The sequence below is a fragment of the Marmota flaviventris genome, chromosome 8 (genome assembly GCF_047511675.1).
Source record: "Marmota flaviventris isolate mMarFla1 chromosome 8, mMarFla1.hap1, whole genome shotgun sequence".
NCBI lineage: Eukaryota > Metazoa > Chordata > Mammalia > Rodentia > Sciuridae > Marmota > Marmota flaviventris.
In genome coordinates this window covers 13,020,156-13,075,206 of record NC_092505.1, presented here as the reverse complement: position 1 = coordinate 13,075,206, position 55,051 = coordinate 13,020,156, and the positions used below count along the sequence as shown (strand labels likewise).

General features: G+C 34.4%; 4 protein-coding genes across 4 annotated transcripts in view; all 4 read right to left on the bottom strand.

Moving 5' to 3' along the window:
- Positions 1-6,363: 6,363 nt before the first annotated feature.
- Positions 6,364-7,003, bottom strand: LOC114087780 (keratin-associated protein 19-3-like). Its single transcript, XM_027929340.1, has 2 exons — positions 6,857-7,003; positions 6,364-6,474 (listed from the first exon to the last, which is right to left on the bottom strand). Exons 1-2 carry the CDS (start codon positions 7,001-7,003, stop codon positions 6,364-6,366), a joined length of 258 nt encoding a protein of 85 aa, XP_027785141.1.
- A 3,238-nt stretch (positions 7,004-10,241) lies between these two features.
- LOC114087558 (keratin-associated protein 19-5-like) lies at positions 10,242-10,460 on the bottom strand. Its single transcript, XM_027929033.1, has one exon. The coding sequence runs from the start codon at positions 10,458-10,460 to the stop codon at positions 10,242-10,244; it is 219 nt and encodes a 72-aa protein (XP_027784834.1).
- Positions 10,461-24,680: 14,220 nt separating this feature from the next.
- On the bottom strand, positions 24,681-37,583 carry LOC114087536 (keratin-associated protein 19-3). Its single transcript, XM_027929007.2, has 2 exons — positions 37,488-37,583; positions 24,681-25,105 (listed from the first exon to the last, which is right to left on the bottom strand). The coding sequence occupies exon 2, from the start codon at positions 25,077-25,079 to the stop codon at positions 24,861-24,863; it is 219 nt and encodes a 72-aa protein (XP_027784808.1). The 5' UTR covers positions 25,080-25,105; positions 37,488-37,583; the 3' UTR covers positions 24,681-24,860.
- Positions 37,584-54,888: 17,305 nt separating this feature from the next.
- LOC139706765 (keratin-associated protein 19-9b-like) overlaps positions 54,889-55,051 on the bottom strand; it is a 174-nt gene continuing 11 nt past the window's right edge. Inside the window, exon 1 of the mRNA XM_071615791.1 lies at positions 54,889-55,051. This exon is cut by the window's right edge and continues 11 nt beyond it. Coding sequence (XP_071471892.1) covers positions 54,889-55,051 — 163 coding nt within the window.

The window sequence follows — 55,051 nt, the reverse complement described above, 5'->3', positions numbered from 1 at the left end:
CAGTTGTTGAAACATTTACCTTAACAATTACAACTGAGTGACAAGAGTGCTGTGGAAGAATGAAAGACACTAGACAGGAAAATGAGGTACAGGGGACGTGAAAGAATGCAGAATGAGTGTAATTATTCCATTAGTTCACAGGACCATAGTAAAAATAGCTGGGGTGCAGGGTGGGGGTGTTTTAAGGGTAGGTCAATGTGACTCTGAGGTTTTAACCTGTCTTTTTTTTTTTATACAAATCCACTTATGTTTGAAGGTAATATTATATTCAGGCTTCTTAACTTAAAAATCCAGCTTTGCCTTGTAAAAAATATTAGAGTTGGTAGCTAGCTACATTTAGTAAGGAAGATGGGAAAGGAAATTCAGGCTTTGTTCCTGAGCAGGAACCAGTGGCCATATACTGCCCAGGAACTGCCTTCTTGCAGGCAGGCAGGCAGCTCCCTGTCAACCTGGAGTAAATGAATGTGGTCTGTGCTGTAGAAATTTCCAACATGGAGAAATTGGCGTAGGTGCACTAACCTATGGTAGAAAACCACAGTAGCCATCCAAATACAGGAATCATTTGGAGGAAAGGTTCCAGACCAAATATAAAAACTCAACACTGGGAGATTTGGAGTGTTTCTTTCCTACAGATGGTCAGCAACACATATGTCTGAGTATACTTCCTTGACACTAAGTAAATATTTTATGCTTTTCTGTATTTCTTGACTGAAATCTTCCTTTCAGAAAGACAAGAATGGAAAGAAACCTCCACCGGTAATAAGATTTCTCTGACTTCAGGAATTTTTGACTTTTTGAGCTTTACTTTTGTGGCTCATGCAAATTGAGCTTTAATTTGAGCATGCAAATTCCTTGTGGGGTTTTTAAAGACCAGAGCACAGTATCCTGGGAGACTGGTGATGGTGCCAGATAGGCCATTTCCAGGTTTATTCAGGTAAGGAGGCAGTGTAAGTGTAAGGAGAGGGAGCAATGGATGAAACCAGATACAAATGAAAATAGGAAAAGTGGATGCCTCCATTCTTATAAGGGAAAAGGAAAACTTCCCCAGAGCTTGCTGATTCAATCATTTGCATCTTGAATGTGCCCTAAAGGCTCACATGTTAAAGGCTTGGTGCACAGGGAGGCTCTGTGGGAGGTAGTAGAAGTTTGAAGAGGTAGCCTTAGAAGGAGCCCTTGAGATCACTGGGGAAGGCTTTAAAAGGGGATCATTAAACTCCAGCTCCCTACTCTCTCTTTTTGCTTCCTGCCCTTGAGGTAAACAATTTTACTCTACCACATGCTTCTGCTATAATGTGCTGCCTCACCACAGGCCCAAAGCAATGGGACCAACCCACTGTAGAATGGAAGTTTCAAACTATAAACCAAAATAAGTCTGTTCTCATTATAAATTTATGATCATGCATTTTGTTATAGTGACCAAAAAATAACAGATGAGAAAAACCTAACTATATCTCTGGAAAATGGAAGACGAGATGAAGGAATATCTCTCTTGATGTCCTAGAAGAATATTGACTGAAGTCTGTCATTAGTAAGTGTGGCTGGTGAAACTCTGTGATAAACATTGAATGCTTTTAGGAATGCTTGTCTTGCTTACATCTTCTCTCATGCACATACTTACACTTAGGGTCAAAATTTTTTACTTTTTAAATTTCTCTTAGGTTTCTATTACCTTACAAGTCATTAATGTATGATTTTAGATAAGTTGTTTAAGATTTTTAAATTACGGTTTCCTCACTTATTGCATAGGTATAGCAATAGTATTTACTTCATAGCATATGAAATTTAGCTGTGATGATGCATGTAGCAAAGTAAGATCTCAATAAATTTGAACTATTGGTGATACTGATATTGGTTTATGACTGTCCCTTCTTCTTAGCACATTACAGAGAGTTAATGAATATCTCTGGGAGATGAATAAAGCTTAATGTTTATTTAACAAGAAAATAAAGCTTTTCTTCTTCATCAAAAGAATCATCATAATAAAAGGGTGCATACATCAATAGGGAAACTAGCATGTAAATCAATAATTAATTAATGAGTTTGTGTTTTCATAGATTTATTAAGTACATATTTTATAAAATACTTTCTGTGTGCCAGGCATGTCCTAAGCCTAGTGCATGCAGAGATGAATAAAAGGGAAGAATTATATATCGGTATGGAGTTTAAATTTCCTGAGGCAGAAGATGTGAGTAAGGAGCTGAGCATGCAGCTCAGTGGTAAATAGTTTGCCTAGCATGCATGAGACCCTGGGTTCAATTCACAGCACCACACACAAACACACACCAACACAAACATGTGAGTAAGCAAGCTAATGTATAATGTCCACTGATGATAAGGCCAGGAAGAAAAAGTTACATAGGTAAGAGGAAGTGGCATTTGAACATAATGCTTTTATATTTCTGCTGAAATCAGTGAGTTCCTCTCTACAGAGAAATTACTTAAAATGAGTTTTGAACATGATTAGGTATTCATTATGAGAAGTGAAGGAAAGAACTGAGGTGAAGGAGGAGCTAGTAGTGTAAAGGCAAATATTTAACAAAGATTATAAATTATTTGGATAAACTCATATTAACTCATTGAAGGTTTATTGAGGACCATACCTAGTGGACCAATTCTATGGCCTATGCTCTGATAGACATTTTAGTTTAAATGAATTATCTTAGATTCCTTTCTATGTCAGCACATTGATAGCTACATTATATACATTCCAATAAAAGATAGAAGGAGCTTGTTTCTGTCACATTTTTCACTGCTGCATCTAAAAGACCTGACCAGAACAAATTTAGGGGAGGGAAAGTTTATCTAGGGTCTCATAATTTCAGACATTTCAATCCATAAACAGCAGACTCCTTCCTCAAGGCTCAATGTGAGGCTGAACATCATGGAAGAAGAGTGTGGCAGAGGGAAGGAGCTCACATGAAGTTCAGGAAACAGAGAAAGGTCTCCACTCACCATATAAAAAATATATACTTTAAAGCCAGGCCCAATGTGCCCCCACCTGCTTTCAATTACCACTCAATTAATTCCATCAGATGATGAATTCACTGATTGAGTTAAGGCTTTTACATACCAATCATTTCCCCTCTGACCCTTCTTGCATAGCTTCACACGTGAGCTTTTGGGAGATACCTCATATTCAATCCCTAACAGAACTATTTAAACAAAGAACTTTTAACTAAAGGGTTAACAAAAGTGATAGGTTTTTAATTTGGGAGACCAGATAGTAATAGATGAGAAGGTACATACATAGTACAAGTGCCAAAGACTAACAGTAATAGCAAATTAATGGGAAAGGATAAAATGAGATTCCTAAGTAGATATAAAGACATATAGATATATTAAACATTTACCAATTGGATATAGAGATGGGAGATAGGTGCAGGAAGCCTCTTCACACTTTCGCCTGGGGGACTGTATGGATCACAGCACCATTATCAACCAATCTGCATGGTCTCTGTAGTCCAGAGAAAGATGAATGGCAGAAACACAATAAAATACATAAAAATACCAAGCCTCAGAATCTCCAAGTTCACAGCTAGAAACTTAGATGATCCAGTGCTTCAATTGAGTCTCCAAATTTCAAAGGCTAGCAATGATATATGTCAAACATATTTCCAAATATTAAAAAAATAGAAAAATCTTTATTCAGATTTGCAAAACTGATCAGTTATATTGAACTTTTGATCTATAGACATGTTGAAATATTAAACCCTTCCTTTGTGATAATAGAACATTTTTAATTATTAATGAGTTTTTGTGTTGATTTTCATCACTGGATTGCCTATGACCAATTGAATGAGTTTGATGATAATAAGTTATCATGATTTATGTCTGTAAAATTCTTTCCAGTAGAGGTAAAATAATTTACTTTTTGCATTCATATTTCAAGAAATTAAAATCCTCCAATTTTATTCTATAATGTTCATCCAGTATCCTAATTTATGCAACCACTACTCATTGGATCACTGGGGTATTCTTACCAATATTATGCCTTCTTCAAAATTAGGGCCTATATTTTTCATCTGGAGATTTGCTCTCTAGAGGCACTCAGAATAAATGTGTTTTAATATTGTATGGATGCAATATATATAAACAAATGTTCAGTTCTCCCAACAGAACTACTTAGTGGCTGCAGTTTTGAAATGTGTTTCATGTTCCCAGCTTCCAATTCTTTAACAATCTAACTAAAAGTGTAAATGTAGTTTTTGTGATAAGCTTCTAAAAGCCATGACATTCAGGAGAACCAGTAATTATATTTGGGCACAAATCAAATTTAATAGTATCTGGACAGTTCAGATCAGAAATCAAAAGGGCCTTCAAGTAAGACCAGCCATTAAACCAAATGTGCATGATATACAAGGTCATCTGTAGACCATGTAATATCTGTCTAGAGAAAATTACATAGAGTTCTCACATCTTATACGTTACAAACAATGATTCTTTAAAAACAAACCTGATTTTCCAAATACATTTATCAGAGCAAGTTTTTATATAACTACATTCATAAGAAAGAAAATGAAAATTTGCATGCATACTAGTTTACATATTGTTGAATTTTATAGTTGATGATGAAGAATGAAAACTCAATGATGAAAATCATATAGAATAGTAACTGCATAACTAATATATAGGGACCATTCCCATGCTCTTTTAGTTTAAAACATGAAATAACTATTTGATGAACTCTTTATTTTAACCAACAGATTTAGAACATACTAAATTTTAGGGTTCAAAACCACACAGGCAAAATTAAATTATTCAATTGTAAAAGAGACTGTGAAGTCTTGAATTGATGGTTTCCAGTTTTAACAATATGTGAGCATGGATATGTGTTTCTCATTTCATTCTCACAAATACAATGAAGGCCTTTTATGTGAATGACTGGTCTGTTGAACTATGAATTTCTTTCCTCCCTCTCTTTCTCCTTTCCTTCCTTCCTTCCTTCCTTCCTTTCTTCCTTCCTTCCCTTGTTTGGCTTTCTGATTTGAAATAAAAACTATATATAGGTAAAGAAGATTTATAGTTTTTCTATGACAAACTGTACATAGAGCTATTTTCCCCTTTTGAAGGGGAATAAGAAATATATCTTAGGGGTCTAAACTTGAATTTAAGTGCAGACATGTCTGATCATATCCGATACACTGTTGGCGCAGCCTTCTCTGGACAATTTTAAAGTTCTCCAAGAAGTTTACTAGATGAGTGCTCCAACTGTGATCACTGTTGAAATTCTAAAGTGCCTAACCAAGAGTGATAGACTTGAAGAAGAAAAGAAAGGAAATTCGCTCTGGAAGAATTGAGGAATTTTCTGGGTGGGAACAATCCTAAGGGAAGAAAGAACTGGGTTCTTTGATCTTGATTGACTAATGGGGCCAGAATTGGAAGCCAAGAGGGGGTCTTATCAGCAAAGCATCTAGTGCACTAGTGGATTGTGTGTCATCATCCATTCATAAGAAGGTCTACAGTACATTAAGGGTCCTCTAATAGAACACAAAAAGAAATCTGAAAATCCTACACCTGCACCCCCCACCCCAGTTTTCCAAAGAACATTGTAACATATGATTCTTTTGTATCATGGCCATTACAAGTAGGTCAGAATTATAAGGGACAATGGCCCTCAGTTGATGCAAAACATAGACTGCTTAGGGAATAAATATTACTTGCCAATCTGCTTCATTCCACCAAAAGAAAGTTTGAAAAAATGCAAGGGCATGACTGACTATAACAATGGTACCAAGATGATATTCATTGAACAGCAATATCGTGTAGCAGAATATGAGAATGGCCATCTCCATAGTAATTCCAGAAATGCTTGAAGGACATTTATCCTCAGTGATTCAATGGAGGTAAGCTGTTTTCATTTATAATTAATATGATATCTCATGCTCCTGAGTTTGTGTAACAGCACACTAGAAATGTTCTCATCAGACTGTGTTATTGGAACACAGACCTCACTTCTTCGTGGTAAATTTCTTCACAGTAATTGTTTTGTTAAACTAATATAAGAAAAAACATAGAAAATAACAAAATATATTTATTTTAAGCAATCAATTTATTAGATAAATGCAAAATATAATTGTTCCCTAGGTATTTGCTTGAAAGATAATGTCATAGTAAAGGTGGTAAGAAAATTAAATCCAAATGAGGAAAGTAAACTAGAATGCTTATAGATATTAAATATGCATTATATCATGAATGTATGGAGCCAGAAAAATGGTTTTATATGTTCATAGAAGTAACTTAAACAATGATAAATATCAATCAATTGATGATGGAGAAAATAGGGTGGATTTTTTCAGAATAAGACAAGGGATATGAGCAAACACAATTGAAGATTTTTCTCTGCTTCTGTTTTCAGTAATACATCTAGTAGAAGTGAGAGAATCCACATCCTCCATAGTATGATGGGCGGCCCAATCCATACCCATAGCCTCCAAAGCCAGAGCCAAATCCATAGCCTCCATTGCCGCAGTCTGGCTGGGCACACAATCACGAGCCACCACACAGCTTGTAGATTCAAACAGCAACTCTTTATTCCCGAACTCACACCAGCCGTCTACAATCACGTTCTGGGGAAATCCACGTTCTCTGGCCAAATCCATCTCCACTGGGCTTCTGTCTCCCAAAGAATACTGTCTGAATCCCGTGAGAACTCAAGGGGAACTCAGGCAGCAGGATACGCCCTATTCCCAGCAGGAATAATCTTAAACCTTAAACCTGGAACCTAAACCGGGAACGCCCTAAACCAGATTATCTTAAACCGGGAACACCCTAATCCGCCTTGGTCCTTGAGCAAGGTCACCTACATTCAATGTCACTGCAACATGGGGTACGTTGGCAAGGAAATTGTCATACCCACTTGGCTAATGGCTCCCAGCACTCCATAGCCACAGCCATAGCCCAGTCTGCGGAAGCTGCCACAGCCACAGCGATAGCCATAGCCCAGGCCACCAAAGCCTCCAAGGCTGTAGCCTAGGCCTCCATAGTAGCTGCCATAGTAGCTCATGGTATCAGGTGTGGTGAGTTGGTTTGCTGTTCAAGGCAAGATCTTGAGTGTAAATGTCAGCAGGTGCAGAGAGCTGCTTATATAGTAGATCAGAGCATGTGATAAAGCATGTGCCCTCCTTCTGTGTCATTCCATGCATTATACTTGTCTGAGACAACTCATTAATCTATTGTCTCTTGAAAACCATTTACTAAGGATGTCTGAACTTGCTTGGCTACCTACTTAGATGTCCTTTATCTTATTGCTTTAATTTTATTGGAAGAATTTCTGTTTTTTCCAAGTATACACATACCAAACCCTAAAGAGAATTCTTTATTACTAGCCACAAGATATCAGTCATTCAATACTTTAAAATATCTAACTAAATATATTCTAAAGGAATTGTGTGGTCATTATAATGGATTCTGCAATATTTCAAGTAATAGGCAGGCAGGATTTTTAAAGTTATCAATTTCTTGAAAAGACCCACATATTTTGTAACATGAGAAACAAGAAATATTTGATTCAGTGGCTGAAAGTACCAGAAAACAATAGCAAAACATCACCTGACTTTAGAGTTTTAGAACTTTAACTAACACAGTTGACATATTTACTTTTGGATTTGCAAACTAATATCCAAGATATTCGTACAATCACCAGTGGAGAGATTAGTGTATGGATCACAAACCCATCTCAGGAGAAGTTTTCCCAGAGTTCTCTATTTAGAACCTAGTCCTCTCTCTGTAATAAGTTCTGGCTTCAGCAATCCCACCTGCAAGACTACACATGCTCCTTGCATCATCTCCCCCTCTTTATCGTTAATCATTAGACATGAGGCTTGTACCTTTTACAAATCTCACTTCAAGCATCACCCAATGTCCTTTGCTCCACTTTTCATCACTGTATCCAGTTGAAAGCATGAAGCATGTAATATGGTTTTGACTATAACCATTTTTTTTTCAAATTAATACTATATCCCTTTTATGCAGATCTCCATGGTCAGTAAAAATTTATCTTTGTCTTCACTTGGCCTGTTCTGAACCCATTTTTCATTTCCAGGCTATCTCTAACTATCCTGTCCAAAAATATCAATCAGATCTTTCAAAGATACTGATAAAGTTATTTCTCACTTGAAACATATTTCAACTCTTAAAATCATTTGGAAAGTTAAAAGGATTTTTAGTATTTAGAACAACTTAAGAAAGTCTCTAAAAAGAAGACAAAATTACAAAAAAAAAAAGTCTAAATATAGAGTAAAGAGACATTTTTTTTTAGGACCAGTTGTTAGCCGGGTGTTCACAGCGTCACTCAGTTCAGCCCAGAGAGGAGGAAACACCCAAGTCTGACCTCACCTTAAGCCTCACCAAGTGCACATTTTAACATTTGAAACTCATAAAACTTACTTGTTTCATATGACTCTAATTATACTGATAAGATATGTTTTATATTTTTGAGTAATATTTCAGTGACATACTTTGAATACTGTAGTAGTTAATTCATAATTGAAAAAGGACACATTTTCCCCCCCACTGGGTTTGTTCCCTGACCTATTGTCAAAATTAAGAATAAAATTTAGTTAATACTCAAAAACATTTTTTGAATGAAGTATATGGTTATATGACTTTAACAGACATTAAAGCAAGGCCACTCAACACAATGAGAGCTACTTACTGGTTATTCTAGAAAAGTGTTCAAGGCTAGATATGAGTTCCAATAAGATATCTGGTATTAGAATGTCACTGAACCCAATACTATTCTTGCCCTGTGATACTTATGCTACTCTTACCCAACTTCAATCCATTTTTACTCACCATTTCAGAAAAATTGATAATTTCACTTTAATGCACTATTTAGAACTGTAAAAAATTACATATGAGGATTTCATATTCTTCTTGTGTAACTCTGTCATTAAATGTGACTATGATCAAAGCCTATTTTTGGTTTTGAGGCATAAGACTGTCTCCGTATATGGAAACAATATGATACACAAATGGAAAATTTTAATAGTACAGTAAACTATACATATTCAATAAAGAAAACATCTCTTATTTGTGTAACTTATTTCTTCACTATAAAAATAAGAAAAGAACAGTTTGAAAAGTATGCAAAAAATCTGTTTGTTGCTTTTTGTTCACTGAATGCACAAGTTAAAGATGTCTCAAAGGAATTTTATTTAAAAGGATGGTATTTTGTCTGTCATTTCACTGAATCAAAAGCACATTTGCATCATTATTAATTTTTTAGAAGTTTTAATTTGTGACCTAGAATTCCATTCATTATGGGTAGAGGAAAAAATGAAAAATGTTTTTGTATTTTTTACACAGAGGGAAACAACTTTTGTTGTGCTTTCAAATATTTTTTTCTCAACTTAGATATAGATCAATGTGATCTTAAAATGAAATTATGATATGGATTATACTAAGACTATAATAGCAGTCATAATTATATTGTTTACTACATGGGCAATATCCCTGGAGATACCATCCATATCAGAAAAAAAAATGCTTCTATAGACACCCTGTGCAGCTGATTCAGGCTATATAACTTGATCTTTGACAGATTTGCATAGTTCTGTTTTTCCTGCTCAACCCACTATCGTGGTCCACTCACACTCAACAACATTGATTGAAAAAAGAGCACTATATGATGATGTTTGGTTTGATTTTTAACCCAGAGTTGAATTTTAACATTGGGTCATTAGATAATGACATTCAGAGTCAGATAAAATATTAAGTGTTTGGTTCACTTTTCAGTATAAGAAAAATAAAATGTTAAATAAACCTAAGTATTAATCTAAGAAAATGGAAATACTAACAAGGTATGGTGTGATATCACAACATATGTATATATACCAAGTCCTGATTAAATCAAGGAAACCATATTTTTCTTCTCCTTAATTTTTCTTTATGTTCAGAATATTTTCTACCTTTCAATTTGCAAATATTCATTTACATGCATTTATAATCATGTGTGCACTGTATTTCTACTTGACAATTTTCAAAACTTAAGTATGGATACATAATTGAATTAAATAAACCAAACAAAAGCCATGTTTTTAATTTCATAGTAGATCATTTATTGGGAATTTAACCAGATCTGCATCCCCAATCTAGGATGAAGTCACAAAATGATTTCTGATTTCTCTGAAATTCTTATATTTCACCTGTTTTTAAGACTAAAGTCATCTAAGTCCACTGACTGAAGAATGTTTTAGCAAGTCCCTTCATAATAGCAGATGTTGAATTACTAGAGCAGGATTTCAATAGAAGCAAGAGAATCCATATCTTCCATAGCATGATGGACGGCCACATCTATATCCAAAGCCTCCAAAGCCAGAGCCATATCCATAGTCTCCATAGCCACAGCCATAGCCCAGTCTACGGAAGCTGCCACAGCCACAGCCGTAGCCATAACCCAGGCCACCAAAACCTCCAAGGCCATAGCTCGGGCCTCCACAGTAGCTGCCGTAGTAGCTCATGGTGTCAGGAGTGGTGAGTTGGTTTGCTGTTCAAGACGAAATGCTAAGTGTGAGTGTCAGTGGGTGCAAGGGGATGCCTATATACACACCTGTCCTGAGCCTAGCATGTGGTAAACCCGGGAGCCATTGTTTTGTATCATTCTAAGTTATTAGTTTAGTTGAAGCAACTCATTAATCTGTTTGCTAACACAAGGAGAGGAATACAACTCGTTAAAATTTTTTAGATTGCTTCACTGCCTGGTTAGTCTGAGCTTGATCTCATTACATTCTTTTCTTAATGAGACAAAGTCTATGTCTTCAATGTTACAAAATTAAACATTTCCTGGAATAGAATTCTTTATAATGAAGCACATTGCATCATACAACTTTGATAGTGTTTTCTCATTAAATATATTCTTATTTCTATTTTTTATATTATTCTTTGGAACTGGTATCTTTTATACCCATTCAGATTCAAATAAAAGGTCGAGTTTAAAATCTTGAAACCTAGCACGGTCTGCAAATGTAAAATTTATTTCTTAGGTTGAGAAATCAAGGATATGCTTTCCTTCAAAACAAAAGCAATCATTTTGAGTAGATAAATCTGATTATCACTGATAAATATGGAAACTGGTGAATAAAAAGTCATTATATCAGCTCACAAAACTCTTTTTAATTTATCAATGTACTAAACTTTATGTCAGAAACTGAGGGACTGTCCAAAAATAAATTCACTTTTATAACCAGCCTGAACATCTGTTCACATGTACTCTCTTCATGCCATGAACTACTTTTCTAGAATAGATTCTATACAAAGTATCATCTAAATGGTCAGATGATCTTGGCTTCATGCTTTACATGCTTTTCTTCCTTGTCTACTATTCTTTGTAATCAATGTGTTTATTTACCTTATCAAACCTCTCTTTAACCGTGTGTTGAGTTCATTCCCAGCACATTGAGAATTATATATTTGCCTTTGCATATTGTTTCACAGTTTTGTGTACTTCATTCCCCTTATTTCCTAACAATCAGCTAACATGCTTAAACAAGACATTATTTATTAAGCTTACAAATGTTTTAAGAAATATGTCTACACTCCTATATGCTATTTTTAACAGGACATCTTAAAGTCCTAATGCCTAGGAAAATCCCCAAATATGAATTACAGCTTTGAAATGGCTGTAAGTAGAAACCAGGATGTGAAGGGAGCAGATCAGTCTTCCCAGAGATCTTCAACCCCCTCTGCAAAGATGGGAAACCAAGCCAAAATGTAAGCTGCACTGGAATATGACTATGTCTTGGGCTTGAGTTTTCAATCAGCTTCGCATGACTTTAAACATGTACGGGAATATTTTTGTTCTTTAGGTTTTTGTTTTATTTTGTTTTGAGATCTACATATAATATTCTTGGTAATACATTTTCTCAACTGGATTGTTTCACTATTCTTCTAAAAAGGGAGGAAAAACCTATTTGTTGGATGAATGAAAAGTAATTATGACCAGAACAAAGCGCAGACATGATTTCAAGTAGAATATGGACTCACAATGGTTCATGGGTTTTAAAGGAATATTTATCTCAATATTTGCCTTGGCTGTTAAATACATTTTTCACTTTTATCAAGATTTATTCCATCTTTACTTTTCATTCTGAAAAAGGTAACTGATGGCAAAATTTTTCATTCTCCATGAGTCATTTTGGAGGTAAGCAAATATAAGCATGCCAAGCAAGTTTAAGAATCTCATGAATGCTTGGGTGAATTTATTAGGTTGTGTTGAAATGACCAAGGGCTGTTTATGTTATTGCTTCTGATGCATATAGCTATGCCTATTTCACATAAAAACAGATAGAAAATACTCAGTAGTGAAATATGCCCTGATATATTTTTATTATTTAACCTGATTTATTTTCTCTCAAAGAAGAAAACAGTTATCTATCTAATGTATATCTCACTGTGATATGCATTCACACATATATATCTATATATTGATATATAGATACATATATACATGCTCAACAATAAGTTATGAAAAAATTATATAAAGTATATGAATGAAAGCCAAAGTATTCAAATACATTTTATCAATTTTTTAGGTTGAAAAAAATAACAATGGTAATATACTTTGGCTGCTGATCACTTTTAGAGATTGAGAAACATGTATTTCTTTTGAGGTTATTTTTCTCTTAACTCAGTGGACTCAATAACTTGGACAACTGTTTATCATTCTTTTCTTTGCAGATGGCTCCAAGAAGACAGTAAGCTAATTATGAAGCTTAGATCCTGTGTTGCAAAATAGTGAAAATATATCTTCCATTGGCCGAGTCTTCCATTGGAAGGTAAGAGACCTTTCTCCATAAATTCAAACTGTTTTTTTTTTCCAAAAACTCAGATAAAAAGTAAGTTATAAAAAGGAGCATAATAAATATGACAATACATTTTACTAGGAGTCCTGTACCCATGACTTCCCAATCTTGTAACACTGATGATGGTTTTTGTTTTTATGCCTGTGTCTGTTGACTTTGGAACTATAAAACTGAAGAAGAAATTTCAGTATCCTTAAAGTCAGGACAACTACCCCCTAAACAGTAGTCTCCACAGACCTATCGTATTGGTAGTTATGGTTTTGAAATTGTGCATTTCTTCACCTCTGGCTTTCTTTGAACTGTTGTTTCACTTATGATTCAATGAAGGGATTTGGTTGCATTCAAGACTCTACAGTTTATCATATCTGCTCAGAGGCCTTGTGAGGTCCCTTTCAGAGGGAAGGGAGCATTGGAAATCCCAGAGGCATCAACTCATCTGCTCTGTGTGTCAGGGGAGAACTTCAGGGGAAAAGTGGAGATATGGTCATCACTTTTCTATTCGTTTAGAACATTGATTATTATAATTTATAGTTTCCATTTTTTATTTTCCTTGTTTCATAAATACAAGCCATTTTGATCTGATAATCCTAGCATACAGTTGCTCAAACATTAAAGTCAGTTCTCCTTGGTTCATGTCTCTTTTTATTCAGTTCTTAAAACCTTGCATTTATGAGTTTATTTTACAATAAATTTTCCTTTTGCTTTCCTTTTGTTCATTTTTTCCATACACAAGGAATATCTATCTTGTTCTCAAATATATTAAGTATTAATAGGGTCTTAAATATTGATTATATTCCCACCTCCAAAGACCCTGTAGAGTTAAGCGAGAGACTACTGACACTGAGAATGTCTTTAGAATCTTCAAAACTATAAATACAATGTAAAAAGATGGGGTGTAGGAAATAATATTGGAGAAAAGAAGTTCCTCAAATGTGTCAGCACCCAACACTGAAGTGAAGGCTGGCTAATCCCAATGCAAATATGCCTTCAAATTGATTTTAAACTTATAATTAATTGATACTTTACATCTTTACATATAGAGATCATTTTTAGGATCATTGATTTTTTTTTCATTTTTCTGAGTCTATAGTGATATCTGAATATTATTTTAATTTGGTTTACCTAATTCATAATAATATTAGTGATTGTTATATATGCTTACAGGTCACTTTAGATATCCTCTTCAAATAGGCCTGTTCAAATATTTTGTCCATTTCATATTTGGCTTGTAATAATTCAGTATTTATTAGCAGCAGTTATTTACATATTTTTGTATATATATGCATTTTGTCAGACTTATGAATTGACAATAATTTCACCCCTTATGTAGTTAGTTTTATTTCACATTAAGTAGTATCATATAAGAATATAATAATATAGTGAAATCTACTTTATTAATCAATTAATTATATGTTTAGTGCTGTTTGATTCTATTTAAGAAATATCTAATATTATTACTTAATTTTTTTGTCAGCTTTCTTTAAAACTTATGCTCTTTAATCAATTATTTTAAAGGAAACTAAACAGACAATGGTAATTCGAGTATTTAATTCTCATTACCTCAAGAGAAAGCCATACAACTCATAAATAAATCAAACAAGTTTTATGATGTCACCTTCTACCTATTTAACTTTGCCAACAATGCATCAGCTTTGGGTCTGATGATTGTATTTTTATATGTTATCCAAAGGATAAGCAAATATGTTCTCTGCAAGTAAAGATATCCTGGAATATTTCTTTGTAATTCTCCAAGAATCCATAAAAGCAATAAATTCAAGATCTGATAATATGATAATGCTATATTATAGTATGTGTATTAAGAATTTTCTCCTGGTAGTTGCATTGAATATTTTTATGTATTACTACAGAAAACAGAATAAATATTGTTATACTCTATTAAACTAAGTAGTGAAGTCCTCCACTGAAATCACTCAGCATTCCTCCTTCATGCTTGCCAATGTAAAGTGATATACTATGACTAAATGGACTCAAAGATATTTCTTATAGGCAGTCTGCATAAAGATATTTTTCTATGCTTAACAAGCAAGTCTGAAATGGGTTGGGTGTGTAGCTCAGTGAGAGAGTGCTTGCCTCATGCAGAAGGACCAAGTTACAATCCCCATGCACTGGTCAGATTTCCATTGCTGTGACCAAAATAAACAACATAAAAAACTCAAAGGAGGAAAAGTTTGTCTTGGCTCATGGTTTCAGAGTTTTCAGTCCATGATCAGATGGTTATACTTTTCTCTGAACCTAAGTTAAGACAGAACATCATGGTAGAAAGGCAAGATGGTAAAAAGCTTCTCAGCTCTTTGGCAGCCAGGAAGCAAAAAAGAAAAATAGAAAGGGGCTGGAGCAAGATATAGACCCTAACGGTATGCCTTGAGTGACTTATTTCTTCCAACCATGCTCCATTTGCATGCAGTTTTTACCACCTTCCAATAGTCCATTTTTATTAACTCATCAGTGAATTGATCCATCGATGAGGTCAGAGCCCTCTTGACCTAATCACTTTCCCAAATCTCCTCCTCTGTATACTACTGCATGAGGATCCAAGCCTTTGATATATGGTACACTGGGGACATTCCAGGTCTAAACATGATACCTAACACACACACACACACACACACACACACACACTAGTTTGAATCTTTCTGATTCATCTTAATACTTTAATTTTATTTGAATTTAGCATCAGCATTGTTTACTACTTGCTTTATTCAGATACAGTTAAAATTGGTAGATTCAAGGATCATCAGAACTAAAATTCTTAACTAAAAATATATGTTTAATGTGGAATGTGGACAAATCTTCATAAACTGAATGTGGTAATTGCATAAACCCAGAAATAGAATTTTTAGGGTTTTTATTTAATTACTTTTTGAAAGCACTCAAGAAGAAAAATAAACAACAAAGATAAAGCTAGCATTTAAACAAATAAATGCATTGATAAATGCCATTCAAATTAAGACAGCTGAAATATTCTATATTTATTCAAGTACAGATAGAGGACATCAGGATGCATGTAGTTACAGGATGAAAAATACTCTTAAAATAGACTCTTAAAATATTTTTTGCTATTGGTTTGGTCCAGAGAAACATTGTTTGATTCAATTTTTGCCAAATTTGCTTAATCCTCTTATGGACTCAAAAGTAATGTTCCTCTGGGGAGGATTTCAGTAGAAGTGAGAGAATCCATATCTTCCATAGCATGATGGACTGCCACATCTATATCCAAAGCCTCCAAAGCCTCCAAAGCCAGAGCCATATCCATATCCTCCATAGCCACAGCCAAAGCCCAGTCTGCGGAAGTTGCCACAGCCACAGCCACAGCCATAGCCATAGCCCAGGCCACCGAAGCCTCCAAGGCCATAACGCAGGCCTCCATAATAGCTGCTGTGGTGACACATGGTTTCAGAGGTGTTGAGTTTGGTTTGCTGTTCAAAGCAAGCTCCTGAGTGTGAATGTCAGCAGGTGTAGGGGGGTGCTTATATACCAAACTCAGAGCATGTGATAAGTCACGCACATAACCTACTTGTGTGATCTTTAAAAATTCTAATTGCTTAACTGTACTCATTAACTCACTGTCTTCTGACAGGAGGAGCAAGCTTTGCATTCATTAAATTATTTGAGTGTGCTTAGCTACAGAGTTAGGGTGGCCCTTAAAACTTATTGCATCATTTAATGAGAAGACTGACCTTGCTTGCTTCAATATTTGCTTTGTCTTCAAAGTCTGGCATACCATTCCCCAAATAGAATTTTTCATAGACAGGCATATGATGTTAATCACATTTAATAGTTGTGTTTTTCAAGTAAATATTTTTTACATGTCTGTTTTTCCTTGAATTGATATGCTTAATTTACAAAATAAAGAAATGTGCCAAATTCAATGCTTTGTAATCCATCATATCCTTTTAAAGCATCTTATTCCTCAGCCTAAAAAGTGAATTATCAATCTTCTTCAGCAATAAGGAAATAAACATTTAAAGATCATAATTCATTGATTCAAATGTTATCCACTAGCAATAAATTCTAGAAATAATGAAGGGATCTCTTTTTTAAGTTTTGAAACACTTATCATCATCATTCCTATTGCCTACTGCTTTGGGTAATAAAATATTTCTGATTTTTATGATATGGTTTTTATGATTGTTACTTACTATTATTAACATTTATTTATGAACTAAAATCCATTCTTTGCATTAGGATTCACTCTTTGTATCGTATAGTTCTATTGACTTTGAAACCATGCAAAAAATTGCTCAGAAACTTTGATCAAAATACCATCATCAAAATTTTAACTCACAGGCTGGGATTGTAGCTCAGTGATAGAGCACTTGCCCAGCATGTATGAGGTGCTGGGTTCGATCCTCAGCACACATAAAAAATAAATTAATAAAATAAAGGTATTGTGTCCAAGTATAATTAGAAAAAAAGTCAAAAAAATTTATCTCAGAAGCAACTTTAAAGGCTGATAAGGAATCTACCTCTCAGATTCTAACCCTCTTACTTGTCATATTATTTCAATGTTTTCCAAAAATGCAAAGAACATTTTCCCCTTTCTTTATTGTTTCTGCCCTTTCCTGATCAATATATTTGATATCTTATATATCCTTTTTAAAGTTAATAGACTTTACATTTGCAACTGTTCTACAATTAAAGAAAAATTGATTATAAATAGAGTTTTCTTATATCCTCCATATTTATACACAGTTTCCTCTTATTAACATTTAGCATTAGTATTTATTGCTCATGAATTACAATTGATGAACCAAATTGATAAATTATTAATAACTAAAATTCCACCATTTCATTAGGATTTATATTTTACAGTTTTTGTGGGTTTAGGCAAGATTATAAAGTCAGGCTAAAACAATTATATCATCATATTTTCACTGATCCAAAAACTCAAGTTTCACCTCCTCTTTCTTCACTTCTCTAAAATTTTTGGCAAACATAGATCTGTTTATCAGGTCTATAGATTTTTATGTTTTCCTCCAGAATATCTTATACTCAGAACCATACAGTATTGTGGCCTTTTCTCATTGAATTCTTTCATTTAGCAATATGCTTTTAAAATTCTCTCCTTTCCTCGGTAGCTCATTTCTGTTTATCCCTGTCTACTATTCCACTGTATACATGTAACACAGTTTGTGAGTTCATTTAGTTCATGAAAGGCAGCTTTGTTTTCAAGTTATAGCAACTATGCATAAAATTTCTGTTTTGGTCAGTTTTTCATTACTGTGACTAAAACACCTGACAAAAGCCACCTAGAGGAGGAAAGTTTTATTTTGTGTCATGGTTTCAAAGATTTAGTCTATGGTCAGAGGACTCCATAGCTCAGGGCCCAAGGTAAGGCAAAACATCATGGTGGAATGGTATGGCAGTGAAAATCATCTCAGGACAAGGCAACCAGGAAGCAGAGAGTAAGGTCTGCTCAGCAGGAGTAAAATATAAAGTGTGAAGGCTCTCCCTGAGCCACACCGTACTTGCCTACAGTTATCAACCCAGTAAATGTATATCAGTGGATTAATCCACCTATTGTACACTTCACCTTTGAACATTCTTACATTATCATCTCACACATGAGCTTTTGGAGTATACTGCAAAAAGCTAAAGCATAACAACTTCTATAAACATTTGTGTTCATATTTTCAGGTGGACATAAGCTTTCAACTCATCTAAGTAAATATCAGAGAGTGCAATTACTGGATCACATAGTAAGAGTTTCTTTAGCTCTACAAGAAACTGCGGAATGATCTTGCAAATTTGCTGTACCATTTCACATTCCCCTAAGCTATGAGACTTTCTGTCACTCCAGATCCTCACCAATACTTGTTGCCAGTGCTCTGAATTTCAGCCATCCTATTAGGCATGTTAAAAATCCCTTTTAAAATATAACCCACCATGTGTTCTCCCCTTAGTTACCAGGTTAACATAGATGAAATTGTGAAATATGTAAATTTATTGAAACCCATCATTTTAAAAATTCTTTCTGTTCTCATTTGTTTGTTTTGGTGTAAGACAGTATGATTTAGAGGTAAATGTCTCCTAGCCACAGCTGACAATATACTCACATTGAGTGCACATACTCTGTAATAACAATGCTGAAGAATAAAGACCACATATGATTAAAATGTTATACTTGTAAGCCTATTTTCCTTCTTTTAGTAACTTTTACACTTAATTTTAGGAGTAGATAGTGAATTCAGAATGCACAATACACGTGGTGTAAATGCTTGGAGATTTTGATAGCAGTTCAGGTATAGATCTTCTGTTCTGCAGAGACAATGTATAATATAGAAGTGGACAGATAAAGTCCTTCATAATAGATTACTTTATACACAATCCATTTCAATTCTCTCTTGTACAGTTATTAGTATTCATTTTAATCAATCTTTAGCTTCAGATGCTTATAGAAAACAAAGGAAGAAATTATATAGAAAGAAGGGTGCTTCCCACAATCTCCATCCTCTGGGTTGATGGTTTCTGTGTTTTTTATTTTTTTGTCCTGGAAAAACAATTTGCTCAGACAAAACAAAGAGAGACCCTTTGTACAGGTGCTTTCAGTTCCCCAGACATTTTTGAGGTGATTAGATGAAGGGGGTTTAAATGAGTCTCAAAAAAATTATCCCCCAGAACTTCTCAGTGAGAACCTATGGTGCTCATGTTGATCTCCTTGAGCTTAACCTAGGTCACCATATTACTGGAATTCCTCTGAATATTCTACAAACAAAATATTGTGGGTTAATTGATTCAAGTAGGGTATATGACTCATAGGTATAAACCAGATAATTCTATAAGTGTAAACATTTGGTGTAATCTTGTGTATTAGTGTGTACATTTTAAACCAAATGTACTTCACACTTGATCAAATAGTTCATATTTTTTAATAATTTTCTTTTGGTACTTTTGCTTTTTTTATTGGTTCCTTATATTAGGTTTCATAATATTAGGGCTCTTTTGACATAATCATACATACATGGAATATAATTTGCCCCAATTCAGTCCCCAGTACTTCAAATTTCTCTTCCTTCTCCTTCCCCTGGTTCACTCAGCTACAACTCAGTGTGGCTGGAGGAGGTGGGTCCTTGGGGACATGCCTTTGGCTATTCATTTTGTATTTGGCAAATGGAGTTTCTCTCTCTCTCTCTCTCTCTCTCTCTCTCTCTCTCTCTCTCACTCTCCCTCCCTCCCTCCCTCCCTCCCTCCTACCTAATCATCATGTGAGCCACTTTCCTCTGCCACCGTCTTCCACCATGATGGTCTACCTCACCTTGAACCCGGAGGAATGGAGGTGGTTGCTATGTACTGAGACTTCTGCGACAGTGAGTCCCCAAATTAACTTTTCCTCCTCTAAAATTGTCCTTTTTGGGACTTTTAATCACATCAGTGAAAAAGCCACTCCCTTCATCTGCAGTTTCATTTTCTATACTTTTAGTTGCCTACCTTCAAACATGGTGCTTGTTTTAATCAGCTTTTTCACTGCTGTGACTAAAATGACTGGACCAGCACAATTGTAGAGGAGGAAAAGTTTATTCAGGGGCTTATGGTTTAGCCATCTCAGTTATAGGAGCAACTGTCCTGGTAGCAGAGTTTGTGTTCAAGCAACTCTTAAGTAGCCAATGCTACGTCACAATGCCAGCGTCACCTCACCTCATTCCATCATGTAGGCACTGTGTCACCTCATATCACCATGATAAGAAGCTAATCATACAAAACATTTTCAGAGATTTTACATTCACAAGACTTTTATTACAATATACTGTGATAAATGTTCTGGTTAATTATTAGTTTTTAATATTGCATCCAGTATATCAGATAAATTTTGTCTTGAGTACATATGCGTGGGAGAAATAGAGTTTGCTGCTATCTTAATAAGTTTTAGGCATCCCCTGGGGGAGGGGTTAGAAAACTTCTGCCATGAACAGTGGGGGCAGAACTGTATGCCTCCACTACTTCAGCAAGCATGCCATATCCCAGAATGTTTCCATTGATTCTTTTTAATCAATATATTTCCCAGAGGTAACCATCTTTTTAAATTTTAACACCTAACATCAATAGATCTTGTCAGTAGTTTTCCAAAAGGGATTTTAAGTTTTTAGTCTTCCTAGCATATAATACAGTTCTAGACACATCTATAGCAATGTCCTGTTTTAACTATTGACTCCCCTTGTGGGCATGTAGTAATAATAGCAGAGTATTGTTTTATTTTGATATTTATCTGATGGGCAATGACAGTGGGCATCATTTCATATTGGTCATTTAGATACCTTCTTTCTGAAATGTCCTGCTCAAGTGTTTTGCCGATTTTCAAGAGGGTTTGTAATATCAGCATTGATTTATAGGAGCTCTTTATAGACAGATGTTTTGTCAGATGTTTGTCTTGAAAATATTTACTTTCAGTATATATTTGGTTTGTTCCCTTTAAAATGTCTATATATGAAAAGTTTTTTACTGTCATGAAATCCAATATGTTAACATGTGTATATTTAATACTTTTTTGTTGTAATTAAGTAATTTTGAATGTCTCGCATTTCATTTTTAATTCTTTTGTCGAGTCTCTTCAAAACTGGAACTATTTTTCAGTACACTCTAAATTGAAAGATAATTGTTAATTTTAATATTTATTTCTCATTTAATCAACTGGAATCTATAAAATCACAAATGAGCCTGGCAGATTGGATGATGTCTTTCTGCCTTTTGAACTCTGTCAGATCTTTCCTCGGCTGTAGGGCTGAAGATTATGTGATGCATTCTTTATTTTTATTTGTTCTAATTACTTGTACGTGACAGTAGGATGCATTTTGACACACCGGACATAAACGCAGAATAAATTCTCACTCTTCTAGTTGTATATGATGTAGAATCACCCCTGTTGGGTAATCATATATGTACATAGAGAAATAATGTCTGATTCATTCTACTACCCTTCTTACCTCCCATATCTCTTCCCCTCCCTTCACTCCCCTCTGTCTAACCCAAAGTACCTCTATTCTTCCCTAGCTCCCACCCCCTTATTGTGAATTGCATTATTTTTATGAGTAGGCATAGCTTTTCCTTGAAAGGAAATGAAGCTCTAGAGAGCTATTCTTTTAATTCCAGCATCAATCAATATAATCTTGCAATCAGATATGTAATAATATGGCAAAATTGCATTATACTGAAAATGTTAAATACTTGCTCCAAATAATTATATTGAAAAAGTTTTATTCTTTAGAAATACAAAATGTCGTTCATTACTTAGTTAGTAGAAGAGTTTGGTATGAAATTCTGATTTACTCCAACTAAGTAGTACGGTCCCCAGTGATGACACTAAGATACACCCTCTCAGATTTCTTCATTGTGAGACTATAGAACTTCACTTAATTGTGTCAAAGAGTTGATAATATTATCTGCTATGCCAATCCATCCCTGTGTTCAGTAAATAAGTCTGATATTCTTAATAATTTTTTTAAATGTTTGGATTTGGAACTTTTACAACTTGATCTGACATAGCTACAGCTTAATTAGAAATTGACAAATTCACCATTCGACAACAGAATATTCAAAAATCAAAATAATTAGAGGTGGTCCCTTGGCCCTGATAATTAAACTTTTCAGAGAAACACATGACCAGAACATTGAAGATACTTCATTTATCGCATGAAAGGAAGGTAATGCCCATGAATGGGACAGTGGGACGGGGCAGGTGTATGCCAACTAGTCATTGAAACAGGTTTCCAGCCTGGGATTTACAGCACAGGACAGTTTTTGATCCTTAGCAAATGATTTCATTTTTGAAGTTTCTTTCCTCTCCAAGATGGTGTTAGAGTAAGCACTAAGTAAACTTTACATTATTTCTGCTAATTCCATACTTTATCCTTGTATTATTCCCTGGTACAACTGAATTTGGTTAACTGAAAAAAAAAAAGGCTTCTACTTCGTTTTGGTTTGAAAATCTAACTATTTTTCTATAAATGGTAGTGAGGTTTTATTATCTAATTTTCATAAGCAAATACTTACTTGAAGTATTTGAAACAGCCCTCTTCTTGTTGGCAGTTAAACCAAGGTCAGCATTACAAGAAACTGGGTTAGAGTGCATGAAGTTGAAAGCCAGTCATGGTTTCAATATAGATTGCACCAAAGTAATGACAGTGATTTTTAAAATTTTTATGGCCAATTGAAAAAATATTTCTCTGTGGTAATTTGTGGAGAGTAGTGACTTGAATCATGATCTCTGCCTCATGTTGTGTTTGTGCTGGGAACTTCCTGTGCAAAGGTGCAGGTAAAGATTATCCAGTTGCTCTGATGATACCCAGCCTTAGGAAACTCTGTGCAAAGGCACGTAGTTACATCATTCTGAACCTTGAGTTCAGGTACCAGCTCCCGGGGATAGAGAATTCTGAAGATAAACCTAATGTCTCACCAGTGCTGCATCCTTCAGTCTGCCTGCTTTGCAGAAACTTTCCCACAAATAACCTTTTGATGATAAAACCTATATAATAAACATGTTGAGCTAACTCTGGGTCACTGATTCTCCATCAGAGGACAATGTCCCACCTGGTCCCAGCTTTCTCTCTATATGTCTGTTTGCCTTTTCGCAATCCACCATCTCCCCTCACTGGTTTCTGAATTAACAGCTAGCAGAGAGGTGGTGGCAATGATTGTATGGTAGAACACCACCACACCATACCAAAGTGGACTAGGAAGAAAGCAAGATACGATTTCACCCCAAACTGCTGATATTCAATATGTACTCTCGGAGAAATATTTTTGTTTTATTGTTACATTTCTCATCATTAACTGGGCCAAATAAACATATTTTTTGTAACAAACCAAAAAGGTACATATTCTTCATGTGGGCACACTTTGGATAAGAAAGTTCACCAAGTTTTAAAGTGCTAAATTTAAATATCAATCTCATCTGATAAAAGCATGGAATATTATTTGCTCCTTTTCAGTCCCCAGTACTTCCCCTTCTCCCCCCTCTGTTCATCTTTCTCTGCTCTTCTGGTCTTCCTTCTATTTATTTATAGTATTTTTTAGGTTAGTGCTGCAAACGTGAAGCTCACTGTGGTATATTCACATATGTAGTTTGGTCTATTTCATTACACCCTTCCTCTCTTTTCCTGTGCATCTCATCCCATTCTATTGCCTTCCTTTGCTCCATTGATCTGTCTTCTATTTTCATGGGATCTCTCTTTTACTCCCTATTTTGCTCTAGCTTCCAGATATGAGAGAAAACATTCTATCTCTGACTTTCTGAGTCTGACTTGGGCCACTTAATATGATGTTTTCCAGTTCCAACCATTTACCAGGGAATGCCAACATTTCATTCTTCCTTATGGTTGAGTAAAATTTCTTCATTCATCTCTTTATGGGTATCTGGGCTGGTTTCATAGCTTGGGTATTGTGAATTATTCTACCACAAATATTGATTTGCCTGTATCACTATACAATACTGATTTTTAGATCTTTCAGACATATACCAAGCAGTGGGCTAGCTGGGTGTTATGTTGGTTTCATTCAGAGTTCTTTGAGAAATCTTCCTTTCAGAGATCTTGTACTCATTTGCAGTTCCAAGTACAATAAATCAGTACTTCAATATTTTAATTCTTAACATATAGATGTATATATGTGTGTGTGTGTGTGTGTATATATATATATATATATATATATATATATATATATATATATATTTATAATTTTTTAACCAGGGATTGAACCCAGGGGTATTCAATACTAAGCCACATTTGCAGTCCTTTTTTAAACCAAGTGTATTAACAAGTATAGTAAAAAGTTAAATGAAAAATGAAAGCCATGAATGCTGTTTTAAATTAGGATAATTTATTGTAAAGGGAAACTAAAAATGTTACATTTTGTAAAGTATAGATGGGGATACAAGAAGACATGATGTAGGCAATTATAAGATGATAGTTATTCTTAAAATTGTAGATGCTAAATTCTCCTCAATCTTCGCTCGGCCCAGGGTGAGCTTGTTTGCTTTAGTTGATTGAAGTCTAGTATTGGTGATCTTCTTTTGACTTTAGGTGTTGGTTTTCCAGGACACCCACGATTTTAGTAGAAGCGAGAAAATCCATATCCTCCATAGTATGATGGGCGGCCCAATCCATAACCATAACCTCCAAAGCCAGAGCCATATCCATAGCCTCCATAGCCACAGCCATAGCCCAGTCTGCGGAAGCTGCCACAGCCACAGCCATAGCCATAGCCCAGGCCACCGAAGCCGCCAAGACCATAGCCCAGGCCTCCATAGTAGCTGCCGTAGTAGCTCATGGTGTCAGGAGTGGTGAGTTGGTTTGCTGTTCAGGGCGAGATCACAAGTGTGAATGCCAACATGAGCAGAAGGATGCTTATATACCCTGGCGGAGCACAGACTAGTCATGAGCACACCCTCCTTTTGTGTCACTCTAGGTATTACCTTTAGTGTCATAACTCATTAATCTGCTATCTCATGACACAGAGAGGCCCTTATTCTCATTAAAATACTTCAGTTTATTTAATGTTCTATTTGGGATGTCCTTTAACTTAATGTCTCACCTTTATGAGAAGAAATGACTGACTCTTCAAAATACACACATTCCAAGCCTTAAATAAAATAGCTTGCTACCAAGTACATTGCATCATCTACATGTGATATATTTTTAATTTATTTTATTTTTACAATTAAACATTATCTCTGTTCTGTTATCTCCCAAAATGATGACTCCATCTCCTACTATATCCATACCTATTGGCTCAGTTTGCAGATGTTGCATCTGAATTTTTCAAAAAGAAAACATATTTCTCAAAGTGAAGACTTAAGAAAGGGCCTATTCTTGAAATATATGAAAGCATCTTAAATCAAAAAGTCTTTGTTGGCCTGCTGTGTACAATAGCCTATGGTCTCATGGGAAGAAGGTGCATGGCGAATTTTAGCATTTTAATCATAATAATCTTTGTAATATTTTGGAATTACACACCAGCTTCAGAAACCTTTTAGGCTGTAAAATACATAACCATTAATTCAAAATCTGTCTTGTAATCAGGCTTATCAGAGTAATAGTTTAGTTTTTATTTGAAATCCCCTACGTCCCCCCTATATTTGGTTCTATTCAAAGTCCTACAAAATTGCAGGTTGTGTCTTTTCCATTTTACACACTCCAGCCAATTTCTTCCTCTCTTTCCCCTTTCAGCAATGCATGCACAACCTTATTTTCATTCATACTTTACCTTTTCTTTTCTTCCTGCTCTCACAGTGCTTACTAGGAACAGCCACATAAAAGAACACAGTTGTCTCACCTTTTGCACTGACTTCCTTTTATTTATCTCAATTAATGCTTCCTAATTTCTCCTTCACCTTCATATTAACTACAAGGTATTTACCTTTGTTTTTGTGTCTATTTGGTATCCAGTTATTCTCTGGCAAACCTTAGACTACTCCCTCCTTATCTGTTAAAAGACTTTCTTTCTGGTATCCTGTTAAAAACATACCCCATTCCCTAAGGCTTTCTGTCAGATTTAAAAATGTAGGTGGTCTTCAAGGTTTTCACAATGAAGTCACAGTGGCAAAATGCCATATATCCATGAGGAAATTTGGCCTCGGCTCATTAGACCAGCAGTTCACGAGTCAATGCACCAGGTCCAAGGCTGGCCCTCTCCTGGTTTAATCTCCATGTAGCACTAACTTTCAGCTTGGATCACTAAAAGCACATTTAATTCATATGACTTTGAACATGTTACTGAGTTTTTATGAGGTTTACAAGTATTCTTTCAAAGGTAAATTTCCTATAATAAATTGTTCAGTTCTTGTAAACAACACACTAGGGAATTAATAACTGTTTATTGAACTACTGGAGAAGTCCTACGTAGATTGACAGGAAATCGCTTGGCTCTCCCAATCTGGGCAATACCCTTAGGACACCTTAGCAAGTTGCTCTGAGAGAAAAATGGCTCAGTATGTCTTTTAATGTGTTAGAGGAGAGTTTAACCTAAAATGTTCTTTGATTTTCATATAAATAATGTTTTACTCTTATTTCTCAACTGAACTTGAAATGGTTGATAAAGTTGTTAAGCTGAATTTTAAACCTCTCTCTTTTACTCTGTTTTTTTTTTTTTTTTTTTTGTACTCGGGATTGAACCCAGGGTAGTTTGGCACTGGACTACACCCCCAGCATTTTTATTCAATTTTTTTTTCAATTTTGAGACAGGCTTTCACCAGGTTGCCGCAGACTTGCTAATGAATTTTTATTCTCAATGAGAATTTTTGAATACCTAGAAGCACAAATAATAGTTAAGATACCACATTTTGTCCATATAACTCAGCCAAGTAAAGTGAGAATGAATATTAGCTAACAGGTGTTTGAGATGGATAAGTACACATCCACAAAAATGTAAAACCAGGCAAGACATAAATTCAAAACCTCAATAATCAAATAAGCGACTATCCTTCTTATTCTTATTGAAGGAATAAAACATAACATTTTCCACAAAACCAATTATTATTAGCTGTAAAAAAAATTACTCAACTATACAATTTACAGAACATGCTTCCCCTTGTTTGTTTCAAGTGAAAGAATAAACAAATGAAGATATCCATTATAATAGAGTGACATACATTTTTTTGAATAGATATTGGTTGTATGCTAAGTTGTAAAACCTAAAGTGAACTGAAAAATGATCTTTTTTCTTTTCTCTTTCAAATTTACTTTGAAACTATACTGAAATAACTCCATCATAATAGATAGAAAAAAGGAAAATAGGTTCGTACTTGGGATGAGTGACAGCCTTTACCTGCATGTAAAGGAAGCTTTTGTTGTAAATTCGAACACTTTCCCTTAACTCAGACACAAATTAATAAAATCTCAAAATGTATATTACAAAAACATGTTAATTCATTCTAATTATTCTGATAATTTATTTTCTTTGCAACTTTGTAATATCTCCTCAAGCCATAGATATGTTGACTTGCACAAAACAGAATATTTTAGAATTCACCTTTATTAGTTAACATTCTTTTCAGGAAGTTTCTGAACATTATCTGCCTTACTTCCCCACCCCCTGTCATGAAGGAACAACATGTGAAAAGCAGAAATCATCAATTCTGACTGAGGTTTATTTTGTTTTATCTTTGTACTGTATGAAGAAATTCAAGTCTTTCATATAAAAAGACATGATCTTGAGTATGGACGTGTAACATTAGTCATTCTTCACTTGCCTTTAGGTACAGCTAATTAGCAAATGATACATGGGAGATAAAATACAATAAAAAATTAACAATAGGAATGTTAAAGAAAAAAGAAGTCTAATGTAATTAAGAGATAGAACTAATCTCCACAAACACTGCAATAAAATTCAAGCCATTCATGGAAATAAGAATTTTCCATATGGCATTCAAGTTTGGAGTATGCAATGAAAGAAAACTAGCATTGTGGAGAGGGCACGGGGCTTGGGGTAAACTATTTTCTGGACTTGATTCTGAAACTTGTGATGTTTGTTATTCCAGTTAAGTCACTGTTGAAGTTTCCACACCTGCTCTATAGGGGGAAGCACTGTGCAATAGCCAATGTTGGATACAGCTACTATTTCTGCTGAATTTCATCACATCTAATTATAATAATAATAATAATAATAATAATAATAGACTATACTTTATGCCATCACTTGAATGTGCCCTTCTATTTTGGAAAAGCAATATATTTCTAGATATTAAGTGGATTATATTATGTGAAACACCCACAAGGAAACACTTGTGATGAATACTAATTGATTACAAATCTAATGGAAAAAAGAAAGAAAGAAGTTGGGGGAAGAGAGAACAAGCAAACAAACTTTTCTGATGAATGATGATTCTCATCAAATAAAACTGCATGGAAATTTATTTCTTGATTATATCTGGACTTTTATTTTCCTTTTGCAGTTGGAAAAGTCTTTAATGTCATGAGGATGATAGTATAGTAAAGAAAAGATGGAGAGAATCGTTGCACACCACAGAGGAACTGTGACAAAAAAATAACTAAACAAACTCAATATTCTTAGCACTACATATATTTTAATTACCTAACTTGAAATACATTTAGTAACTTGATTTAAAAAAAAAAAGTCTATTTGTAGGGAAAACCCAAGTAAAATAATACATCATATAGAATGGATTGAGTAATATTACACATAACCATGACATTTTAAAGATATGTATATATATATTTTTTTCCTCTCTGAAATTTAGAGAAAGATTTTGGTCTCCCATTGTTATTTTCTTATGAAGAAAGAGATCAATAAGCACACATTTTGAAAGAACGGATGTGTTGTGTGGTACTATTTTGGACTGCATTGAAATGTATAATTGTATAAAATTAAGAATATGTAAATGTCTTTATTAGCATAAATACACAGTTGAAAAATATTAAAATTTACTTTTTTAGTATTGTCAAGTTTAAATGTTAAACTTATCTAATTAAAAGCAAAGAAATTAAGAACATCACATATATTTGAGAAATAATTATTTAATTCAACCTAAATCTATTGTTCTTTTTAGATGGCTATATCTCTGCCAACCTATCTATGAAATACTTAATACATAAGAAATTACATTGATCTCCACACTCAATGTAGGAAGTGCTTATACTTGTGCATAGACTACCTAACTAAAACAAATTCAATAAAAGCTCTGTTTGTTGTCTCAAATCTCAAATGAAGAGACTTTATTAAGGAAAATCAGGAGATAGGATGTAGATGAAGTTATTCTAATTAGAAATATACTGTAAGGACTAAGTGCTATTTATTTTGAACAAATAGACCTAGCATAACCTTGTCCGACCCAGTAACTGAAATTAGGTTCATCAAGTTCACTCACAGAACCCAATATCAGATTTCTAAAGAAGAATTTGAATAAAGCTAGAGAACATATTTCTTTCATAACAACATGACTGATACAGTCTAGTCTGCAGAAGCTGTTAACCTGTAGCAGTGGCCATGCCCAGACCACCAAAGCCGCACATCCTCAAGAAGTCATCTGCATACGTTGATGTAAGAGCTTATACACTTAGGAGTCATGTGCTTGTTCTGCTATTGAAGGAATTTCCTGCATGTGATTCTCACATTTAAGCACAGATTTAACATAACACTCTGAATTTGGGGTATGGTAAGTCATTTAGACTTACTTAATTTTAATTCCTCTGAAGAATTTGCAGGAACAAGTATTATTGGATTTTTTTGTTTAATATGTACAAAGTTATCTTCCATATCAGTAAACCTTTAAATTAACATTTTAGCTCAATTATAGTTACTCTGATTAAATCGTGTCTATAATGAAAAATATCATTTACAACTTCAGAGATGGTTCTTGCAACAAGACTTGCATGAACTCCACCTCGTTTAATCTTTAGAGCATTTCTACAGTCCAGCCAAGCCTGATGTGCGACAAACACACACACACACACACACACACACACACGCACACATTTCTATTTATGAGCCTTATTAAAAACTCCTGGTACTCCAGTTAAATAAATGTTCCTCTTCCTTTACCATAACAAATTTTAAAAATATTTGCATTCTAGCAATTTGGGACTGTTTTGAGGGGATCAAAATTCTGATACCATACCATAGAGAAATAAACTAACCTTGAGCAGGTGCTAGTGGGAGGAACAAAGTGTACATGATGGAAGTAATAGGGATTTTTCCAAAGAATAATCAGAGGAGATCCTTAATATATATCAATGCATTTTTAATTTGGTTACATTTTATAAAACTCATTGCCACTAAATTCTGATTGTTAAAAAATATTTATTAAGTGTTTGCACATGATACCAACGAGGTGTTTGAAATACCATAGCCTGGTAACCATATCCTTTGTTTTATGAGCCGGCCACTTATAGCTAAGGAATATTTTAAGTTCTTTTGGGAGGAGATTACCACATTGCTCTGACGCAATTCAGGTGACTTAAAAAGCCATGATGCATCATATATCATTGTTTTAGTCTACAGTCTCAATTTTGGAATCTATTGAATTATATCAATACTCTGACTATACTGCCCAATCAACCAAACGTAAGTATAGTCTGTACCCCATGCAGGACTAACACACAGAAAATGTACTAACCTGGTTTTCCAAATGTCTCCTAAAGATAAAATAAAAGATTCTTTACTGATTTTTTGTGCTGAAATATACACATTCTGTGTGAAGAAGTCTACCAATTCCTAAAAAAAAAAAGCTTACTAAAACTGACACAAGAAGAAATAAAAATCATAAAGTATATATTTCTTAAGAAACTTAAAATTATGCCCCCAAAGTAGATTTGTACCAAAGAAAACTGCAGGTCTATATAGCTTTTCTGGTGAATCCTAGAAACAATTTAATAAAGAAATAATATAATTTTATGTAGATTCTTTCAAGAAATCAATTCAATCTAAATTCAGCCTGTGATATATATATATATATATATATATATATATATATATATATATATATGCATATATATAATATATAATAGAAAATATATAATAAAATATATAATGCAAAAGTTTTATAAAATTATACCTGAAAACAAAATACAGATAAATTTAATAAAGTCTATATAAGATTTATTTCTTGACAATTACATTTTAATGCTAGAAGAAATTAATAAAGATCATTAAAAATGAAATTATTTTATTTGTTGAAAATTGACCAAATATTCTCAAAATTATATACTAAATAAAATTCTAATAAAAATGTATCATATAATTATAAATTATTCTAATACTTGTAAGGAAACCCAAAGGATCTAAGATATATAATTCAAAATTTATAAATATAAATTTGGGGAATTATATTGACTGATTTCAAGACTTACTAATGAAGAATAATCAAAAAAATGTAAAACTGATGTGAGGATACACAAGTAGATAAATGGTAAAAATAAGGAATCTAGAATTATACTTTTTTTTCTACAAAAACTCAAAACAAAAAATTTTATAAGATGCTAATGAAACAATGGTATATTCACATGGCACAAGAAAAAATAACCTTAGCAATTTATTTATACTATATACAAAAACTAATTCTCAATGTGTCTTAAATCTGGATGCAATGGGTTATGTTTCTAAATCTTTTACAAGTTTTTGTAATACATTCAAAACACTGACTTTAAAATACACGTTTTTAAATGGACCTCATTAAAAGCCAACCATGTACTGTGGTAGGAAAAAAAAAAAAAAACAACTTTGAATAGAGAGGTCTATTTAAACATAGATATATAGGTATCATGAATAAAGATCTCCTACAAATCAAATGTCAACAGGAAAACATGATAAACATTTGGACATATTGAAAGCATGGCATATTTGGTCCCATAACTAAGTAAGAAGGATTTTATGCCACTCACTAGTTCAGAGTTTTCAGAGCAATGCAAATTAAAATCACATTTATCTACAGAAATTACCCACTAGAAGTACTAAAATGAAAAGAAAAGGTCATGCTTTTCTTACTCAATGGACTATGATTTAGGTTGTGACTTATTTAAAATTTTCAGTCACATTAATTTTGAAAGTTGTTTAGCAATTACCAATGCATTTTTCAATTTAATTCCCAATATAGTTCCTGAATTGGAATTTAGGCCTTTCTTAGGTTCCCAAGAGAGTAAATCTAAGCTCTTGGTATATGGTGTCACACTTCAAAACATTCTGTAAAAGTGTTTAGTTTACAACAATTTAAAAAAGTGAAAATAATACAAATTGGGAGAAAGAAAACCATTCCCTAGAAGCTCTGCCTAAAGAGTAGATCACATTATTCAGATCCCACAAATAGCTCAGAAGGAAGTGCATCAGAAAGTAAAAACAGAAACTAAAAAGAGCAGTAGATTGTTTGGTTAAATGGCACACTATGAAGCCCCTCAATATAAATTTTCTTTCACTGATTCAAAATAACATGTATGTAATTGGAGGCCAGTGGCCCAATAAATTAATATCACAATCAAGACTATGTATAACCAGAACCCAGATGTTTTAACACAAAAAAATTGCCATAAGTTAGAACTCAAACCAATAAAATTTTGATTAACAACTTAAAAAGCTATGCATCATATCGGCTGTCGGTGATGACTGAGAAGTCTTTTTGGCATTGGAAATGTGGGTTCTGACTCACAACAAAGAACAGAGAAGAACAACTGGGAAAGACTGCAGTCCCTCTCTCTCGAAAAGTTCATCTATGATATTTGTTTTTATTGATTTAATAATTGGAATAAATAGTATCCTCAGAGGAGAAACAGTTGCCTTCTTTTCAAATATCAAAAAAAAAAAAAATAGAGGGAACAGTAAGAGATGACTGAACTTAGGACTATATTTCAATGCCATATTAAAGACATTTAATACAAAATGATTATAGATACATTTCCCATTTGAAGTACACTACTGAAGTTTGAGATGAAAAATTAGTACCTTGAGAGTGAAAGGAGAAATAACTGTTGTAGATATTTAAACTTATATTTACAGAATAAGTTTAAATTGCTTTTGGAGAGAAGTACATACACTGACAGCTCTTAAATCTTATGCCAACAAGCTTGTAATGCCCATAATTCATCTTCCCTGCTTGCCAGGAGCTGAGGCTATAGTAAACAGAATGAAACATTTAAAAAGCTATGTTTGCTAACAAATCATTCTCCCAAGAATCATAGGTCCCAAACCTCTGCAAAGACCAAAGGTCTGCAAAGACCAAAGTTTCAGTGTCTTCCATACCAAACTAGATGGCCTCATTCAAAGCTATGGACCCACTAACCAGTGTCTTACCCATACCCAGGTTTGCAGAAAATGCAACATCCACAAAGAGCAATAGCACAAGCCACCAAAGTCTCCAAAGTCAAAAATAGCAATAGCGATGGCCACCAAAGTCACACTCCAGGACTCCCAGCTAGGTACCAGAAGAGTTTCTTATTGTCTAGGAGACTTGGTTCATTGTCTCCATTCAGCAAAGAATTGAAAAACAGCACACAGCAAATAAGCAGCAGGTTTATTTCAAAAGCATCAGTAACAGACTCCTCCAAAGAGAAGGGGCCCTGGAGCTGAGAGTCTGGTAGGGAAGTTTTGGCTTGTTCTTTTTTATGGTACTTGGAAATTTGTCCTTCCCGTACCTCCTCCCCTGTCCACACTCTCCTCACTATTGTTCATTGGTACACCCCACACATTTATTTGTTTTTCTATTGGATCCCCACTTAGGAGCAGAGTACGGAAGGGTCTATTGGATTGGGTCCCCGCTGGTGCCCATGAGAACTTTCATTAACCAGGATTGATCTCATTGGAGAGATCGACTCTCTCTATGCTCCTTTGGTCTGCACCTGCCCCTAAATTCCCTCCTTGCCATCTTGCCCTGGCTTCCTACACCCTTCTGCATTTCCCTCTAGTTCACCACATGAAGTTGATAGTTGATGTTGAGACATTTAAACATCTTCTGTGACAATTGTGGTAAGTCTTAGGCAACCTATATCCAATATTCATACCAAAAAAATATGGGGGAAAATTTCATTCATTTGTTTTCTCTGTATATCAGGTAGGGGTCTGTCATCTTTTAAAATGATTCTTGCTTTGGCAGATTCCTCAGTATTTTCCCAATTTGTGCTCTTTGGCTTTAGTTCTGTTTAGAACGTGTTCATCTTAAGGACGAACTTCATTTTTACCGTGTCTTTCAGAGCTTCAGGATTCTATACTTCTAAATAGTATTCTATGCTTTTATTTATTATTTTTTTCCTGGTTGTGTATCTTGAAAAGCAGACAGCAAGAATAACATCATGCTGATGATCCTGAACTTGTGTATCGGGGAGACTTTGTGCTTAATTGATAAATGATATTATCATCTCACTTGTAGAGAAAAAAATATCTGAAGTTCCATTTAAAAACCCATTTCAAACTCATTTGTCTCAATTTTTCTTTCATTGTCAACTGTACCATGTTGTGCTGCTAGCCTCTGAGGATACCATAGCCTCTCCTACTTATGTATGATGGCAGATAATTAGATCTGGTAGAGTCGGTACTGGATTTATCTTTTTTATCCATTGGATGCCTGACACATGAAATATGTGTTCAATAAGCCTTGCTCAATGGGCAAACACACCCTCATCTGATTCTATTAGAAACACAAATCTACACCTCGGTGGCAATGGTGTTTGGAATACAGGCAATAGGGTTTTGTGTTTTACCTATAAATTTAATGCAGTCCCACTTTGGAAAAGGCAAGCTTCCTTCCTTTGGCATTCGTAGAAAAATCCACACTCAAGTGCTGATCTTTTCTTCCCTAGTCCTTAAGTTTCTAACTTACTAGGGAAGAAAATTCCAATTAAAAAGTTTCCCCAAATCTGCTAAGTATGGACCAAACCTCAAATTCATTTAATGTTATAATATTTTCCATTCGCCTTTATTTCACACTGAAAAAAGAACAAAAAATATCCAAAATGTAGAGTACATTTGTAAGAGAGAGTCAATATTGCTCTTATTTCTATTCTAAAGACATGCTGTATTAGTATTCTAAATTTATAGTTTCTTTCAAAAAGTCAAGAACTATTAAATAAACTAAATCCAAATATTCCTTCATTTGAATAAATTAAATACATTCCTTGGAATATCTTATCCTGTTTGCTAGAAAATATCATTGATATGGAACTAATCCTGGAGGAAACATGTTCTGGCCCAGATGGGAAATTTATTTTCCCAAATGAACACATGCTTTACTTTTATTCAGTTTTAATCAGTCAGTAAAGGGGGAAATGTGTTATACCGCTAGCAACTTTATTGAGAAATTATTACAAAAACAGAAGCAATGGTTACAGATTAGTTATATAATGGTTCAGAGATAAATTCCGGTTTCAACCATAGAATCAACAATCTCTCTATTCCCTCTATTGATTCTATAGATATCACTGCACCTAGTTCTCATGGAATTTACTACTAGGTTTATGAGGGTGTTTATATATTTTTCAATTAAAAAAATATTTTAATAGAATCCAAGAAGAACTTACTAGAAAACCATTTGAAGTAAAGGATCTAGAAGTTGAGCTTGTTGGTTCTAAGGACTACAAACAATGAATTTTTCAATAGAAGTCAAATTCACAACTCTTAGAGTCAGAGTCAAAGTCATGAACTTCATAGCTAGAGACAAAGTCACAGGCTCAGTCTAGGGGGCATCCAGAACCACAACCAGCCAGAGGGCCTCGAAAGCAGTGTCATGGTTTGTGAATTTGGACAAGTTTGTCTAGGTTCCTTTGCATATCAACTAGTACCTGCAGAGAGGCCTTTAAGCTCCCTCAGTGGTAGATAAAACAAGCCATGCTGATTTACTTCAAGTTTATTCAAAACCAAGACTGTTCTACTACAGAACTGAAATCCAATTAAACTATTCTTTTAATTAGATCAACTCCAATTAAGGAAGCTCACATTTTAAATTTGATTTTCTTGCTGAGTTTGCTTTCCACTAAACCTATTGTGCCCATAACAAGAAGAGCTGATGGACTCTGAGGAACCAACCAGGACTCAGTCCTCCCAGTCAGCCCTGTGCCAGGCTTAAAGGCACCAGGCAGCCTTGTTACGCCCCCCTGAGGTGCATCTCCCAATCCAGTCTATTTCCTTGGAATTTATATTTATGTATGTACTGGACTATAATTTTCATGATTATGTTACCATGTGCTCCTTCTTATAAAAGTGCCCTCTATAAAATAGCCCGCCCTGTTATGTCAGCACCAGCTTCACACACTCGTGTTCTCTGCATCTCTCCATTGCACCATATTTTTTTCCCCTTGTGCTTGAATTGACCTCATGCTGTTTTGTTCATCATGGCTCCTAACCATACAAAACCCACTGCTTAATGTTTCCAAAAAGAAGCCATGATGTGATTGAGCTGGAAACAAAATTAAAACTGGCTCAAGAGTACAAAAGCAGAAAATTAGTGGTGATTACTGCTCATCAGGCATTTCCTGTTTTGCTATGGATATGTTCCTGAAGAACAAAGAGACAGACCTATTAAAAGATCTCCTTCTTTGAAGGTAATGAGATTAAAAAATTTTGAGAAAGATCTATATCAGGTATGGGAAAACTTCTGATGACCTTAATTGTCCAGATGTAGAAGTGTATCCCTAGCAGCACATGATCATGGTCAAAGCCAATACTTGTTTGAGATGCTGAAGTAATTACCTGACCACGATGCTGAATTTTTTCTAGCTCTGTGTGTTTTAGATGATCAAAACATCATTCATTACAGCATGTGAAAGTGAATCTGTGAGAGCTGATGCGAAAGTAGCTGAAGAATTTTTGTAAAAAAAAAAAAAAATTCTAGATTAGCTGATGGTGCATGAAAATTACTTACCAGGGCAAATCTTCAATATGAATTAAGCCTATTTAGAAAATGGAAAGCTGAAAGGACCTTCATTTAAAATGAGACCAAGTCAATGTCAAGTTACAAGGTTTCTCAAGATAGGACCACACTATCTAGCCTAGGGTGAGTGCTCCAAGTTGCAAATTGAAACCACTTGTAACCTGGTATAGTGAAAACCACATGGCCTTCAACCATATTGATAAACATGCACTGCCAGTGTACAACCAGAGTCATAGACGATAAGTCTTAGATGAACCAGTTCCTCTTCAAGATGCCCCCTGAATTGCTATGCCAGTGGAATGGATAAGTACTGTATGGAGAATCCATATGTTTCAAGATTTTGCTATTGTTAATAATAGTCCCAGAATACTCACCTTTTGTCACCTTTAACCCAATATTAAGATGGTTTTTCTCTCTTCAAACACCTCATCTGCAACCCAACCTATGGATGAAAGACTTGTCACAGCTTGTAAAGCCTATAAGCTGAGGAGGACTTTTGACAAAGCTCTTGCTACACTAAGGAAGACACCCAGGGGACACTGATGCAATCCTGGTAGGATTGCAACATGGACGACTCTGTTAAGAACCTTGCTTGGGCTGGAGGTGATGTCACCAAACAGTGTGCAAAGGGCATCTGGAAGAAAACACTTGAGAAATGTGTCCCTGACTTCAAAGGTGTTGCCAAGAATGCAAAAACTAACAAGGCTATGGTCAAGGCGGTAACAGTTTTAACCCAGGTGGGGATGAGAATGACACTGAGGAACTCAGAGGTGACTCCCGAGGAACTCACTAGAGGGGAGTGGTTGGAACAGAACCAGAAATATGTAGGTGAAGGAGAGGCAAGGAAACTGGAAAACAAAGAGAAAAAGCAAAAAACAAATAAGCAACTAACAAAAACAGAACAAATCAGAAAGACTTTCCAAGAAAATTTACAGAAAGGAGTTTAGCAGAGATTTACTTTTTTTTTTTTTCACGCCCCCCGCCCCATGGTACTGAGGATAGAACCCAGTGATGCTGTACCACTGAGCTCCAACCCAAGCCCTTTCTGTTTTGGTCCCAGACTCCAAAAGATTTAATAGAGGAGAAGGTCTAAAGTGCATTAACTATTTGCAAGCAGATTCATGATGGAAAGCAGAAATAAATTGAGCTCACCACCATGGACATGTTTCTGAAAAGGGTGACACTCCCTCCCTAAGAGCCTCAGACAGGTCCTTCATGAAGTGTTCCAGAAGAAGGCTTTGCTGTCAGAGGGGATGACAGCTGCTCTGCCATTACTAGCTCACCTTGAGAGAAGATGTGGAGGTAGAAGACAATGATATTGATGACTATGACCTGGTATAAATGTAGGCCAATATGTGTGTTTGTATTTTAGTTTTTAACAATGAAGTTTAAAAAGTAATAAATAATTGAATTTTTTTAAAAAAGGGAAAAAATGTAGAATAAGGATATAAAGAGTTGAAAAATTTATATTGCTGTATAATGTGTTTGTATCTTAATTGTTGTCACATTTAAAAAGTTTAAAAATTGAAGTTTATCAACAAAATAAGTTATAGTAAGATCAGATTAATTTATTATTGAAAAAAAATTGGTATGAAGTCAGTGCATCCCAAGATTAGAGTATATATAGATTCTGCTATAGGGTTTATTAACATCCCAGGTTTCACATTCACTCACTAACTTAGAGCACCTTCCAGTCCTGTAAACTCTACTCATGATCAGTGCCCAAGAAAAATACACTCCTTTTCAATCTTTATACCATGTTTTAGTGTACCTTTCCATGTTAACAGTATTCAGTGTAGTAACATGCTGCACAGATTTGTAGTTCAGGAGCTATAGGTTATACATTGGACCCAGATGTGTAGTAGGTATAGCTTCTGAGTTTGTGTGAGTGCTCTCTATAATGTTTGCACAAAGACAAAATTGCCTAGTGATGTATTTCTCAAAAATGTGTTCCTTTATACAAAGTACATGTATGAAGACTTGAATTGTGTGTCAACATACTTTATATACAAACAGAGATACAAAAATCATGGTATATATTTGTATTAAAAATTGTAATGCAAAAAAAAAACCCGAAGTACATGTATAAAGGAAAAAAAAAAGAATAGTGTTACCTTAAATTAGGTAGAGGGACGTGAAAGGAGGGGAGGGCAGGAGCTGTGGGGATAAGAAAGACAGTAGAATAAAACAGACATCATTACTTTATGTATATGTGTGATTGTATGACCAATGTGATTCTACAATATGTATACTCAGAAAAATGAGAAATTATATCCCATCTATGTATGATATATCATAGTATATAAGTGCATTCTACTGCCATGTATAACTAATTAAAATAAATTTTAAAATGTGTTCCTGTTGTTAAGTAATGCATTACTGCATTTCTATCTTTTCAATGTTCAGGACACTTAGATGTGTAAATAATTAAGGCTACAATACTATGTAAAATTGGGATTCATTCAAAATGACAAAAGGAAAATTGTTATGTGACTAATCTATTTTTACAAAATTCTACTTTATTCAAACTCTGTGATATTTAAAAACATACCTCCTGAACCTTGTTTTGTTATACTAAAAGTATTTTAAGCATGAGAATTTTCAGCTTGCAATTCTAACAGGTAATCAATAAAACCAATATTTAATGTTTGTAATTCTTGTTTAGTTAAGAGCAAGCAGTAGCATTTCATATTCTTTGGTCAATCCCACTTTAATTTTTATATCAAAAAGTAATATAAAAGTAAATAAATTGTAACTTCCAAATATTTCTTCGTACCTGCAAGACTAAAGCAATTTTGTAGTTTTGTTGTAAGTCTTATTTAGCTATTAAAGTTGTAATTATATTTTATAATATGTAATTTTATTTTATATACTGACTAATTCTTGCTGTCATAGAGTTACCATTATGAAAAATAATTTAGAAAATAAAGTATGTATGGTAAGTACTGTTGTAGTTGGGTAGAATCTAAAACTTCAAGTTTGAGATTTTGACAACCAATTATTCAGGAGATCCCAAAGCAAAAGCAGCTAGAGTGACCAGTTTTCCTGGGAAGCTGCCAGCTACAGCCCTGAACACATTAAGTGCTGAGAAACTCTTAGTCCCAGGTAAACTCGAGTGGCTGGCCACCCTGGAACAGTCTTAACTAAATTGCTAAATCTGGCTTTGAACTCTTTATCCTGCCTCAGCATCCTGAATGGCTGGGATTACAGGTGTGCGCCACCGCACCCCCAGCACATTGGATCTTTCAAGCAGAATAAATGTGTATTTAACAGATAGGGGATAAAAAAAGAAAAGAAAAAAGACCTTTCCTACTATGAGAACTTTAAATTGCCTGCTATGAAGCCACAGTAGCCGGTAGAACAGTTAAACGATATGGCAACGAAAAGTGTGTGGGGAATTGGTGTGAGGGAAATAAACAGTCATCCATTCTACAAACCTTAAATGCCAGTTAAAGAATTTGTATAGGATCCTGCAGATTCAACACCAGCAGAGTAGCCAGTAGGTCAAATCCTGGCAGTGCCTATAACTGTAAATAATGTTTTATTGAAACACAGACATGGGGTCCATTTGCATATTGCCTGTGACTGCTGACCTCTGAGAGCAAAAGAGTTGAGTGGTTGTGCTAGAGAATATGTGGCCATAAAGCCCAAAACATTGACTAGTGTATACGGGTTTGGAATTGTTGTATGTCCATAGAGAATATCCCTTAATTTTTATTGTTTAATGTTCTGCTTTGTTCTTGATAGTTTTTATTGTACTGAAAGTTTCTTTTTTTCTGAAATTAAGATAGGGACCCCAGCTTTGGTCTGATCATTGTTTGCCTGGTGTATCTTTCTGATATTTTACTATAATCTACCTTAGTCTTGTTAGTCAAAGAGGGTTTTTCTTTGCTGTCATCAGAGAGTTGGGTTTTGGATGTGTGGGGTTTTTTTCATTGTTTGTTTTTTAAGTAGCTCCAACAGTTTTTTGAATTTTAACCAATATATTCATATCATTCAGATTTTAGGAGATTACTGTACCAACACTGCTACCATTGGCACTACTTCATTTCTTCTGCCTGAACACTTCAAGTATTTTTTTCTATTTTATTCTTTCTTCTCATTCCTGTATCATACTAATGTGTCCATCACACATTTCAATATTTCTTCACCATTATTGAATTTTTTTCTTTACATTTCATTTCACCAGATTCTATCAACCTGTCTTCAAGCTCAATGACTCTTTCCGGCGTTCTGTGGAGTCCACAAATGGGTTTATAACTGTTGTTCTGTTTTGTTTGTATATTTATCTGTTTTCTTACTACCTCTTTTTGATTCTGTCTTGAAGTTTCAATTTCTTTGCTCCTCTCATTCATCTCTTATATGGCATCTACTTTTAACATTTTGAATCAGTATTTTAAGATTTTTGCCTACAGATTCCATCTATGATATGACATAATTTAATTCTGACTCATTTTATTGCTTTATCTTTTCATAATGTACTTTTTCTTTCATTAGGCATGTATTAAAATATTTTCTTGGCCATATTTCCTCCCTGTCCCCAAAAGTGATGATCATTTTCTTGATAGCTTGGCATGATTTATTAGATAACAAGAATAGAGATAAAGAGGGCTTCATCAAAGGTATTTCTGTTAATATATCTAAATATTTGGCTTTTATAATGTGTGCTGTGGCTGTAGGCTCCAGACAACTACCAATTCTGCTAGATCTTTTTTTGTTTGTTTGTTTGTTTTTGGTCTTTCTTTGTGGCTTTGACCTTCTCTATGCTGATTCTTCAGAAAGAACCACTGGCTTGTGGCTCTGTGTCATACATCCATGTGGATATTCTGTATTGAGTCCTATGGGTTTGGTGGTCCAATGTGAGGAAATAGGTTGTTCTATAATCTTATGGGTAAATATTTATTATCATTTTTAACAGGGCTCTGTCTTATTGCTGTGACCTGCTCAGGTTTCTGTCTACCTCTAAAGCTCTGTCTCCTTTCTCCCCACTCTGATCTTTGCCTGAAGCCTTCTTACTATTTCCTTGAGGCCCTCTCCCTTGTTTTCTTTTCTTTTCTTTTTTTTTTTATCTTCAGACTTCATACATAGTTCTGTCCAGGATTTAATATTAAGATACATTACAAATAACTTTGAATTTTATTCGAATCACTTGCTCATTTACTCTCTCACTTTAAAAAAAATTTCTTCTAATTAGTTATACAAGTAGAATGCATTTGGACACGTTATACACAAATGGAGGTCAGCTTCTTCCTCTGGCTGAACATGGTGCAGAGTAACACCAGTAGTGTATTCATACAAGTATATAGAATAATGATGTCCATCTCATTCCACAGTCCTTCCCAACCCCCCACGCCCTCCCTTCCCTCTCATCAGTCCCTTCTGCAAAATCCAAAGTTCCTTCACTTGGTTTCTGTGACACTGTTCCCTTCTTTCTGTGAGACAAGAAGGCAGAAATTGCCTGAAGTGTTAAGAAATCCCTTACCCCTGCTGATCTCAAGTTTTAGATTGTCACTCTGTAAAAGGTTTTATTTTTTTCTTTCCTTTTGTCTCCTAACTGGTAGGCCTTACTTTTATCTGGAAGACTGGGAGATTTTTTAAAATCATTGTTCTTCCCTTTCTTGAGGAGAATGAAGAGGAGAACTCCCTCCTACTGTCAGTGTTGAACCTTCTTACAGACAAACCTGTTGTGACTGCTGGAGGGAAAACCAAGAAAGCACAGGGTCCATTCTCACAGCGTGTTCCAGGACTTTTCTCTCTCTTCTGCCGTCTATATTCACCTCTAAACTTTCACACACAAAGTGTCATTTAGGTGCTTTTTGCAAGCTGTAACTAGAGAAGTTTCTGCTCCGGGTAAGATTTGGTGGGCTATATACATTTCTGGGTTTGGAGTAAAAGTTTTCCCAGAGACCTTAGTTTTCTGATGTATCCAAGAAAATTAGCTGATTTTCAGTTTGCCCAGGTTTTCTTTTAAGGATAGTGGCAATGAATTTCAAGCACTTTACATGACAGAGATAAACCTGAGCCCCTATATATCACCCTGAGTTAAGAATTTATAGGATGGCCAGGCAAGGTGGGGCATGCCTGTAATCCCAGTGGCATGGGAGGGTGAGGCAGGAGGAATGCAAAGCCAGCCTCAGCAAAAGCAAGGGGCTAAGCAATTCATTGAGACCCTTTCTCTAAATAAAATACAAAATAGGACTGGGCTTGTGGCTTACTGACTGAATGCCCCCGAGTTCAATATTTCGTTACCGCTCCCCACCACCAAAAAAAAAAAAAAAAACCCACAATTTATATGATTTTTTCTGATGTTCTCATCTGAGGGTTATCTACTTGACTCTTCAAGGGAGAAAACTATATTTCCACAACAGATTTTGGTCCACATTTTCAGTTATAAAACTGAAGAAGTATGATGATGTTCTTTTCATGACAATAAAAATGTAAAGATAGAAGTCAATTACTATTTACTAATGAATTGGATTTGTGTCTAACTTAGGTTACATCAGCCTTTCTTGTATTTGATAACAGTGAATATTTTAATTTCTCATATTGTCTTTTGAACTGGGTTTGTCACCCTGCTATTGTCCTACCTCATGCATTAAATAAAATTTTACACATGCTATGAGCATTTTGTCTTCAACTATGTAGAACTATGCATTGATAGTGCTTTGGTACCAGAACGTGGCAAGGTTTCTGACACCATCACAGGAGGTTTAATTGTATGATGCAGTGATTGATTAGGCCCGTCTACCTGGACTGCAGGTACTCGGAGCACAGTGTTCATGCCTGGATATCATTGCTAATGCCCCCAGGAACATTTTTCCCCTTCATCTTTCTCATTTGTCAAGGGGGGAAAAATACATTTTTTGATTTTTAACTCTACCTTTACATCATCCAAACTTCAGTTTAAGATTCATCCAATTGAAACTGACTCTTCTGCTGTGCTTTTTCTTGTCTTCAAAAAAGGATGTAGTATATACCATTCCTCAAAGGAGAATATTTTGGCTTGTTCGTCTTGGTACTCTTAGTAAGTACCAGTGTCTCTGGGATGCAGTACCAAAAAGAAGTAAATATCGACTAAATTGATCGCAATTCAAGTGCAACTAAAGTATGGTCCTGCCTCTACACCTGTTCTTCTGGAAGGGAGAATAAAATTTATTTTAGTAGATGGCAATGTGTGTATGTGTAATAGAAGTATGGGTAAAAGTAAATTCAAGGACAAGGAAGAAGGCATTGATTCTAATCAATAAAAGGATCAAAGCACATGGAAGAACTTATATTTTACCTTTTTTGAGAGGCTTAAGAGAACAGCAGACACTGAAAAGAAGAAAAGCTAATCAAGAGAAAGCAAACAGTAATAAAAAAGAACTGATATATCCAAGGAATATATGTGAAGGACAAGAATATATTTTTTCTTGTTAGTTCTAACTTTAGGAACAAAGATTTAAAATTATTTGAAATAAAAAAAAATTAACGAAGACTTAAATGATGTGGCAATTCAAAACCCATTTAGGTAAGAATTTCAATTACAATTAATAAAAAAATTCTTTTTTTTTGCCATGTAAACTAATGACTTTTATATATTAATTGATGAAGACTACATTCTGGAGATGCCATTGTGAGGTAGAACATTTTCCTGCTGGTGTAATCCATAAGAATTTTTGAGGCACAATCTCCTGTTACTACAGCTGGTTCTAGAATTCATTCAGGAGCAAACATATGTCTCATTTGGCTTTCTGGGACAAATACCTTGACCCATAAGAACTGCAGCTCTCCTCTACCATAATTGATTGCTTGAGAAAGCTACGCACAGCCAAATGAATTTACCACTTGTTCCAACCAGAACTTGATTATGGATCTCTGACCTCACTTTTCTTAGAAGCATTTACCTTAAAACATTATGATTTTAAACCCCTCGTTTGTCTCCTAGAGACATATTTTATACAGCTCAGAACTATCTCTCCAAAGACTCTAGAACATTCCCTTTGGAATGCAAATCTCCCAGAAACCCTTTCTCTCTTGCTTCCAATTCTCCATCCATTGAGGGCCTGACTTCCTTGCATACCTTGCTCCAAATTGCAAAACCACATCTTTTCCTGAAGCTATAAAAAAAATTGTGTCTCCTCCAAAAGCTCAAATGGGCTAATCTCACTGACCAATCTCCTTCCCACCTTTTGACATTTTCCATTTCCCAGACTCCACTTGAATCTACCCCCATTAATCCTCCTCCCCACTCCCTAGTCTCCGTCTATAATGCCCAGGCACCTCTGCAGGGACCTGAGTGAGTTCAGTTCTATGAACTCCCTTTCACCTACTGCAGTCAAACTTCCTAAAACCCATTGCCTTTGGCCATGTTTATCAGTGTTTCTCATTGATACTGAATGGTGCATAACTAGCTACAAGCCAAAAAAGAGATATAAAACATGGAATTTACCATGCAAAAGAACATACAATTTCTTTAACCCATAACAATATGCAGCTTCTGATGGCCTAATGATCAGCAAGCTTTCAGTCATAGCCATAACCCCCATGACCACAAGTCCACAGCTGTAGATAGAGCCACAGCCCAGAGTTCCAAGACCAGAGGTAAGTAACTTCTATAGTAACTCCTCATGTCTTGGGCTGCAGATTTGGTTTGATAGTGCAATAAATATACTGAGACTTGAGACCATAAAGAAATCAATGTTTTTGCATTAGTAATGAAATGGGTGTCACACCACAAAGCATGGGCTTCATTTGCTTTGAAAAAAAACAGTACCATTAGGCCATACCTTTGTTAATTGAGGGTAGCTTCAAACATACATGTAGTCAATTTTCCCTTTGAGTTTATTTTATTGCCGTGTCTAAGTTTAGATTGTTATGGAGAATTAAATTTTCTTTTTAAAGCTAATGACTACATAGATTTCTACATTTAAAATGTAATAATCAAACCCCTTGCATCAGCCAGCCTATTCTTGGCATTGCCTGACGGTTTGATTTAGCCAAAGGATATTTCTTTCAATTTAGCTAAGATAAAGTTTATGCTGAATATGTTTTCCTGCTTTTAAAAATTCAATAAAATAGCATACAAATTATAAAATTATCATGATATATATATATATATATATATATATATATATATATATATTTGATGCAGAAGATGGAATTTATTCAGAGAAAACAACAAATACTTGACCATCTTTTTGTTTGCCTATTCTCTAAGATTTCATCTCACTTCCATCAGAAAGGCAATTATCAATATATAACAACATTCTATCCACCTACATATCACTTAAGTCAGATTTTCATAAATCGTATTCAAGTAATGTTACATCCCAAATGTACTCCTATTACTCTTTTTTTATGAAGATTCCATTCTATTCAGGATCATTCAATTGTTTCTAAAACTGCAATTTGCATTAATATTCCATGCTTGTTCATACACCTTTCTACTAAGTGTTCTTACATTTCATACGTGAATGGAATATTTTCTCCCAATTGTCTCTGAAATATTCTAGACCACAATCATATATTGAACTGATGAACTGCTAACTGAATCCTTGTCAGTTAAACGATGATTTTTCATGCTTTTAGACAGTAAGAAATAAATGATCACTTCATGTTTTTAGAAAGTCGTGTTTGTGTGTGTGTGAGTGTGTGTGAGTATGTATGTGCACACATGCGTGTGTGCATTTGTATGTTTAGGTGCAAAGTTACATAAATGGAAGCCCAAAGTGAGAGTAAATTTAGTGTATTTTAGAAGTTGTTTACAGGAGTGAGCTGGATGTCCTAGAACAGAGGTTCTGAAGATGTAAATTAAGATTCCACCACAGATGTTTAATAAGAATTCAACAGAAAAGAGGAAAAAAGACACTATCAAGATGCAATTGATTTTGGTATAGAATAGAAAACAAAGATACAAACCCACATAAATAAAGTTATCTCACACTAGATAAAGGTGTCAAAAACATGCAATGGAGAAAAGATAAATATTCAACAAATAGTGCTGGGAAAAATGGAAATCTATATGCAGCAAAATTATATCCCTCTCTCTTACCATACACAACTCAAAGCAGACCAAGGACCTAGGAATTAGACCAGAGACCCTGCACCTAATAGAAAAAAATTAAGATTTCATCTAACTTCGAGTCAGAATGGCAATAATCAAGAATGTAAGCAACAATAGGTATTGGTGAGGATGTGGTGATGGGGGAAGGTATTCTCATACATGGCTGGTAAGACTGCAACTTGGTACAACCACTCTGGAAAGCAGTATGGAGATACCTCAGAAAACTTGGAATGGAACCACCATTTGACCCAGTTATCCCACTACTCTGTCTATACCCAAAGTACTTAAAATCACTATACTTCAGTGACACATCCACACAAATGTTGATTTCAGCTCAATTCACAGTAGCTAAACTACAAAACCAACCTAGATGCCCTTCAATAGATGAATGCATGAAGAAAATGTGGTCTATATACACAATTAATATTACTTAGCCTTAAAGAAGAATGAAATTATGTTATTTGCTGTTCAATGGATAGAGTAGGAGAATATCATGCTAAGTGAAATAAGCAAATCCCGGAAAAACAAAGGCCAAATGTTTTCTATGGTATGTGTACTCTGATCCATAATGGGGGGAGGGCAAGGGAAGAATGGACAAACTTTGGATTGGGCAGAGAGGACAGGAGGTGTTATAGGGGTGGAAAGGTGATGGAATAAGATGGAAATTATGTACATGTATGATTGCACAAATGGTGTGACTTTGCATCATCTACAGAGTAATGAAAAGTTATGCTCCTTTGGTGTACAATGAGTTGAAATGCATTCTACTTTTCTGTATAACTAATGAGAAAAATAATAATAATAAAGGTATAATTGTTTTAACTAATGCTGAAGGACAAACAGGACCATAAGCTTCTGCAAAGGATGTTTGAAGAATTATGTTGTTGCTTCTATATCAGGAAAGGCCTCTGGATATTCAATTATTCTATAATTTTTATCTAAAGAAACTACCACAAAATGCATAACATTTTCGGAATAATTAACTGATATCAGGTGAACCATATGTAAAGATCTTTAAAAAGATCTACCTAACATACGTAGTTTCAGTAGGTGTGACAAAGACTAAGATAAACATTGCAGCAGCAAGGATGAGCAGGAAGGGTTAGGTGAAAGAGGCTGGGCAGTTACACTGGTAGGGGTGACTCTTCATGCTTCCACATATTCACGCCCTTGAATTTTGTCCTACTATTCTGACTTCTCACTTAGCCATGAGACTCAACTGGTCAATAGGACCCAGTGGGACTCAAGTAGGGATGGAAAAGCATTTATATGCATTTCATAGCTCTTTTGTGCAAATGGATTCTGTATTTCTTTCTCTCAGAATCACTATGAGAATATGCCAAAGCCTACAAGTGTGTAAGAAGCACATACATAGTCCCAGCTGTCCCAGCTGTCCCAGGCAAGAGAATTCTATATCATCTGTATAGCAGACAAGCAGCTGACCACAGACCCAAGGATGAGCCATCTAAGGTAACACGGTGCCCCAGCAGACCTTACGAACAATAATGATTGTTTCATGCCTCTAAATTTAATAAATATTTGTGATGCAGAATTGTTTTGGTGATAGCTACCAGGTATTGATGTATTATGACAAGTTTTTCGTAGTTAAATGATGTATCGGAGACAGGGAAATACTACCAAGATAATGTCTTTACACCAATATTCATTAAATTTAAGCAAAGCCAAGCAACATCACACTAATAACCACCATTGCTTTTCTTTAAAATAAATTAAGTTCTCATAAATGTTTTAACATATATGCTGAATTCTAATGGAAAGAACGGTTAGTCCACCTATTTTGTCCATAATTATGTTCAAAATAAGAGTATTTGCTAAAAAATATAAAAACATTGTTTAAGTAAAGCTGACAATTCACAGTTAAAAAACATCAAAATGCAACCTAAAATAGTCAGAAACCCTGTGGCAAAAAAATATTTTGGTGCTAAACCTTGTATTTAATGTATTTTGCTAACATAAAATATTATCTTAATAAATACTATAATATAGAGATTATATGTGGAAATATACATTTAAAAATAATGTCTTTAAATGGTATTAACTCAAAATATGATGGACATTGTCAGTGTAAACTGTCTAAAAATTATTATATTTTTACTGAAACATTATAAAGTAACTTCCAATTACTTTATAATTACTGCATCTTTAACTTTCAAAATTTGAATCTATATTGCATTTACAATTCTCATGACTTGACATTGACAGTTTTTGACTATTATAAATTATGTCATTTTAAAGCCAGTTGCTAAATTAAGGCACTGTAGGAGACATGGGACCTTGTTACAAACTGTCAGAAAAAAATGCATCAGTATTTTTGGGGGGTGAGAGTGGGATTCAAACTTTTTTAAACATTTTTTTTTCTTTTCTTACAATTGTTCTCTGAAAAATCTTTAAATATACCCAAGGAGGAAAATCTTACTTAGCAGGTGAATCTTTCCAAAAATTATGTTTTCCTCAACATACCAAACGAATATTGAAACTTAATATTCATTTTCTTCATCAGTGTGATGTATTCTTTTCCATCATCATAAGCAGCGTGTGTATTGTTCACTTCATTTGCTATTCCGTGAGTAAGATCAAGCCTTAACTTTCTTTCAAGGTTCAGAAGAGATATTATCTTATTTCTGATTATGCCAGCTCAGTTCTTGAAGTCCTATTATGCCTATCTCCCATGGTAAAATTTTCACTTTGGTGCAGTCTTCTATACTTTTGGAGTGGAAAATTGAAGTGTTAGATAATAAGTATAAGAAACCCTTGGGTGAATGTCATGCATCTTTACCTGTAATCAATTCATTGCCAGTTATCTTACATTTATAAATATAGCTACACTTTGTTTTTGTAGTTTTGAAAATGGCCCAGACATTATGCCATTTTATCTGATGGCACTTTTATATGTGCACAACATGAAAGCATAAATGAAAATCACAAATACATATTGAAGTGAATAGAACCAATTATAATTGTATTTTTATCTTATTAACTGGTGAAACAGACTTGACTTTCTAGGGTTATTTCTTAGATTTACTGAAGTAATGCATAACTACTCACTATTGAATTGGATGAAAAGCTTAAATTCTGCATGATATCAATAAGTGTCACATCAGTAATCATACGCAATTTCTCTGCAATCACCACTGGCATTTAAGTTTTTGTTCTTGAATGCACTTATTAATTACCTGTGAAAATCAATTGCAAATCATGAAAATGCAATAGACCTAGGCAGTTAAGTAAGTATTGGTCAGGGATCAAATTGAGATTTGATGGAATTCATTCATGACTATTAAAATCATATTTTTTTTTTTCAGGAAGAACTCATGGACAAATGAATCGCTTTTCTGTCATGTTTCCACATTAGTGTGATAACCTTCTAAACATCTCCTTATTTAAAAAGATAATATTCAAGTCTTGTCATAAGTAACGTGGGCCTACATTTTAAAATTTCTTCCCAATACTATTTAGGATAGAAAACTACTCCATGTTGGTGATTCCTCTTGAAGTATTCCTTAAAACTGCATTTTTATTATAAGTTTTTTTTTTTTTCCTGAGACTTTCTTTCTCTCTCTTGAATAATTTCTCCCTGCTCTCTGCAGAGCCTCCTTCAACCTTTCTAGTCCACAAGTATCTACCTTCAGGCTCAGATATTTTAAATTGACTCCACTTGTGGCAGATTTTCTTTTTTTCATTTTTGAGCTGGTTTCTTGAATTGATTCCAATGCACTCTGAGGCAAGGGTCCTCATCTTTGTATTTCTGAAGCCCAATGTGATACCTTGAATAACTAAAACATATTCATCAAGTTTTTTTGCTTCTTTGTAGAAAGAGCAATTTAACTTTTTTTTGAGCAGGTATTTTTTTCTTTTCATAGACAGAGGCTGGAATGACTGCTTTATATTTAAAAATGTAGAATCACAATTCAAAATAAACAGCCAATGATAGAAATGTTAAAAAATGTTATCTTTAGAAAGAAATTACTTTGAGCCAGGGAGATAAAATATGAAGACTAATAATGACCATGCTTCACACTTTAAATCTCACTACCTAATATTATTTATCAGTCAGCATGTCTCTTTACATTGCATATGTGAGCATAGTATATGGTGCATGGATAGAATACTTTTTTTTGTATAAATAAGGCAGTATAGAGAAAAGTAAAATGATGGTCCCTGACAATTTTCAAGAGTGATTTAGAGGAGTTTGATTTTTTTTTGTTTTTATTCTTTATTTGTTCTAATTAGTTTTACATGACAGTAGAATACATTTTGACACATCATGCATAAATGGAGTATAACTTCTCACTCTTCCAATTGTGGAACTGCAAATTAGTGCAACTATTATAGAAAACAGTATGGAGATTCCTCAAAAAAAAAAAAAAAAACTTGAAATGGAACCACCATTTAACTCAGCTATCCCACTACTTAGCTTATACCCAAAGGACTTAAAATCAGTATACTACAGTGACACAGCCACATTAATGTTTATAGTAACTCAATTCACAATATCCAAACTATGGAACCAACCTAGATGCCCTTCAACAGATGAATGGATAAAGAGTTAACTGTTATTGAAGCTTCAATACTTTACAAAAGAATTCTGAGAAAGTGCAAAATGAGCTGCATTAGAAGCCTATTTCTAGAAAGTAAGAAAGGAGAGGCTTCCAGCAAGGAATAGGAAACGTAGTTCACCACTGGAGAGAAACATAAGAAGGTGTGTCCTCACTGAGACCCACACTGTCATTTGGACATAGAGTTTAAACAAGGAATAATTGATGGTTAGGCACTGTATTGGCTTATTCCAGAGTGGGTGTGCATGATATGCTGTGCTCTTAGTTTAGACAGTGACCTCAGAAGAATAAGTATCAGAAATAAGTTTCTTGTGTGCAGTATCCATTGTATGACAGATTCTAGAAAGTGGGTGGAGCACTTAGAAGGCTTTTACAATGTTCCATTTAAGAACAAAGTGAGAAAAATGGATAGGAGAGGATAAATACAAGGCATATTTAAAATCAATAATATTTGCATCGATTTTTAGAGAAAAGTGTAAAATTTACACATGGTAGGTGTTATTTTTCTGTACTTAAAAGCACCTGTTTTATTCTTTTCAGTTAACTTTTTTAAAATTAGCAAAATATACAGTAGTAGGATCTAAGATTTCCAATTACTTTTTGCATAAGTTTAAATATTTATGATAAATTTCATTTCTTCCAGGTTCCTATTAGCCACCAATCAATTGCAGTGGAATTGAAAACAGAAATGAGAATGCATTAATGATAATATTTTAAGAGTCTTGCAAAAATAAATATTTTAATGTTCACACCAGTTTGGAGAAGATTTCCTCTCATATTCTGAATTAAGAATCAATTATTAGTTGTACAGTAGGGAAATTTCAGTAACCATAATAATATATGAATGGAAATTTCATTAAAATGCTGTTACATGAACATGTCAATCAAATAGCATTCTGTCCACAACATACTTTCATTGTCAGTCCAAGTGGCAATGTAGAAATAAAGCTTTCATTGATTTCCTATTCAAATAAATATCTATTTTTCTTTTCACATAACTAAGACCAACTCTATTAGATCATTAGCCCTGAATATCTGACTCCGCTATCATTCCTTTTTTTCACTGTCACATATTATTTGTATGAATGATACTTTTGTCATATATCTCCTTAAATTCACTTTCTCTGTATGTCAAATACAACCATTGACTATAGACTTTCAAATTGGACTTCTTTGGCAAGTGTCAGAACTACTATAGCATCCTTTTCTTGACCTTCAATCATTCTCTCTAACACATTGTGACTATTTTTCATGTATCACTCCTTTAACATTTATTAGATATATTTTATTGTTGTACTTGTTATTTTAAAACATTAATATGATGCATTCCAGAGGCAAATACCTGGAAAATTGAATATAAATCTTAATTTCTTCTCTGTTTTATTGATAGTGTTTTCTTTTTCTTTCTCGTAACAGTTCACATGCTGGTTTCCTCTTTTTTAAATTTTTTTTCATTTTTTAAATTTATTTCTTACATACATGACAATAGTGGAGTACACTACATTCATAATAATCCATTCACAGCACAATTTTTCATAACTCTGGTTTCCTCTTTTATTATTACAACATCTAATTGTTTAAATTCTAACATTTTTTGCAAAGGGATTCTGCTTTTTAAGTGGAATTATTTTAGTACATTTAACTATCTTCTATACTATCTAGAGAACCTGTCATAGGCATACTTATTTATCTGTTTCCTAAAATGGTACTTTTTATTATAATACCTACTTTTCCATATTAGTTAGTACCTAATTTTTCTAAAATTGGCTAATATGGCAAAGTAGGTACCTTAGTAAAAAGAACACCCATGGACCTGTCATTCATTTTTAAGAATTATTAAGATTGGTCAATTGTATTCCAAAAACCTTTAGGAGAGTTTATAAAATATATTATTAATTTTTTTGCAACTCAAAGTCTAATATTTAAAGTTCCTTACCAGATTCACTTTAGTGAAATATAAATGACTAAATGCTAAATTATTAATTGGTTAAAGGGTACTAGCTTTAGCTTGAACCAGAGAGATTCATTATCCAAATTATTCCTTAGTTCTTGAAATCATAACAAATTCAGCCCAAAGAGTTAGTTCATGAACAATATGCAAAAGAATTACTGAGAATTACTTTTAAAGACTTCTCTAAATTATCCAATTAAGAAAATTCGTAGTTGAGAATTACATCATATATCACTAAAAACTAAAGATCAGCCATCCAATCATACCTCAAAGCAGGCTACAGGTCAATACCTGGGCTCAGGTTGAGGGGAGATTCCTAAGAAAAGACCTGCAATACAACTGCTCTTTAAGGCATAAATAAGAAATAATTAACGATGAGTTGGAAACAACTGTAAATAACTTTCATTCGCAATCCATTCTCATTATTTTTTAATGTGTAGAGAAAATAGGGCCAAGCCTGAAAATTTAAATGGTACAAGTTCAAACAATAAAACTAAAAACATCACTGAATGGAGACAAAGCATATTCTCAGACTTTGCATCTCATTTATACATACAGACTGTGGCAGGCTGCTCTGGGGAGCACCAGGCTAGATCCAAGCCCTGGGTATCCCTGCCATTGTTTCTTAAGAAGGCGCCAGGTGAGGGCACACTGGACCCAGACAGGAGCAAGGTGTGCACAGCTTTTTCTTGTGAAACACATAGAAATACCATGTTTAAAGACCAAACACTCTAAAAAAAAAAATTCTGTCCTAAAATCCCAAATCAAGGTTTCATGAAACAAAATTGTTATGCAGATTATGTCTCTATATGTTCATAGGAATTAGGGACATGTATATATTAAGTTTTACACAATATCAAATGAAGGAGCAAGAAACATCTGAACATATGCCACAATAAACAAAGGAGCTACTGGTGAAAAGTGTATCCGATTAAAGAAGAGGAAAGGGATAATTGAAGGTCTCAGTGAAATATATTGTTCAAGTATGTCAATTTTAAGAATAAAATATATTAGGGTGCACAGATATAAACGAACAAGTTTTAAAATTTTCACAAAGAGTTTTTATTGGAATAACATGCCTAGCAATATAACAGAATGGAAAATGAAGAACTCTTCATGTGCACAGCACAGCAGGGGTGCAGATTTCCAGCCTGAATGATGGATGCGGGGTCAGGAAACAGATAACAGAGGTGGTGAAGTTTTCAGTAAAATCCAGATGAATAGTATCCTCTATAGAAAGATGGACGGAAGTAGCCATAGCCATAACCACCATAGCCCCCAAGGCCATAGCGGGAGCCATAGCCATAGCCCAGGCCACTGAAACCACCAAGCCCATAGCCCAGGCCACCATAGTAGTTGCCATAG

Excerpts from the sequence above, each read along its gene's own strand:
- LOC114087780 (XM_027929340.1), bottom strand. The coding sequence starts at position 7,003 with ATGAGCTACTATGGCAGCTACTATGGAGGCCTAGGCTACAGCCTTGGA. Across the intron at positions 6,475-6,856 it reads TGCTGGGAGCCATTAGCCAA|CCAGACTGCGGCAATGGAGG; the intron begins GTGGGTATGACA and ends TTGTGTGCCCAG.
- LOC114087558 (XM_027929033.1), bottom strand. The coding sequence starts at position 10,460 with ATGAGCTACTACGGCAGCTACTGTGGAGGCCCGAGCTATGGCCTTGGA.
- LOC114087536 (XM_027929007.2), bottom strand. The coding sequence starts at position 25,079 with ATGAGCTACTACGGCAGCTACTATGGAGGCCTGGGCTATGGTCTTGGC.